Genomic DNA, 72,089 nt, shown 5'->3' with positions numbered 1-72,089 from the left:
AGTGGCGTCATTCGCAAAAGAAAAATGTCACTCCCCTAATATGTTTAGCATGATAAAGAACATCATCGTGCCCACATTAAGGGACAAGCTACCAAGGGCTACGTTATATGTCCCTTGGTCCTCTATAAGGAAAATTCCGGCCCCATAAGTCTCATGCAAAAGCTCGTAGTTGTAGGCAGAGAAATTATCAACTAAATAGCCCCATGAGTCTTGAATCTTAGCAAGCGTAGGAAGGTCAACAACAAAAGCCAACAAGAACTTCCATTGTTTCGGCATTAATGGTGATGGCCGATAAAAGAATTTACAAAGGTCATAAAAATACGAAGTAAGTGTAGGAGAGTAAAGTTCATCAGAACTTTCCATTAAAGTTTGCCATCCTGCTTGTATGATCACTTCGTGAAACCAAGATCCGTATGTGTCGCTCAAGAACAAATCTTCGAAAGACTGCTCAGGTATGAGTGTAGGAGATGTCATCACAATAACTACTCTCTAGAAGAGTTTCAAACAACCCTGGAACAACTCACAAAAATTCAGAATTTTTCGTGGCTACGAAAGGTCGTGGGTGGGCACTCGAAATGGCCTTGGTAGAGGCTGGTCAGCGCTTCGGGGCTAAATTGAGTTCTGTGCACTTCAGCTAAAGCGTGCTCAGAATTGGTCTTGCTAGGGTGCGGGTCGCGCTCCGTGTGTGAAGAACAGGGTGCAGTGAAAATCAAGAGGAAAAATTAGAGGTTTAAGGTGAGAGATGAAAGTGAGATGTGTGGGTTTTGAGTGTAGAATGAAGGAAGTATATATAGGGTTTTAGTTTCTAAAACGAATCGACAAGTTGCCAAAAAAATTTAAGGTAATTGCCGGAAACAAAATATTTCCAAAACTTAAAACGGAAACAACCCATATTCATTATTCTAAAACAAACCTCATATCTTTTAGATTGAATTTAGAATAGCAACTTCCTAACTCATTGAAATTTTATCCTACCACAATATCTAATCATAGCCATGCCAATATCGGCAACATTCCCAACAATCATTGAAATATTACTTCTAAAATGGTAGATCATATAACAACAATGCTAAAAGAAATAATACCACCCCAAACAATTCGGGAAGGTGGGATTAACACAAAAATCATCGCATGCGCTGAAAAGAACTAAATTAAATTAAAATCAAAATTCAAATAACAACTAACTACCGAATTCAAATTTAACTACTGAATTCAACAACTTAACATCCAAACTAATAAAAACAATTAAAAACAACATCAAAACAACAAATTTTTCTAAACAGCTAGCCACGAGATGAAAATTGACCCTGCGATGAAGATGGGGCCTGGGATGAAGATGGGCCCGAGTCATCTGTCCTTCGGCGACGACGCTCATGCCTCACAGACTCCCCTGAAGAAGAACCCCCATGGGTGGCATGCGTTCTAGAATCTCTATCAAATCGGTATTTGTGCTTCCATCTCGCCTTCATTTACGCCCAATACGATCCCATCCCCGGGCGAGAGTCCCCATGTTATACTGGAGATCCTTCCCACCATCGTTGAGCTGTTCATAACATGTCTGAAGGTTCTTTTGTTTATTCCAAATTATAATCAACCTAGTCTGTAAATCTTCACAAATACCATAAATGCAATGCAAGCCACTATGCAGCACTGACATGCGTTCTAAATCAGAAGTACAACTCTCCAAGGCATTGACATCCAACCATGTCATATCCTCCATCTCATCATCCGAATCAACCACCCTATCCTCTGGCAACTTCCAAGTCTTTTGGATACACTCCGTATAAATAATTGCATTTTAATGCAATTTTAACATAATACGATCAGATTTTGTAACAGCTCTAAAAGACATCATGATTTTAGTGATCAATACCGGGAAGGACGCAATACTCTTTCCAACTCCTCTAAGCATATTTAAAATAAACTCGAGGATGCAGAATTTATACCTCTTCTCCTGCAATATCCAGAGAACGTGCAGACATATCAGATCGATGTCGCTGACTTTCTCTTTTCCGATGACGTTCTTACTAATCCACTGAGCTACAACCAGCTGGTTGGTTTGCAGAGATAACTATCGGACACAATGAGAATTCGGATTGTACCGTCCCTCCATGACAGTGTCTTTCATCAATGCAAGAACTCCAGGATACTGGGATTCCTGCAAGGTGGCTTTGATATGGCGTTCAGGCGTAATGCCTAAAATATCAGCCAATAACTCTCTAGAAACTTCTCTCCTCTTCCCAGCCACCTTCACAAAAAATTTCTGACCCTCCAACTCCCTCTTCTTATAGAATTGTTCGACCAAATCGGAGTGGTAGAAATCATCTGTCGAATACCACAACCTATTCCAATCCCTCCTAATCATCTCGTCTCTAAAAAAAGGCGGAAAGCGGTCGGTAGTAAAAGCTTGTTTCGGCAAAATTCTTCGTCTTTGAGCCATTGAAGTTTGGAGTCGGGTTGTGGACTTGAATGCAATGTGGGGATGGAGTTTGAATCAGACTCACTTAAAATTTGGAGTGGTGGCGGTGATGGTTCGAATTTGTTTGGATTTTTTTATGCATTTTTGGTGGTTTAAACTGTTGGTAATGGTGGTGGAGATGATGTGGAGAAGATTTGGAGTGGGGGAATCCTATTTGAATTGGCGTGGTGGTATTTAGGTTTTCCTTTTTTTTTTTTTTTTTTTTGGTTAGGGTTTTGTGGGCGCTAATGGCGAAAGTGAGAAGATGAACTCGTGATCTGTTTTTGGTTGAGGGAGGAGACGCACGTGCGCGGCACATGCGTGCAATATTTGGGCCCAAGCCCAATTCGATTTTTGAAAATTTCTAATTTTATGCGCACAACTTCAAACTAAAATTGTCGATTCGTTACCGGTCTGATTTTTGCGAATAAGATATGAAAACGATCAGGAGAAAATTTCCAATCCAATGATCTATAAAACACTCTATTCTAATTGTGGGTGACATATAAAATGATGGAAAATGCCTCAAAGTGCGTGAATGACGTAAGTTATGCAAACTAATGAAATCTAAATTTATAGAAAATGTCAACCCGAATCAAAATATGATTAAACGGCATACGCAACAAAAAAATGGAAAGTTGAACAATCAAAGACGGAAAGACCAACACCCCACCCCCAAACAAATTTGATAGAATAGAGTTTAGAAAATTTGTCTTAAACGTGGGTCTTTTAAAGTCAGATTCCCGAGACTTACTAGATTACTATTTTTATGATTTTAAAATTTTTGTACTTTTTAAGAATAAGATTTAATATAATAAAAACAATAAAGCAATAAGGACATAATTCACACCATAGAGAAACATGACTCCAAAACTGAGAAAACATGCAAGAGTGAAAATCGTGAATTATGTTAAACGTGGTCTTAGGATCCGGTACTTACAGCCAGACACTCCATAGGGACGGCCCGGTTACCTAAATGGTGCACTTACCAATATATGGAAGTACACCAACCAACAAAAGTCATTCCTCATAGACAGGGTCCTATAAAAGGATTTCTTCCACATCAGGGGATATTAACTCGTGAAAATATTTTAACCGTTGGCCATTAACTTGAAAGGTACTGTTGTCCTTGGGATTTACCAAAGTGATTGCCCCGTAAGGGGTGACTTCAGTAACCAGAAAAGGACCGGACCAACGAGTTTTTAATTTTCCTGGAAAAATATATAGACAGGAGTTGTAAAGCATGACCTTTTGACCTACCACAAACTTTTTGTTCCAAATTTGCTTATCATGAACACGTTTCATGTTAGCTTTATAATCCTTTCGAGATCATAAGAATCGCTACGGATTTCTTCAAGCTCATTCAATTCCCACTTGCGCTTGACACCTGCCTTATCAAAATTGAAGTTAAGGCTTTTTATAGCCCACATAGCACGGTGCTCCAATTCAACGGGCAAATGACAAGGCTTCTCAAATACAAGTCTAAAGGGAGACATACCTATAGGAGTTTTGAAAGCAGTCCTATATGCCCATAAGGCATCAGTTAGACGCTTCGACTAATCTTTTCTATCAGGATTTTTAGTTGTTTATAAGATTTTTTTGATTTCCCTATTAGAAACTTATACTTGTCTGGTAATTTGTGGATGATAAGGAGTTGCTACCTTATGTGTAACTCCATACTTTTTTACTAGAGATGCAACCACTCTGTTGCAAAAATATGTTCCACCATCACTAATGATGGCTTTAGGAATGCAAAATCGACAGAAAATGTATTCCTTAACAAAAAAATACAACTGTCTTATGGTCATTGCTACGGCAAGCCATGTCCTCTATCTATTTAGACATGTAGTCCATGGCAACTAGAATATATATAAAATGGTGGGAAACAAGAAAAGGCCCCATGAAATCAATGCCCCATACATCAAAAATTTCTCCCACCATGATTGGATTTAATGGCATCATATTACGCTTCGTGATTCGCCCAAGTTGTTGCCAACGAACACACGTCTTGCAATGCACTTGGGCACCTTCAAAAAGAGTAGGCCAATAAAACCCACATTGAAGAATTTTAGCAGCTGTTTTCATACCACTAAAATGGCCACCACACTCTTTGCCATGGCAGAATGAGAGAACCTCATTATATTCCCACTGGGGAATACAACGACCAATAATCTGATCCGCACAATACTTAAAAAGGTAGGGCTCATCCCAGTAGTATAGCTTAACTCTGGCCAAGAACTTCTTACGTTCATTTCTTGACCAATCATCAAGAAGAATATCAGACGCTAAATAATTCACAATGTCAGTATACCATGGTGTAGAAAAAATAGCATACAGATGCTCATCAGGAAAAGAGTCCGGTATGGCTCAGAATCACTATCATCGTCATTTGTTAGTCTGGATAAGTGGGCGGCAATTATATTTTTGACTCCTCTTTTGTCCTATATTTCTAATGTGAACTCTTGTAGGAAAAGAATCCATTAGATTAATCTCTGTTTAGCGTCCTTCTTTACGAGAAGGTACCTAAGGGCTGCATGGTCCGTGTAAACTAAAGTCTTAGAACCAACCAAATAAGGATGAAACTTATCTAAAGCATAAACGACAGCTAAGAATTCTATTTTAGTAGTTGTATAATTCCTTTTAAGCATCGTTTAAAGTTTTACTAGCATAATAAATGATAGTGGACTTATTATCTAGTTTCTGTCCCCAAGACAGCACTAACGGCATAATCACTAGCATCACACATGAGTTCGAAAGGTTTAGACCAATCGGGAGGCTGTATAATGGGTGCACATGTTAAGGTGGCTTTAAAGTTTCAAAAGCCTGTTTACAATTATAATTAAAATCAAAGATGACATCCTTTAAAAGCAAATTAGTCAAAGGCCTAGCTATTTTTGAAAAATCTTTAATAAAACGCCTATAAAAACTTGCATGGCCTAGAAATGCTCTAATATCACGGACAATCCGTGGTATGGGTAGAGATGATATCTTATCTAGTTTGGCTTTATCTACTTCGATGCCATCACTAGATACAATATGACCTAGGACAATTCCCTTTTTCACCATGAAATGACATTTTTCCTAATTTAAAACCAGACTCTTCTCCTCACACCATGTCAAAACCTTAGACAGGTTAAACAGGCAGTCAGTGAAAGAGTCTCCATAAATAAAAAAATCGTCCATGAAAACTTCCATGAAGCGCTCTACCATGTCACTAAATATATGAAGCATACACCACTGGAAGGTACCAGGAGCATTACAAAGGCCAAAAGGCATTCGTTTATAGGCATATGTTTCAAACAGACATGTGAAGGTAGTCTTTTCTTGGTCATCAATATCAATAATAATCTAAAAATATCTAGAGTAGCCATCCAAAAAACAATAAAAAGCATGACCAGCTAGACGTTAGAGCATCTAATCTATAAAGGGTAAAGGAAAATTATCCTTTCTTGTCATGGCATTTAAATGTCTGTAATCAATACAGATCCTCCATTTCATAGGACCATGCGTGGAAACATATTCACCCGTGGCATTACGTACCATGGTAATCCCTGATTTCTTAGGAACTACATGAATGGGACTTACCCATTCGCTATCAGAGATTGGGTATATGATACCCGCATCGAGTAACTATAAGACTTCTTCCCTTACCACCTCTTTCATGGTAGGGTTCAAGCGACGCTGAGGTTCGCAAGAAGTCTTTGCGTTATCCTCCAAATGGATACGATGAGTGCAAACATTAGGGTCAATTCCTTTAATGTCGTCTAGGGACCAACCAATCGCAGAACGATGTTCCCTAATCACCCTAATCAAACGTGCCTCTTCCTCCTCAGATAATAGAGACGATATAATTATCGAATGACTAACATCCGGATCAAGTTGAATATACTTTAACTCGGGAGGAAGAGGTTTAAGCATCGGGGTGTAACGAATGTCAATAAATGCTTCTGGAGGGCCTCATCTTGAGTAATGAAGACTTGTTTAGGTAGTAGGTCTTCAAACTCAGTAGATGGAGCAACATAAGGGTCTAAGGTAGGTGTAGACTCAAAGATGGTGTTGACTTCCTCCAAGTCGGAGTCATCGACAAAATCTGAACTTCCAAAAGAAATGAATTTATGCATCTGGTTTTCTGGAAACGTGTTATTAAAATAGTTTTGAGCTAAGCTCTCGATCATGCTAACCTCCCCATTTACAGACGAATCTGGTAACTGTTTCATCATTTTAAAAATATTTACCTCAACAGAAAGATAGCCAAAAGACAAGGACATCGAACCATCACGGTAATTTATAAGCACGTTGGCAGTCGTCAAGAAGGGACGCTCTAAAATAATCGGAACAGAGTCGTTAACGACTTCCGTATCGAGGATAACAAAATCAGCTGGATAGTAGAAATCCTGAACCTTAACAAGCACGTTATCAACCACACCTTTAAGATACTTAATAAACCGATTTGCTAATTGCAACGTCATTTTAGTAGGTTGTATCTCTTGTAGACCTATTTGTTTGTATAGATAATATGGGAGTAAGTTAACACTCGCCCCCAGGTCTAATAAAGCAGACGTCGTGTGGGAATCTCCTAAGGTGCATCAGATGGGGGGATCGACTGTGGTCCTTGTATACTTAACGATTCTATTATATTCTGATAAAGTTGGAAACTGCTCAGTTAAAAAGGCGTCTTTAGGAATATTTGTCTTACGCCTAGTAGTGCACAACTCTTTAAGAAACTTAGCATGGTGAGGTAACTTTTTAATTGCTTTAAGAAAAGGTAGGTTTATTGTTAGATTTTTGAAAACTTCCTTAATCTCATCGAAATTCGTATTCTTGTTTAACGTTACTAATCTTTGGGGAAATGGTGGTTTCTCTCTATATTTAGCGTATGGATCAACAGGATGTCTAACCTTAGCTTTCTGTTTTTTAGGTTGTGGTATAACTGATACCTCTACAGGGGTAGGATTTTCAGTTTCTATTTCGGTATCTAGTTCAATATCTGGTGTAGGGACTACTGGGGTGGTAACTATAGGCATAGTTACGTTGTTATCAACCACGCTGCCAGAACGGAGAGTTGTGATGGCATTTAGCTCACTTACATTTGCATTGTCCTTACTAGTATTACCGTTTACCTCAAAGGCCGTGTTTGTTGTTTTAGGATTAGGTATCGCTTGACCTGGAAACACACCTTTAGGTTGTACTTTCTCTTGGGCTAACTGCTGTAAGGTAAATTGGATGGCTTGTAAAATATATTGTTGGGATTGCATAAAGGCATCAAAAGGATCCGGTTGTGGAGGAGTGTTTGTTACAGGTTGTGTGACAGGAACTATGTCACGTTGATTATTAATAGGTGGATTGTGATAGTTATGATTAACCGTAACGATATCTCTATTAGCATTATAATTATTATTGTTATAATTATTATAATTCCTTTGCCCTTGTCCTTGTCGTGGTAGAGCTTGGTTGTAATTGTTTGCAGACCTAACATTTTGATTATTATACCCTGAAGTTGGGATGTTGTCTCCAAGGGGCGTTAGGAATAGGATAGCTATTAATTGAGCAAGCATTATCTTGTTGTGATGTTTGTTGTTCATAGGCGAGAGAATAATAGGAGTCGAGATGCTCAGGACTCAAACATAAATTACATGGATTAGAGTTGACATTCATGACGTGAATAGGCTTTTGTTGAATAGAAATAACTTCTACCTTTTTAGTTAGAGATTCAATTAAAGTTTTAAGCTCAGGATCGGGTTTAATCTCAAACATATCGGCGGCCTTAACTGTTGAAGAAGAACTAGTAGAGCGGGAGATATCGTCACTACCCCCCAGTTATTATTACGCTTTGTTTGATCTTCTAAAAATTTATAAGCCTCTAAGGCTCCTTTACTGAGGAAGCTACCCCAATTCATTATATCAAGGACCTCTTTATGGTGGTGTAATAGTCCCTTGAAAAAGGCACGAACTAACGTGTCTTTCACAAGGTTATGATGTGGACACTCTATAAGAAGGTCAGTGAAATGATTCCAAGCCTCTGAAAAGGATTCATGAGGATTCTATAAAAAAAAATGAATCTGGAAAGCATTTCATCTGTCTTCAGTGGTGGGTAAAAATGTTCTATAAATAGTTGAACAAGTTTGGCCCATGAGTCCACAGAATTAGGCGCTTGGGCAGTTAATCAAGACGCCGCCTTGTCGGCTAGGGTGAAAGGAAAAACCCTCAATTTAATTTGTTCACCACCAACCGTAGGATGATGGAATGTGGTAAGGACTTGTTCAATCCTACGCATGTGCTGATAAGGATTTTCATGGTCTAACCCATGAAAAATGGGTAACAAATTAAATATATTTGGGGGGATTCGGAAATCTCTCATTGGGTCTGCAAGAACGATGCAAGATTTTGGGCTATCGTTCAAGGCTTTGTAAAAGTCAGAGAGAGGAGACTCTCTTTCTTCAGCCATTATATCAAGTGTAGCGTGTAGTATACTAGCTAGAGGTGTAGTGAGTGGTATACTAGAAAAGCGCGTTTGTTGACGTTGACGTTTGATTACGTTAGGCGTTTTTCTTCTATCTGGCCTTAATCTTATACAAGGCTAAGACCAATCTTAACTAAACACGACAAACGTCAAAACAATCCTGATATGCTAGTATAAACCTCTAACAGGAGATGCGAGGAGTGGAAGAAAGAAGTACATGAATGCCTCTTTGCTTCGCTTATGAATAGTGTCTTGTATACACGAGTTTAGTGTGTGTAATAAGTTAGAAACACTGAATAACTTGAAGTAATGGAAGTTTGTATTAACCAGTGAAAATCGGGCGGTTCCAGAAAAGGGCGCAGGTCACGCTCAGAAATGGCCTAGATAGGGCGCGGGTCGCGCTCAAGTCCAACTCGAGTTCCATGCGCTTCAGCGTAGGGGGCGCTCGAAATTTGCCTTTGTATGGCGCTGAAGTCGGCTCCTGCCCAGACCGGGTTCAAAGCGTTTCAGCTTAGGTGCTTTCGAAGCAATCTATATAGGGCTGGTCGCTCGAGGGCTATTTTTGTGAAAAAAATTTAGTTTCTGAACCAAACGATCACAGTTAGAACCAAACAAGAGTGGGTGGGAACTAAGATGGCAGCGGAGCCATTTGATAAAAGTAAAATGAATAGTTTTACCTAAGAATAAGCTATGAGACTCAAACGTAAGTAAAACTAAAACTGATTTACACTTAATATTCAAAGTTTTCTACTCTCGATGCTATTGCAATATAATTGCAATAGAAAGTTTGTTCCACTCCTAGTTCTTTAGAATTCATATTAACTAAGATTATCAGTTCTATCAAAGTCAATAAGAGTACGGATTATGTAATTATGCTACGATGGTAATTCAACTAATCAAGATACGATAATTCAACTACAGAAATACTAAATTGACAATATGATAATGAATTAGGGGGATTTGATTCCACCTTAATTCGACTTAATCAACTAGCGAGGAATTGTCGTAATCCGAATTGTAATGCTTCCACATAACAATTGGGTGCATTTAATCTCTAATTGTTCATGGTAATCTCTACCAACTAATAACTAGCATGTGAAGCAATCAAACTCATTCTCATGGTGAACTAATTACTTTCTAGAATGGAATAGAATATTACGGCCTATTCTACGCTAACAATAATCAAGTTTTCATCAAGGCTTTTCAAACCCCTTTAATGGAGGTTTTAGCCTTGAATCATTATATTATCATTTCTTAAACAAGAACAAATATAACAACTCATTATTGAATAAATAATTAAACTTTATAATGTAATTTAACAATAGTCTAAGATTCAAAATAGATTGAACTGAATTTAAAACTAATTTAGAACTAAGACTATGAATACTAATTATCAAATTAAAACAAACTAATTATGAATTTAAGACAACTAAATATAAATAAGAATTGAATCAATAAACTAAATTGAAATGAAAAACTAATACTTTATTATAAAACTAAATCTGATTTTAAATAATAATCTACTTTGTTCTAAAACTAATTACTTAAATGTAAAAACTTGATCTAAAACAAGTTATTTGATAATCTTCTCAGTAAAAAAATCTATATGCTTAAGAGCTAAGTCTTGTGTCTTCTAATGAAGGAGACAAGATCCACTTTTTCGTGCATGGCTTGAGGAGCCATGTTTTGGGCCAAAAAATCGAGCCCAAAACCCAATTTCTTCACTTCACAGAGGCCTTTCCAGTTGGATTTGACTTAAACAGCCTTTTCGTCCATTTCTGCTCCTCTGATTGGGTCAAGGCTTGGACCATTAGAAAGCTCGTTTCGAGCCGGTCGTTCTAACATAAGGTAGGCCCAATTCCGAGGTCTTAGTCCAAAGATGCGGCTTCTAGAAGTTCTGCTAACTTTTGTGCGCTATTTCTGCCCGCGTTGACTTTGAGTTTTTAGCTTTGATCGGGCTTTAAATGGGCTTTTTCTCCTTGGATCTTGGCCTTTAATCATAAAACTTCTTAACAACCAATTCTTGCTCCATTATCCCGCAAAAAGGGCGCATTTCTACACATATTTGACTCTAATGCCTAGAATACATAATAACACGATAACAGTACTAACTCTTACTTATTAATCACATAATTGGTCAAAAAGCAATATTGTTAAAGGGTTAAAACTATAGTTTTGGGCTCTTATCAATGATATGTGTAATTTACCTCCTATATGCGATAGGGCATTGTATAAAGGAGGTGGGAGTCCTCAGTAACTATTTTTTTTTTAAACATTTATTCTGGGTTAGGCAGACCCCAACCTGTATTGATCAAACTCTTTGGTACAACTTACCAATAGCATCTTCCTCCACTATTACATTAAGCTCATACGTGAGTGGAGGCACGCTAACCAAGGTAACTCCTAGATTTATAATTCTATCCAGAATAGTACTAGACTTAGCCAACAAATCTGCCACTCTATTCTTTGCCTCAGTAACTGTACGGTAGACTTATGTACTCTTTTTTTGATAAATGTGTTCATTTATCTCATATATTTCGACAAGCAGGGGATAGGCAAGCATTGTTCCGGGAAACATTGATGAGACTCAGTGATGGAACATCCACGATCGATGACTAGAAATTATTTCTAACTAGAGACTTTCCTCGCTAAGTGCGGAAGAAATTAACACTTTCAAATATGCTTTGCGTCTATTTCCAAACAAGCAAGCTGCACATGATTACAATCTCAATCGACTAATTGAGCTTGGAAAACCTGTTGCTCAAATTGTATCAAAAAATAATTGTGACACTACTTCTAGGGCTTTGTATGATGATACGAAAAGCTTGGAAAAAGTTTTGTGTTTATCAATTGGTGCACGTGTTATGTTTCGATCAAACCTTGCCTTACACAATGGTCTGGTTAATGGTGCAATGAGCATTATTGTGGACATTGTCTATGCAAATGGCTACAAATCACCAAAAGATATTCCTCTTGTGGTCATGGCTGACTTTGATAACTATCGTGGTCCTAAGTTCTATCCATATTCCAATATAATACCAATTGCTCCACAAACAACTCATTGGAAGACAAATGATATTTCATGCCAAAGAACTCAGATTCCTCTAGTTTTGTGTTGAGCTATAATAATTCATAAAAGTCAAGGGCTCACTCTTGATCAAGCTGTGGTAGATATTGGTGAAAGAGAAAGCCTCGATTTAACATTTGTTGCTTTGTCATGATAAAATATAAAAATGATAATGTTTACCTACGAAATGAACGATGAAACTCAAAACGTAAGTAAACTAAAACTTGCTTATGTGCCTAAATTTATCAAAGATTGTTCTACTCTTGATCTATTGAACAGATATAGTGGAGTAGGAAGTTCGTTCCACTCCTAGTCCTTCCGCATGCTGTGTTTTCTAGTCTAATTACTCTTCTTAAAGTCTAATGAGAGATTTACAAAATGATAACTAGACTACGATGCAACTACCCACAAGATGCAACTAGTCGACTCTTTAAACAACTATGGGAATACTACGTCGATTCTATGATAAGGAGTTAGAGGGGGATTGATTCCACCTTAGCTCAACTTAATCCACTAACCATTTAATCGTCAGAATCGAATTGAATTTGCAAGCAGAACAATCTGGTTATTCCTAATCCCTAATTACACATGGCATTTCTACCAATTCATAACTAGCATGTGAACGATTACACCCATTCTCATGGTGAACTAATCATTTCTATAGTGGAAAGGAAATTACGACGACTCTACGATAATCGGAATCAAGCTTTCATCAAGGCTTCTCAACCCCCTCTAATGGAGGTTTAGCCGAGAATCATCACCCTTTCATTCCCAATCAAATTCGAACAAGACATGATATAAAGATTGAAACTTTGCTTATTTAAACTCAAATGGAAACTACTCATACAAAAATCTATTCAATCTAATAAAGACAAATAATTGAATCTAAGAATTGAACTAAATAAGTAAATGGAAAATGAAACTAGATTACCAAGAACACTATTTTATTAATCTAATGAATAATAAAACAATGATTCAAATACTAAATTAATAATCTACTTTGTTCTAAAGTAATTAATTAAACATGAAACTAGATCTAAAACAAGACATGAAAAACTAATTAATTAACTAATTGAAATTCTAAAACTAAGTTCTAAAACTAATTAATGGAGGCTAACTAATCCAATTTTTAATCTAGGTCTAATTATCTACCATTAACAAAGAGCTAAGCTTTTGTTTTTATATGTTTCAGATCCAAAAATCGTGCATGGGCTTGGAGCCATGTTTTGGGCCAGAGAATCAGGCCCAAAACCCAATTCTTTCCGTCCAAAAAGGCCTCTTCAGCTGCAGTTGCCTTCGATAGACTTTTCGTCCAATTCTGCTCCTCTGATTGGGCCAAGGCTTGGACCATTGGAAAGCTCTTTCCGAGCCGGTCGTTTTGACATAAGGTAGACCCAATTCCGAGGTCTGAGTCCAAAGATACGGCCTTCGGAAGTTCTGGCGACTTTGTGTCTTTGTTTCGCCGCGTTGACTTTGACTTTTCAGCTTTTGACCGGGCTTTAGAAAGGCTTTTCTCTTGAATCTTGGCCTTTAATCACATAACTCCAAGAACCAACCATTGCTCCTTTATCTCATCAAAGTGGCACATTTCAAGACATAATTGACTTTGAAGCCCTGAAACGATAAAAAACACTTAATCAGTATTAACTCTTAATTATTACTCACATAATTGGTCTAAAAGTATGACTGTTACAGGGTTAAAACTACAGTTTTGGGCTCTTATCATGTCACATACCAAAAAGTTGTGTGATATAGCATTTAGCCCTATGTTCACTTTAGATATACTACAAAGAATTGGAAGATGGGTTGGTCTTAAAGGCCGATTGCAAGAGGAGAGTCGTTTGCTCCACATATCAATTACAAGCATTAGTTGAAACTACACTTATCTTGATATTTTGTTTATATTCCTGGTATGTTAATTCGTGATTGTTTCTTATAGTTGATTCATCTATATGTACCTTTAAACATCCCTAAAGTTAAACAAAATATGTTTCTTATAATATCGTAATTGAATCTTAAGTGGGATCTTAAAAAGGAGGTCGCACATATTGATTTTCCATAGCTTGACACTTACTAATACGTTTCCTAATGTTTCTTATTATCTTTTTTTTTTTATTGGCAAACCTGTTTTTAAACAAGAACAGTAGCTCATTGGTGTGGCTTATCACCCAAAGGTTGTACCAATTTTGCTAGTTTGCACCTGCAATGTTTCTTGTTATCTAGTTAGATAAGCAGTATGTATATTATATTTGCTTAAGTTCAATTTTACATTTGCGGTTAATCTTACAATTATCATGTTTTTACTTTGAAGAATGTCTCTGTCATTACCTTGAAGAATGTTTTTTTTTTATTACTTTGATAAAGTTGAAGTTTTTTTTTTTTAAAAATCTATGTAGGGACTCGACAAATACCAACCATGAAGAACATTTTTTGACACTTGCTGCATATTTGATTATTCACTTTATCCAATGCCAGTCAGCCAGTGTATCTTATCTGCTCCTACTGGACTTTGATTCACCTCCACCCCCATCTTCTTTAAGCTTGATTACTAGTGTAAATATGCACCATATTTTGTAAAGTCTTACGCGTATTTTGTTGTATGTATTATGTTTTTGAACTTATATGATGTAAATTGTTATGTAATTTTGTTTTTGGATGGTGTTGTATATCTTAGTTTTTTGTAAAAGTTGAAAGCAGGTATGATGTGGAGATATAATTTAATGTTGAACTTACAAATGAGGCTTTATCAAAATTTTGGATGGTGTTGTATATCTTAGGTTGTTGTATGTATTATATTTTTGGATGGTGTTTTACAGATATATCGTGGAGATATGATTTAATGTTGAAATTACAGAAGAGGCTCTATCAAAAAAATTGATGGTGTTATGCATCTTAGGTTGTTGTATGTATTATGTTTTTGGATTGTGTTTTACAGATATAACGTGGAAATATGATTTAATGTTGAAATTACAGAGGAGACTCTATCAAAATTTTGGATGGTGTTGTACATCTTAGTTTGTTGTATGTATTATGTTTTTGGATATTATTTTACAAGTATAATGTGGAGATATGATTTCATGTTAAAATTATAGAGGCGACTCTATAAAATAAAATTTAGAAATGGAGAAAAAACGAGGTTGATGCACAACTAATTTGATTTTAGTCTTAGTAATGTCTTGTGATGTTTGGTTGTTGTAACAATTACGTTAACATTAGACTTATTTTGTTAATATGTTTTTTGACATTCTTAAATTTGTGTTATCGTATGACAATTTAGTAAGTGGGACTTTTAAGTAAATTGTTCTAACATAGTTTGGAAACTATGTCATAAAATAGAATATTTTGGAAGGCTACTTGAATTATAGATTATCCATGATATAGTCCAGAAAAAAGAAACAGAGAAGTAATGATGTGAAATCCAATTGAATTTTTTCATTTACGATTTACGGATAAAAAAATATTAAATTTATAGCCACAAAATTGCATACTAGACTACCAGTACAATGACCACATTAGTAATTGTTGAGGCTATTAAAGAGATTTGGGACATGATAAAATAAAAATTTCTCATTTTGTAGAGCTGGATTTAATTATGCCAAAGTGGCACTCTGAACTTATGATTGTTTTCCTAACTTCAAAGGCATTTGAGTAATAGGGTTACATGGTTGGGCTAATTTTAATAGAACATAATATTTCAATCTTTTAATTGAACATGGCTACGTGGTTTGCCTAATTTTTTATCTGAACGTTTTGAATTTTTTTCAAAGTCTTTTAACTTTAGTGTGAGATTTTTATAATTTATAATGAACGAAATGCTGAGCGCCGCAACTGCAATGCAGTATAATAATTCAAAAATTCTTTAGCAACACACAAAATGAACCGAAACTTGTGAACACAATGACGTGGCACTCATCAGGCAGGGGGTGCGTGTGTATTTCTCAAAGAAGTACTGCAAATTAAGGTCTCTCTGCTTGCCACGTCATTGTGTTCACAAATTCGGTTCAAAGTGTGTGTTGATGTAGAAACACTCATAATAATTAGAAAAGTGTGTCTTTTTGTCCGTAATTAAATTGGAACATTGGGCTTCAGGCCCAATTCTGGAAGATTAAACGGTTCTTGGTTCTTACATCAACACTCACACTAAGACCGGACCAGAACCAGACCATTGACCACCCCTACGCTCAACACCTAACAAGTTCTCATCAATCTAAAATTAATAAAAAAATCCGAAAATTGGGAATTTGTTCTCGGCACTTGATTTTCCTCAACACAACTCCCCGACTAAAAATGGAGCACAAAATTAACCTCGACTCAACAACCCAAATAACAACATCTCCCTTACAAAAACCCGAGTCAGACACCTCTCCAAATAAACCAACCTCTGACTCACCACTAACAACTCCAATTCAAGTAGGAAACGAGGATAATGATACATCGATAATGATGAAGAAAATATTCGAATCTTCCAGTCCCCCTTCCTCCGCCGCTGATTCATCTACTGTTGTTCCTGTACCGGTTTCGGAACTTGAAAAGAAAAAGTTACGTGCTGAGCGTTTTGGTATGCCAATGAAGCTTTCTGAAGTTGAAAAGCGCAATTCTCGGGCTGAAAGGTTCGTTTTTAAGTAATCCTCTTTGTTGGTAACTATTTGCTTGGAAATATTCAGATGCTCGTGCTAGTTTCTTTATTTTATTGAGTAGAACTACTTGTGAACTTGAGAAACATTTACTAAAATTACTTCGTTACTAGATGGGAGATTATTTTCTGGTTGTCTCTTCTTGTAGCTATACTTGTACTTTTAGGTTATCTCGACCTACTTTTTTATCCAACAGGGGTCTCTTATCCAATCAAACATCCTCCCAAAAATGAATACTATCGCCCATTGCTTAAATCATATCTAATATACTTGTGAAACAGCTCCTCTGCTTTTTGAATGCCTTTCCAAACACCACACCCATAGGGGATGGTAACGGTAACGGGACTGCTCTCCCACTATAACCTTCCTCCAAAGGCTACCATTTTCCTCCCCAAACCTCCAAAACTATTTACCAAACAACACAAGATTAAACTCGTGGAAGGTGCTAATACCCAAACCACCCTCTTGCCTTGACAAACACACTCTCTCCCAACGAACTAGATGAAACCTATGTCTATCTTCCCTATCGTCCCAAAGAAAATTTTTAAAGTCTATATTCCTCGTCGCGATCTTAAAGTCCTTCATAATTTTCCGAGTCAGACTATTTGGTGTTCCAGAGTTTCTTCGAAAGTTGTTTTTTTTGTTTGGTGTGCCTCCTTAGTCAACATTTTGACAATAGATAATCTTAGGAAAAGACGTATCAAAGAGATGATTGTCAAATTTTGCCTTTTGTGCTCAAGGGATGGGGAATCGATGAATCATCTTTTGCTGTTGTGCCGTTTTTCTTGGAGAATTTGGTGTTTCTTGGGTCTGTCCTAGGTCGGGGAAGAAACTTTTAGCCTCATGGAACTTGAATATCCATTCTTTGAAGGGACACCGCCTTTGGAGCATACTCCCTTTTGTGATTTTGTGGGGTATTTGGAGCATGGACACCCTTTACTTAAAAAAAATGTCATTATTCCTGGAGTTACCCGTCAAGGAATGTCATTATCAATTTGGTGTTCTTCTTTGAATTTACCCATGAAATAGTTTACAATCTACTTTTGTGTTCTGTTTTTACCAAATCACCCTCAACTTTCTAGAAATCTTGTTTGTTGGAATCAAGCACAGCACTTAGTGTCTATAAAGACATTTCCATGGTCGTGCATTGATGTTTAAAGTTTAAACACATGTAAGGGAACTTTGTTACAATCTATTATGTTGCATATTACCATAAATCTAATGACATGCATTTACTAAAATAGTAAAATTCAGCTTGATATCCTTTCTTGTGATAATTAGTTGTTTAGATTTTTGATCATTGGTAGTGCTTCTTCGCACTTACTTCAGCGGGGATTGATGGTCTTTCAATTTACCAAAGGCCACTTGTGATTTATGGCCTGATCTCATTTACAGGTTCGGCACTGGGTCTACTTCACATGGATCTGATGAGCTGAAGAAAGCAGAGGAACTGAAGAGAAAGGCCAGGGCAGAGAGGTAGAGATTTCTGTTTCACCATTGTATATTGATGTGTATGTATTTACTTGCAAACTACTAATGCATCTGTATGCCTATCCACAGATCGTTCCTAATGCGTATGGACAGGCTTTGATGCATTTGTTTACTGTTTTTCTCAGGTTTGGACTTCCATCAAAGTCCACGGATGATGAGGAAGCTAAGAAGAAAGCTCGTTCGGCGAGATTTGCACCAGTTACCAAAACAGATCCTGCAGAGGAAGAGAAAAAGAAGGCCAGGGCACTCAGGTCAGCCTTGGATTTACATTGAGTTTCCCCATTTCATTCTGTTTCGTCTATGAGGCTCTCTGCTCTACTTTGCATGCAAACCCTGCATTCCTAGCTCAATGAAAATTGTATTGAATCTTTGTTCCATTTTTCCAATCCAGGTTCTCGAAAACTGCATCTGGTGCTCTATCACTAAATGGGAATGGCACCTCAGAGCAGGTATGATCCGTAATTTTAGTATGACAAGAGAGTGAAGGGCATTATACTATTACTTTCTCATACTAACTCTATGGCCAATCCATATTCAGAAGACGACTGTTGTTGCCGAGGCCAGTGGAGGGGCCTGACTGACACGGTTACCTGATTTTGCAGTAAGATTGTTTTCAATATAGCAATTCTCACTCTTACACATTACCTATTCTGACCTTTTTATTTTTGTCTTAATTTTATTTTATCGTCAATGCTGCAGATCTTACTATTAGCATTTGTTACACTTTCCGGAGGCTAATCCCGTGTGCCTTAGGAGAAATGCTTACTGGTTGATTTTGTTGTGCCTGGACGGTTCAGAGTTCTGGAAACATGTAGGAATGTCTGTTGTCTGGAAACATGTAAAACGAATGATGATTTTGTACGAAAGAAGGGACTATCCTATGGAAAATGATTCGGTGTTATACTTTATTCTGTCCAGCTAATTGCAATTGTTTGTCTTGGAAAAAGGTTTTTATCGTTCTGTATGTGCGTGCATCTTTGTTTTTTTGGTAATTGTATTAAAGAGGCCGTTTACTTAGACCTTCCCCAACGGCCTACATCCCCTCAAATTAAAAGTTGATCGTACCCGACCTACATCCCCTTAAACCAGTATGTGTGTTCTCGTCAGACTAGACACCACCTGAGTTGCCGTTCAAATTCAGAAGCCAGAATAGTTGGCATAGAACTCGCATTTGAACTACCACATGTAACCTGCTTAAGATGGCTCCTATCAAATCCAACCAGCGCCTGAAACTTGGGATGCTCAATCTTGACACAATAGATCTCTACCCAGTTGTCTGGTTGTGCGAGTAGTCCCATCTTTATTTTGATTTTTATCCGTATGATTTGTAACGATTGCCAGGGACATGTACATTTACAGTGTATTCAGCTTGAATGCTTTCCCAAGGGTAATCACCGTAACAGTACTTTAACGTTTTTAAACACGATTATAAAACTTGGAAAATTCCAGGCTGAAGGTACCGAAATTTCGCTCACTATATTGATTGGCAATGAATCCAATGATTTGGTAGGAGAACTAGGGCTGGAAATGGAGCGGGTTCGGGTCGGATCAGACTATATCCATGCCCAGATCCATTTTTTCAATACAAAACCAGATCCGGATCCATGACCCGAATGGATCCAAAATGGCATACCATATCCGAACCATTTCTGTAAATGGGATAATCGGATCCGACCCGACCCGACCCGAATTGAGAACCACAAGTTCTCAATCACCCACGTGTCTACAAACAAGAGAGACCTATTATTATTTGGAAGATATATTAACAAAATTTTATATTTTGGATTCGGATCTAGGAGGATCCGAACCATTTAGAGTAAAACCATATTTGAATCCGAATTAAAAATGGATAATCCATATCCGACCCATTTTCTTATTCGGACTCATTATTAAGGTCCAAACCCGTTGAAATGGGTTTGGATCGGGTCGGATTCGGGTCAAAACCCGCACCATTTCCAGCCCTAAGGAGAACCTACGTACTTGCATTGGGAAATGGGAATGCCCGTAAAATTGACAAATCTCATTTATGCAAAAATTATAGGGTGAATTAGAGATACCCCCTCCCCTCTTTGATAAGTTTTTTTTAGATACCCTCTTGTTTTGAAAATCATTTGAGATACCTCCTAACTAACGTTTTCCAGTGAAGTATTTTGTACTAACCAAAACACTCCCTCTAAAAATTATTTGAGATACCCCTATCCTATAAAATTATTTGAGATAGGCCCTAGTAATTGAAAAAAATGAATTTTCATATACAAATATAAACTACTTTGTAAATACAAATAGGTATGAACAATAAGTGTTCATAGCTCATGTTGAGGTATGAACAGTGATTGTTCATAACCCAAATCATTGTTCATATTCCAATAAGTGTTTTTATTGATCAAGTGTTCATAGTTCATGTTGATGTATTGTTCATACGTCAAATATGTATGAATAATGATTGTTCATATTCTAATATATGTTCTTATGATATAAATATTGGTTGTTTATACCCCAAATTTTCTTGTTCATTATGAACAATGAGTACTTATAGGTCATATGATTGTTCATACTTCAATAAATGTTCATACTGTTAATACATTACACAATGTATGATAAGTAAGAACATCGAGTGTTTATAGCTAATGTTAAGATATGAACAATAATTGTTCATACCCCAAATAAATATGAACGATAATTGTTCATACTCTAATAGGTGTTTTTACTGATCATACATTATATTGTGGTATGAACATTGATTGTTCATACCCCAAATAGATATGAACAATGAATGTTCATAGTTCATATTGGGGTACCTAACTGTTCATACCCCAATAAATGTTTTTACTTGGTTGAACAGTGTGAACAATGAGTGTTTATAGCTCATGTTGAGATACCCCAAATAGGTATGAATAATCATTATTCATACTGCAATAGATGTTATTACTAATCTTATATTATATTATGGTATGACCATTGATCTCAAATAGGTATGAACAATTACACAGGGGATATCTCAAATAATTTTATAAGGCAGGGGTATCTCAAAAATTTTAGAGGGGTGTTTTGGTCAGTAAATACTAGTTAAAACGGGAGGGTTAGTTAGGGGTATCTCTCTCGATTTTCAAAATGGGGGTATCTCAAAGAAAAACTTCTCAAACAGGGGTACCTCAAATTGACCCAAAATTATAAGTATCAGATAAGAAGTCTGTAGGGCACCGGCACGACAGAAAAAAAAAATGCAAATGATGACGAATTTCACGTCTCTAATTCACAACGGGCTTCGAATTCCACCCAAACTCAAACTAAATCATTCATCAACTTATTCTTCTTCTTGGTCTCATTTCTCTTCTCAGCATCCCTATCATCACACTCGTCGTCGCTGCAATCTTTCCCCTTCTTCTTCTTCTTGTACGTACATTTTTTACCGCACTTTTGGACTAGTTAATCTCGCATTAACTTAATTACTCGTACTATAAACTGTTGCAGTAAATTATCGTGGGTTTTCACTCATCCGATGTGCCGGGAGAACAGAACAGAATGAAGCCCCAGGTCAAAACATTGTTTGTTAGTTACTTCTTTTTTTAATTGTTTATTTCGATAGAGGGAAATGAAATTTTATCGTAATTATTGCATACATTTTATTGCAAAGCAGCATTGTGTAGTATGATGGCGAAAGAAGGGCAATAATTATGGATTGGCTAGAGAAAAGGAACTAACTAACCTAGGGTTATGGGTCATGCACACTGTTTGTTATAGTCTCATACAAGTATATAGTGCATGACATCTTGTAGTGTTTGTAAGGTTGAGTCGTTGGCGTTCTATGATCCTTTTTGGGCAGATTGTATAGCTAGAGGAGCACTCTTGATAAACTCACCCACTGAGTGTGGCTGCTTCCTATGAGAGTTTGGGCTAATACTCTAGAGCACTCACGACACTACGATAAAGCTCAGGGTCATAATGTGCTGGCTTGTGAGACTACACATATATGGTTTCGTGTGTGTACAATGTTTGTTGTGCATGTAAGAATATAAGCTCAAGCTTAGTTACTTACTATTCTTATACCTTGAACATTTTACACTACGAAAATGTTCAAGTTGTTGGACACTTTTATTTGTGCATGATGCCTATGAACAGATCTTAGTTTTCCCAAACTGCTTTTGCTATTTATTAAAACAAGTAGGGTATTATTGATGTATTTTAATAAAATCCTTAGTTTATGTTTTGGTGATTTAAGTTAGTTGTTATTGACTTGGTCTGGTCCTTGCCTTTTGAGTAGCTTTGAATCCAATTTTAAGGGGCCAATATATCCTGATTGTGCCCACGATCTCAGGGATCATCTGTTACTCTGAACAAGTCGTTATATCTTAACTAAAACCAGCACAATATCACACTTTCCACTGAACTTCTTATTTTTCTTAGTTGGTTTTCTTTCTCAGTTGAGTTTTCAGTGTTTTTTCTTGGGCAAAAAGATCGGTTCATTGTGAGCGTGTGTAGTTTTCCCTCTCTTTTGATTTCTAGTGCAGGGATTCAATGGAGATTACTTGAGAGTGGGCTGCTTCATCCTAGAGGTTGCACACGCTCCACTGTATTTGTTTTAGGAAAGATCCAGAGGTGTGAAACAATTTTAAAGAAAACGACTTTGTCAGCCTCAACCTATTTGTGTATTGGTCTTGTTGTTTGGAAATCGACTTTCTCTAACAATTTTAAGGTTGTAGTACATAGTCTCTAAACAACAATGAAACATCAAAAGGCTGCGGTGCAGATAAAATCGCTTTTCCTTAAGGTTGTTTCACACCTCTGGATTTTCTTTAGGATATTTGCAGCAAAGCGAGTGCAACCTCTAGTATACAACAACCCAATCAAATGACAAAAAAATACACCACTGGCACTTGAACCAATATATTTGCACAATGAAAACCAGTGAAAAGAATAAAAGTGTTTAGAGAAAATGACATGGAGTGTTTAGTGTGTTTCTGTTTGAGCAGAGAAGGAGATAGGTAGACCTGTTCCTATTACTTTTGATCCCTGAGATCGTAGCACTACCAAGTTTTTTTTTTTTTTTTTTTTTTTTTTGACCAAGAGTTAGTTGCCCCTTTTTTTTTGGGTTCAACCTTACTAAACAGTTAAAGATGGACCAAGTCAATAAAAGTGGCTAAAAAAATACTGTTAAGAAAATTTTCTCTGAACTGATTACAATAACATTCGCAACCACGTAGAGCCACACCCAGTCAAGCATTTTATCAAAAAACTTCAACAATCCCCAACATATTTTTATAAAAACAAAAATCAGTTACAGATTAGTTTATAGGCGTCGTGCTTAAACAAAAGTGTCTTACATCTTGATCCTTTACGTAGTGTTAAGTGTTCAAAGTATAAGAGTAGGTCTAGTCTCATAAGTCAACACGTTACGACTTTGTGCCTTATCCTATTGTTGTGAGTGCTCTAGATACTTGGCCCAAATTCTCAATAGAAACGGCCACACTTCTACGCCCACTAAGTGAGTCTATCAAGAATGCTCCTGCAGCTATGCACTTCGCTCAAAAAGGAGCATAGAACTAGTTAAGAGTTTTCCTAGAAAACTCAACCTTGTATATCATTATACGATAGCATGGACTATATACTCGTATGGGACGATAGCTTGCATGACCCACAACCATGTGACTTGTTCTTCCCTTTAAACCTAGTTCTTGGGATCTCTGGTCCCAACGTTGGGTCCCCATGACATATGACTCACAAAACGGGATTAAGTCCCATACCTTTCGAGGTATCCCATACCTCATCTAGCCAAATTTTTGGTGAAACGATCAGCGAGATATCTCCACAACATACAAAATCAGTGGTTACCAAACAGTTGGAAATATTCTCACAGTAGTGTGTTTTTTTTTTTTTTATTGGTAAGCCTTTTTAAATGAGATCAGTAACTCTTTGATGCTGGCGGGGTTCGAGCTCCAGACCTTTGGTATCATCACCCAAAGGTTTTACCGACTTTGTTAGTTATTGCACTTGCTGCGCACTTTACCAGTGGTAGCAGCACTTTAACAATGAATCAATGTAGCTTGTACAAGTATATGCCACACGGGTACATCAGATAAAAGGTTTCTCATCCAACTGGCTTCTTCACTAACAGCGGCTAAAGCAATGAGTTCAGACTCATTGTGGATTGTGCTATGATAGTCTGTTTCTTGGACTTTCATGAAACACCACCACTTCCAATACTAAACATATACCCACTAGTAGCCTTGGACTCTTTCTGTAAAGGATGCCAATCAGCATAGTATCTCTCAAGAACTGCAGGAAACTTCTGATAATGTGCCTAAGTTAGTAGTATTTTTAAGATATCTACCAACTGCATACCAATGTTAGGTGCTAGGGCTGCTAGTGTATCTACATAAAGTGCCTACTGCATAGGCTACGTCGGGTCTACTACTCTCTGTAGCTTACCTTAGGCTACCAATAATACTGGCATATTCTTTCTGATTAACGGTGGCACCCTCATTAAAACAAATACTTTAATACTTGGATCAAAAGGTGTACATACAGCCACACAGGCTGACAAGGGGTTGTTGGGTGGCAAGCTTAAAGTGGGCTGCTTTCTAACACGAACAATTAGATTACTAGTTGTAATTCGTATTGTTGGATGTCTTACTATAGTTTGGGATTTTGATGGTGGACTTGGAGGTCTTTGGTGATATCTATGATTTGGAAGGCGAGAAATTGGACTTTAAGAGGTTGTCTGATGAGTATTACATGCAGGGATAGTCGGAGGAAGAAGTTTCTGAGGAGGAGGTGAGCAAGTAGGTGGTGCCGCAAGGGCGGTGGGCGGTTTGGTGGATGACGGATGAAACAGTGGAGGTGCTGATGCCCTGGGGTTCTGTGTATTAGTCCTTAATTTTACATTTGGTCGTGTTTTGTGCTGTATTTGGTTAGCTGTTGTTTTGTCTTTTTTCCTTTTGTTTTCTGTGTTCTTTCTGGGTTGTAGATTGTATCAAGGGTGACAGTGGTTTGTTTTGGTCTTGAGAAATTTTGTTTCTGGATAATTCTCAAGTATTAATGTAATTTTCATGGCTATATTACTACATTACCTTCAATGGATAAAAAAGAAAAGAACAGAAGAAACTTTGGAATTTTTATTTCTTTCCTTCTATGTCTTTGGCTGGCAAATAAATCAAGGTTTTGTAAAATATATCTTTGTTGTATTATATATTTATATCTTATTTTTTCTTTGGCTCTTTTGTTGTTCTCTCTTTAATCTTTTATTGATTTAAAGAAAAAGTTAATACTATAGTTGCACATACGTATTATCCCATCCTATGTTGCTCAAACTCAAGATGATGTACAAGTTGTAGAGTCCCCAATTCTCTTACTCGAAGCTGCAAATGACCCTTATCCTTCCTGTATTAATCCAAGAACAACACCAATAGCTATTTTTTATATTCATCATATTGGTTCTACGCCATTGTTATTGTCCACCTGTTCTTCATATCCAACACCATTGGAAGAGACATATGTATGAAGCTCTTGTCAAGTTTTCATATGGTCTTGTAGATGTGAAAATCATTTTCCCCCTATTGTGTTGTTCGTGTGAAGCTGAACCAATTTGTGAGCTATGTACGGATACAATTAATTGATGATGTCCTCCGGAGATAGCTATATGTTTAGGCTAAGGTTTTCAGGTGTTTATCACTACTTTTTGAATATTGCTGCCCTCTAATTATAGTTACTAAATGTGTCAGAAATATTCAAGAAACATTTCAGAAACCTGGAGATTACCTGTATCTCTTTGAATATAATGTGCTGCTGAAATGGATCTGCAGAAGAAACAGAGAGGAGCAGTTCTCAATCACATGATGGCATAAAAGATGTTGATGATGTCTCTCACAGGATAACCTCTGTCTTCAATGAAGAGGAAAAACCTCAAGGAACCGGGGCCGATTCTCTGTCTTCTGTTAGGTCCGTTGCTTTATGGGTTAGTACATTGTTGGTAGTTCATCATACTTTTGATTTTGTCTAGTCACTTTTATTCATTTTACATATCCTTTGTTGCAGGTGTGTGCTGCAGTGGCATTTGGTGTTGGTTTGGGTTTGAAGGATGGAGTGGAGAAGGCCTCTGAGTTTTTCGCAGGGTATGGAAATAACAGGGATCTATAAAATACATGTTTTAGACTTTTAGATGTTATTAGTTACAATGTTATATACACACTTCAAATGGGAATAGATAAATATCGTTGTTGTCATCTCTTTTTCAGTTAACTAATTACCTATCTTTATTTGAACTAATATGCCTTTTTCTGACTGTAATTTTGTACTCTTGTTAGCTGAAACTAAATTTATCTAAATATTAACAATATAACATATTCACATGTCTTTGACAACTGAAAGTTATTCCCTGGTGCTTAAAACAGTAGAGTGTTCACAGTATGTTAATTTTAATGTGTTTACTTACCCTAGGTCAACTTGTACAGTATATTTGTCCTAATCTGCCCTTTGATGGAATAGCAAAAGTAGACAAAGTTATTAATCTGACCTGATATGACAGTTCTGAGATATTGGCAAAACAATATTAATGTGACCGAGAAGGTCTATTGCAAATTGAACAGTCATACTAATGCAAGAATTACACTACCCTATCCAAAGATAAGATCTCAGACCTCCCTCTATTAAACTAGTATGCCCATAGCCATAGAGGGAAGTAAAAATATATTATTTCTAGTGAAGAAGAAAGTCTTGAGAGAAAAGAGAATACGGTTTTAGTTAGTTTCGGCCTTGTATCACTCCAATACATATAAGAAAATAACAGGGTTTTACATAGTAAAGTATGACCTTAGTTAGTTTATGCCCCTTAGATGTGCCTTAGAACTCTAACACAAATTGGTGATGAGTGGAGTTGCCCCTGGAACTTCGTACCTAGGTGGGATTTGTTATTTTGGACTTTGGACGACAATTTGCACTATTAAGGTGTTACAAAATTGTTTTGTGTGTGTGTGTGTGTGGTTTTTTTTTTTTTGGGGGTGGTAAATGCAGGCAATATTAGCTTATTCTCTTAAAATTCCTGTTTTATTAATCCAAAAACAGAAGTAAAAAACATTTGCAACTAGAAATGCACAGACTAGCTCCGACACTGCTTTAGTTATAGTTACAGTGGTCATTCATAAAAGAGAATGTCACGCAGTGCAAAACAAGTAGTGTTGGTTGATGGGATTAGAGAAGGGGTAAGTGAAAAATACGAATTTTGTAGTGGTACATTCTATTTTAGTCCAAGGACCTTATGTAGATCTGACTGGGTTTAGTAGATAGGATCTGAAAAAGCATTCATAGAGAGGACGCACCACTAAACGGTGAAGGCCAGTAAACACCTTTGATCTATCGTTAATATCATTTTTGTTAGCGATATTAGTTTATTGTTAAGGGTAGTTATGTCCTTTTTGTCTTCTAGGATTTATTCAAGGTATATAAGACTGTAATACCAACTTTCTAATTAATAAGAAAATGTGACCTCCCTTCTCTTCTTCTCCTTTTTTTTTTTCTATTATTTTATTATTAAACGACATGTATCAGAGCATGAAGTTTGATGAATAATTCCACGAGATTGCAAAAAATGCTGAAATTGGTTAGATTTATATTAGGCCCCACTAGATGAGCCAAAATTGGATTTCCCCACTAGATGAGAAATTAGGGTCTCCCCCCTAAATACACACAAAAAAAAAAGTCAAAGTGGGTTGACCGAATTTTTTTGTGTGTATTTAGGGGGGAGACCCTAATTTCCCATCTAGTGGGGGGGAAATCCTAATTGGCTCATCTAAGTGGGGGGGGGGTAATACTAGTTCACCCTTTATATTATAAAACATTATTAGATTGAAAAACTAAGACTCATGCATTAAATTGATGAGTAATTTCAGCTTAAAATGATTGGAAAGTAGCAAACAATTGTGATCTATGTTTGAGAACATATAACCATATCATCAATGAAAAAAACAAAATAACGAGCACCACACATGCCATTAGTTCCGGAAGGAACCCATATATCAGAATGTATATATTTTTTTTGATTGGCAAGCGAGGTTGTTAACGGGGTCCCCTATCCCATATATATATCAGAATGTATTAATTCAAAAGGAGATATGTCCTTTATGTCTTCTAGGGTTTATTCAAGGTATATAAGACTATGTAATACCTATTTTCTAATTAATAAGAAAATGAGACCTCCCTTCTTCTCCTCTTCCTTCCTTTCTATTATTTTATTATTAAACGACATAACCTCTCAATACACTTATCATGCACTAGTGTCGAATGATCCATGCTCTAGTGTTCTCATGATCCTTGAATTGTCCACATAAATTGAGAACTGTTGAATGATCCATGCACTAGTGTTTTTGTGATCCTTGAATTTTCTACATTTTTTTTTTCTTAAAATTTTCCGTAAGCATAATGTTGTGGACATAAAGTTTCCCCTTGAATTTAGTTTTTGTTGTGAAGTGCCAAGATATCTGTCACCATCATTGATGTTCAAGTTCAGCCTATCTTTTGGAGTTTGAAAAATCATTTTCTGATACTCTCAGGTATTTATTGGAGCAAAGTTTGTCGGTGGATAATCTCTTTGTCTTCGTTTTGATTTTCAAGTACTTCAAAGTACCAGTTATGTATCAGGTACGGTATAAATATCTGCTGTTTACACATAATTGAGTTCCATCTTTAACGTTTTCAGTTCTTAAGTTGGGTTCTATATACCGGCACATATTTACATCAAATTTCATTCTGACTAACATTCTCACTACCAATCGATATTATTGGAATACAGAGTCGGGTTCTTTCGTATGGTATTGCTGGAGCAGTCATCTTTCGTTTGTCGATAATACTTCTTGGAACAGCAACTCTTCAGGTTTGCTACTTTTTAATTTGACATTTTTTCCTTGCATTTTCTTTATATGGTTTGTGTATGTTTTTCTTTCTCACTTTACAGGTTTATTACTGAAAGTATTGCGTGTTTGCTAGTGTAGAGGTTTGAGGCGGTGAACTTACTGCTGGCTGCAATCCTTCTGTTTTCATCGTACAAGGTACTCTTTCTCTTTTATACTCCTCTTTGTGGATTATAACATATTATTTATTAGACAGGGTATGGGTAAGAAGAAAGGGGTCAAGGTAGAGCGTAGGAGTCTCTACTTAATCCGGTACTGGATATTTGTTGTCATTGCTTGAAATTAACAATCCCAGTCATGTCTTCTCCTATTTTTTTAATGAGATCAGTAACTTGGTAATGTTGGCGGGGTTTGAATCCCAGACCTCTAGTATTATCACCAAAAGGTTTTACAGACTTAGCTAGTTGGCACCTGCCTTCTCCTATTATTTAGTTTCTCAGATAATTAATTTTAAAAGGTAGCTTTCCTTATTATATTGATGAGTTGGTTTAATATGTTAACAAGCTTAAGATATAAAAACAAAGAGAGGACATAACGCCAGGATAAGAAGTTACCATACATAAAACTGCAAAACACATGACTACGTGAGCATGTCCATTATGTTCAACACGCACCACCAAAAAGCAAAATCCTCGAAGTGTTCTTTCAAAAGATCTGTGGTTATGAAAGTTAAATATTTTTCCTTATCAATTTAATTTGTCAAAAAAAGTTCTCTACTCTTTCAGAACGGAGATATGATTTGATTATTACTATGTTACATGGACACATCATATTTGAAAAAATAACCTGTGTCGGATACGTATCCATGTGTCCACGTCAGACACACATGGACACATATTGTATGTTATTACCTCAATTGTTTTATATTTTGCCGTGTTAGACACTTCGTATCTGTGTCGGATTCAGAAACACCTATCCGTGTCAATGTAACTAAGCGTTATGATCTTCATATCTTGCAATGAATTTTCAAATTGATGTTGCTAATGGTAGAAACAACTGTTTCAGACTAGTTACCATGTTTAATGATAAGTAGTTAATGCGGTTTGTTTCTTTAGCTATTTGGTGGAGAAGAGGAAGAGACTGATTTGTCCGGCAACTTTATCGTGAAGACATGCCGGAAGTTCATCCCAGTGACTAGTAACTCTCTCTACCCAATTTTCTCTTGCATCTATCTATTTTTCACTTTTAATCCTTGCCTTGGTTATTGGCACCCCAAAATATAGGAAAAGTGCTCCTCCCACAAGGGGACCCAATCTATGTCCCCTAGACCCACTACAACCCAATGAACCTATACTCCTTGTCCACTACCACCACTAAAATCTCTAACGCCACCTGAAGAACCACTTTGCATTACCAGTTACCATCATGGTCACAACAGCATCACCCATGCTACAAAGATGACAATGCCCCAACTTTTTTTTTTCTTCACTCTCCTTTTCTTCTTCATTTGTTTTTCTCCTCATCTTCTTCCTCTACCTTCCTCCATGGTGTTTTTGAGGAAGGAAAAGGAGGATGGCAAGAAAGAAGAAAAAGTGAGAAAAAGAAAGAGATAAAATAAGATACTGAAGAAGAAAAAGAGAAAGTGGAAAAATATGAAGGCACAAAGAAAAATGGTGGTTTTTATGGTAATGTGTGGAGTTGGGTGGACGTGACTTTGTGGTGGTGGTGAAGAATGGAACTAGGAGGAGAAAATGATTAGAGAAGAAGGTGGGGTGCTTTCCAACCGGGGCGCTTTTACAATTTTTCTTTAGTGATGGATGTGTGAGTTAACCAACCCCCAGTAGGAAGGGGCGCTTCGTTAAGATCTGCACTTTATGTCTTCTCAATAAACATCCCATGTCGTGCTAAGATTCTTGCTTAGCACAAAATTAAAACCAAAATAAAGTTTGTTTCTCACCTTGAGTAACGTGATACTTATGTTATGGCCTTTCATTTTAAACACATGAATGTTTGACATTGCTGTCAAAACTTCAAGTGTGCAGTTCAATTCAAAAACCTAGTTACTGCTTGAATACCTAGTAACAAATCCATGGACGATGGCATCCATCATTTAGAAAAACTTAAAAAAGTGTTTGACACATCAGATCGTTTGAAGATAAAGACAAATCCTATTAAATTCTGCCAAGTCATGTTTACGTGTAGGATATGCAGCAGCGTCGTCTTAACAGTATTAGAAATACTAATAATTCGAAACATAATAGACAGTCACTTTTTAAGTGTTACACGTGTGTCTGGCTCAAAAGGTTTTGGCATATAAGGTATGGTAACATGTCCATTCACTGCTACAGAAAAATCCGTGTTTGTCTGGGATTCTTGATGTGCAGATATTTTTGGGTCAATTTTTTTATATTATAGCAATTTCCAAAACACTTAAATGGATCTCTCTCTGGTATTTCTCTTTGTTACAGCTGATTATGATGGTAATCGATTCATAACACTCCAAGGTGGTACATGGAAAGTAAGTCATCATGGAGGTGGATTGCCTTATGTTAATTGTCTTCCTTGTGTACTGAACTTTTTTGTACTGTTTCACTTACCATCACATTCTAAATTTTTATTGGATCATTAGTTGTTCTTGATTTTGTTTGGCTTCAAACATTATTGGCAGGCCACACCATTACTTCTCACTGTCGCAGTTATCGAACTCAGTGACATTGCATTCGCTGTAGGTTTTCAAATTCCTTATTCATTTTAAAGTAAAATATGAAGTATGAATGTGTTTTGTAGTTGAATCTAAGAAACAAGAATCCGTTAATTTCAGGTCGACTCAATACCGGCAGTTTTTGGTGTTACTCGGGATCCTTTTATAGTTTTTTCCTCCAACTTTTTTGCCATCATAGGTAACTGCTCTCCTTTATAGTTCTTGATCTGTAACTAGGTTTTTGAATTGCGCAGGGTCAGTAGAATCACTTGGTAATGAAGTGATCATTATTTTGACGTTCTTTCATCACCATCGTTTTATAATCATCTTACAGGGGAGATTCTATGCTAATTTCCACTCCCTTTTTTCAGAAGCTAATTGGTAGAATTAAAATGGGTGATAGATTTTCTATTTTCTGCCATGTTGTTTTAGTAGGTTTCTCAAGGAATTGATGCATGAAATTTTCTAAAACACTGGTCAGCTAACAAATCTTACTTTACTTAGACATTCCTTATTGAGGAACTGCAATTGTAACAATTGCTTCTTAGAAGGATTGCTTATATTCTTCATTCACTTAAGAAATAAGAGGTAGTCATGGCATTGCCAGATGATATCGAGCTTTACTAAAAAGAAAAAAACAAAGACTCAGGTGTTTATCAGATAAGTTTAAGCTTTGGATCAATAAATACTAGGACGTGTCCACACTTCTAAATATTTAGGTGAAGATGATGTTGCAATTAATGGTAGATAAATGTACTACGAAAGATTAGTCAGAGAGTATCCATGCAGATCAGTCTTATTGCGTTCTTTTCATTGTAAAGTTGATTGCTTGTTTGATCGCTTTACCATTGCATGTAGGTTTAAGGTCTCTGTATGCACTTATTTCTGAAAGGATGTCGGAGTTGGAATATTTACAGGTTAGCCATCGACTTCCATTTACATAAATCTGCCTCATTTGGTTTGCACCAAGTACTGGTTATGCGAGTGCGTAATATAGCTCCATTTGTTGGTTTAGCATTGTGATGCCAAAGTGATGGATCATTGAATGTTAATTGGTGTTCTTTGCATGAATCAATTATTCAGCTTCCATATTACTTATCATGCATAAAAGGTTGGCTATATCATTATGAATGGTCCTAATATGATGCATTGGGTACAGAGTTTAACTGTCCACTGCCACTTCCATCACTTTGCCCAAGGGACCATATGACAGGGATAGCTTTGCAGTGTTTTGGGGTTCAGCCGTGAGATTTTATTGCTGGATAGGGATTCATATTATCTACAATCAGAAGAAGTAGGATGAGGTATCCTAAGTTACAAGTAAAAGTACAAAAAAATGATAAACAAATAATAAAAAAAGAAGACTACCCCACAAAGAGTCACATCTGAACAGGAAGGCTCCGAAGGAGTATCTCTTTAATTCTCCCCTATGTAACATGGACACTCCATATTTCATAAATAATCCGTGTCAGATACGTATCCACGTGTCCTTGTCGGACACATATTGGATATGAGATATGATATACTTCCATTTTTAATATTTTACCGTGTCAGACACATCGTATACGTGTTGGATACTGACACACCTATCCATGTCAATGTAACTTAGATTCTCCCATATATTTGATCAAAGGGATATCAAACCTTTGATTGAGATAATAATTTCATCCACCGATTCTCGCTCGGGTGTCTCCTATTTCTCTCCAACCAAAGGTCTGACATGATAGCAGAAAGAATGATGCTCCACAACCTGAAGTCATATGGAGAATGCACCCTCAAGACCGAGGAAGCTAACAACTCCTTAACCGATTGGCTAATCTGACTGACGGATGAAAATATGGTCAGTGGACGAGAGTCTGACCAACTTACGCCCCATTTTACCTATACAAAATACAAAAGTCAATGATAACTTTCCCTTTCCCAATAACTTTATCAATAATAAGAATTTTAGATACCTGATAGGAAATATAGATTTCCAAATATATGTGCAACTGGGAGAGGACAACAAAGAGTAGGATAATGATTTGGAAGAGATCTTCCATTCTTGCTCTGCTCAATTTCCAAAGTTAACAATCTCTGTTCAATCTCGAATTAGGAATACTGTCTAATTTCCCCAAGTGGGCAACCACACTCTTAATGTCCCTATCTGACAAGCAAGATTTGGCGAAGAAGTTTGTCTTGGAAAATCTAAGAGGTGAAGACATGATCTATAACTTTAATGACGAGGAACTCAATAACATTTAGGGTGGTTTTTTTTTGTTGGCTTGCTTTCTTGGGGAGAGTTAAAACCATAGATGCAGGTAGGGAACTTTAAAATATTTGCTCACTATGCAAAGAGGAAGAGGAGAGCGTGGATCATATCCTTCTCGCATGTGCCTTCTCTAAGGGTGTTTGGGGGCTATTCTTGTCATCTTTTAACAAACCGTGGAGGTTATGGATGAACATCAAGGAGGCACTTTGTGGGGAGGTTATTTCTCAACTGCTTTCTAGCAAGGCCACATGGATAGTGGACCATCTCCCTTAGCATTGTTTGGATATTGTGGAAAGAGAGGAATAATAGGGTCTTTGAACAAGTGGAAAAGGATTTGCACAATGTGGTGGAAGGGATAAAAGAGGAATTACATCATTGGGCATGCGCTAATCCTAGTTTCAAAGGGGTGACTTATCAATATATTATTTGTAATTGGAACACACTTTTATTGTGAAACGGGTTTGTAATTGGGTTGGGGTACTTGTGGGTAGGGGTTCAATACGAGGGGGTCGGGTCAGCCATGGGTGTAACAGTAGTGAGGCGGGTCAGGTCTAAGTATCATACCCGAGTACCATCACCCGGCCTGTTGGGTCAGTTACGGAGCGGGTTTTGGGCTGGTCAACCGGATCAGGCAGAAATCATCTTCTATACCCGTTTACCCTAATTACATTAAAGAACAATTGTTCCTAAGTCAGCAACAAAAATCTTTCAAATTCATCAATTCTCTATTCAACGATAGAAACAAACAATTAAGAACATGTAGCTAAACAATAGAAAATGAAGCAAAATAAAAAAGAAAAAAAATTAGAACTTGAAACCAAAATCAAATATGAAATTTGGAACTGTCTCCGTTTAAGTTCGGATCTCTAAATCAATCGTCTTCCATGGAGATGATCACATGAAGATGAGAGTATTCATGGTACAAAGAACAAACAAAATAGAATGAAAAAAAAATTCAAAATTGGTGTTCCAAGGATGGTTCATCTTCTCCAAAATTTCTATTTTTGATAGGTATAACTTGAATTGTTGAACACCTCCCCAATAGTACAAAATTCAATGGTGCAGGGTAAATGGCTTTTGCAATTGTGCGGGTTGGGCGGCTTGATGGATCAGGTTTGAGGATAATACCTACACCCATAGCTAGACCGCATAGGAAGGCGGGGCGCGTCAATTTTCAGGTAGGTTTGGGTTTTGGTGGCAGGTTAAGTCCGGATGATTCACCGACTTTTTTTACACTCCCACTTGTGGGGGCTTGTAGATTCTTGCTACAACAACACCATTAGTTGTAAATTCTTGTAAATTTTTGAATTGTTAATTAATCAATTTTACCGATAAAAAAAAATGTCACCAATCTGATATGGCATAGTGAATGCCCAAGTACCATCAAAGGTGTATATCACCTAATCGCATGAGAAATCATATATATATACAGGAAACAAGTCGAAAACTAACATAGGTTTCCATTTCCTTCAAGCTATTATGAAATTTCTTCAAACATCCCATCCAATCATAAGCGAAGGTGACCTCAACTTTCTCAGGTCATTATAGTTTTTTGTGTTTCAAAAATCTAAAAGGGGTATGTGATAAAAGGTGTGCATTGGAAACTATATTGCTTTGCACTTCCTTGAAGCATTTAAAGTCATTTTCCACAAAGAAGACTTTGTGATTCTCCTCGCAGAGTCCTTTGAAGAAAACTCACTTTATCATTTCTAATTTTTTTTCCCCTTTACTTCATCAGCTTTCTCATTTAGAATCAGGTCTTCATCGTCAGAACCAACTCTCTCCTCAGCATGACCTTCAAAATCATGAACCAAAATCCAGAATCTAAGGTTATTAATTACAATATCAGAAGAAATGCATTAACCATTGTAGTTCGGGGTTGATTGCGAGCAACTGGAAACCCTTTGCATTGATACTGATGCTATATTTGGTGTCAGTTCATCAATGGTGAGAGACGAGTGAGAGAAAGAGAGCCGCTTTGTTTCAAAGGACCATACATATATGAGTGGTTGGCAGGAGAGTGTGTCTTTTTGTCAATAATGCTCTGAAAAGTATTATGTCTCAGAATACCAGCTATGGCCTATTCAGTACTGTTGGATCATGTCCATAGTGTACAAATCCTATCCCTATGTATATACTGAACTATATAAAAATGGCTGATATTATGAGATGATCTTTTTAGTATGAAGGTTATCCTCACAGAAAATCCGATTACATGAGCATTTCTAACCTTACCAAAAACGTTGTTCCCAAATTAAGAAACTTTGAGCAATCACAAAAATCCCAAAACTTGAACACAAGTACACAACTTCTGCTCTGGTTATAAATATTCCATGAGCTGATTTTTTGTGAGGAAGCTCTCCATTGCGGAAACACAAAATCTGCCCTTGCGTCTATACTTACTTCCACTTTTGGGTTGGGGTGTCAACTTAGGGTTTCCTTTAATCACTCCTCCCGTGTTGCATGAGTATGACTGAGACAAGTCAGGAACACGGCACTTTCAGTTAACATATGGTTTTCTTTCACAAGGGTAATGAGTTCCATTTTGAAGTACCCATGCAACAGAGCTCCTCATCCACACCCTGAGTGCACGAACAGCCCCACATATAGGTGTCCAGTTATCCCTCGCTACAGACAGCACACACAAACATGCGGGGACATGGCACTTTCAGTTAATATATGTCTTTTTTGGTATGAGTTACATTTTGAAGTACCCATGCAACAGAGCTCCTCCTCCACACCCTGAGTACATGTACGGCCACACATATAGGTGTCCAGTTATCCGTTGCCACAGACACCACACAAACACGACCACATAAGATCAAATATCTGAAGTAGGAAGAGTGAGAAGGCAATGAGAAAGAAATGAAAGAGATAAAAGATCCATAAAGTGGGTCTATATGTATATAATCATAATATTAGTACAGTAGGATGAGGTATCCCACAGATTTATAAGAGGGGACTAAGAAACTAAAATAAATACAAGGAAAAGACAAATTAAAACAAATAACTAGGAACTTTGATTATGCTTGTTCAGGAAGATTGATACATATTTGCGTTAGGCGTGTACAACATATGCACTTCAAAAAAAACAAGTACTAGTTGATCAAGAGTTATAAATCAGTGAGACTTCACTAATTTTAAACAACACAAACAAAATCTGTGAGATGAAAATATGAGTTTGTGCTCTGATACCATTTAAAACGGAGAGCATTTACATGTCATTTGAAAGAATTTTCATTCCATTATCTGAACGAATAGTTTGAACTTGGGGGGTAAAAACATCTCCATTTCCTTTAGAAAATCTTTGAAATTTTGAATTTTATTGCTTTGCAACCAAGCAAAATGATATTGAATATATTTCTTAGTTTCAGATTTGTTGTGATAAATATAAATCTAAGTGCATCGTGAAAAATCGTTAACGATGGTAGGAAAAGAATGAGAATTACTTATACATGGTTAACAAAAAGGACCTCATACATCGCAATAGATTAACTGAAATGGTTTGACATTAGGTATTTTACTTTAAGAAAAAAATAAATGGCTTTACTTAGCTTGCAGACAAATATCACAGACATGCTTATTGGAAGTAGAAGTCCAACTATTTTGGATAGTTAAGTACTGCAGACATTGAAATGCTAAGACAAACGGGAAGAAAACAAAGCAGTAGATACATGTAGATAGTAAAGCCTATCATGATAATTACCCAATCCAATCTTTGTCTTCGTTGATAGGATCTGGAATACGCAATGGTTTGATAAACATCATTGAACGTTGGTTAGTTGACTAACTAACAATAGATTTAATTTGAAGGTTGGAATGAAAAAGACATTGTCTTAACTAACGGTAGGGGAAAGATGGAGAGTTCCAATATGAGTAATCGTCACATCAGAACCATCTAGTAATTGAACATGAAACTTAACAAATGCAACTTTATATAAGGAAAACACAGATAAAGAACACATAGTTCGTTGCACTGGTGTCAGTAATCCAAAATGATGATGGGATTAGTAAGGAGAGCTTTAGCTGTTATATTTGCAGTTGGATTAATGGTACCTAAAGAGAGAAGATCTGAAATTTTGTTATATTGCTCATGTATGATAGGAGTTGTGATAACAACATCATCAAACTGAGGCACCAAAGTAGAATCTGCCACTTGATTTGCATTGGTTGGTTTTATGGGAGAACCATTAAGCTTATATAACTCGCTGTCACAGTAAAAAAACCCGCAATATGGTCGTGATATTTTTCTTCTATTTGATGAATTCACTGGACGAGAAAATGAGAAATTATTACGCGCTTCAGATTTGGAGACATTAAGAGCTTCAGTCTCTATACTATTAGATGACAATGAATGAATTTTTTGTAGTTTTTCTTCGTGGCGAACCAAAGAGTACATCTTGGTTGCATTAGGAAACGGCTCCATAAGTAAGATGTCTATGAATAGTTGAGAATCGATCATGTAAACCCTGAAGGAATTCCATCACACGGTCCTGTTGAAGGCGTTCGGCACTTGCACAACCATGACTAGGGCTGGTCATCGAGTCGAGCTGTTCGTGAGTAACTCGAGCTCGGCTCGACTGAAACTCACTCATTCAATAATATGAGTCGAGTTTCGACTCAAACTTGCTCATTCAATAATATGAGTCAAGTGTGAGTACATTTTAAAACTTGAGCTCGAACTCGAGACGCTCGCGAGCTACTCACAGTTCACACTTTACATAGTATGGTAACACTTATTTACGATAATTATTTATGTTAGTGTATTAGATTATAATTACTCAACACATATTGATTGTATTTATAATGTGTACACCTTCAAATAGTTGTTTGATAGTGGTTATTGTGGTATTAGTGAATTGTAGTTGCATTTTTGTATTTTATTTAGATGAGTTTAGCAAGTTATTTTGGTATTAAGGTAAAATTTAGAGTCTATTTGTGCTCAATTATCTCTAGTTTGTGGTTGAAGTTGAGTCTATACATAATACAAGTCAAATCAAACTCTAGAGCCTATGATTGAATTCAAATTTGTAATCTAGAAGAATAGGAATCTAGACTCATTGAGCTACTTGAATACTCGATGAGTTGAGCTTGAGCACGAAATAAAGCTCGAACAAAATTTGATCTTGACTCGTGCTCGACTCGAGATATACACGAGCCGTGAGCACCCTAGTACTCGACACGAGTAGCTTGATGACCAGCCCTAACCATGACCACAAGTGCACTACTGATATGGAAACTAAGGGAATTTATACATCAAGAGATGTAATTTTTCATGACACCAAGTTTTGTTTTCACTATTTATATTATTTATCCTCATCTTCTCACGTTCCTAGTGTTGTTCTAGACCCATAGAGGATAGCTCTACCTTTAATTATTCATCTCCATGTGAGGAACTTGTTCAAAACACCATTCAAAACAGTGTATGTTGTTGTGTTGTTCCACGTATGGAATTGGATCGGGATAGTGATCAGAATGAGTTTAGATCCTCTTGATTCTTCTCAAGCTCCAATTATTCGCAAATCAACCTGCAAGCACCGTCGTTAAAGTCTTTTGAAGAATTTGGTTTTTCTATTACCACTCACAATACATTACCCGCTCTAATTGAATTTAGGAGGACAAGTTATAGTGAAGTTTTGGAGTGGAAAAAATATAAGAAAGAGAAAGAGAGACCGAAATGAACTATTCTTGCTCGAACCCACTATTTATTATGTCTTAACAAGTATATTTACACCCACAGGTACACCACTTAACAACCACACAATGCTATTCACACCCATTACTAAAACCACCCAAAATAATAAAAACAATACTCTCACACTCCACCTCAAGCTGGAACATAGAGATCAAACATGCCTAGCTTGGCACACATCCGAGAAAAGAGAGCTCGCAACAATGGCTTGGTAAGAATATCACCCCACTTGTCACACAATTTGACATGCGAAGTGACAACCTCTTTGCTCAGCACAAGATCCCGAATGAAGTGGCAATTGACCTCAATATGCTTTGTACGCTCATGAAAGACAGGGTTATTAGCAATAAAGATGGCGGCTTGATTGTCACAAAACATTTGCATAGGGTTAGAAGAGCTAACACCCATCTCTTCCAAAAGTGAGCACACCCATTTCATCTTGCATGTGGTATGGGCCATAGCTCAATATTCCGCCTCAGCACTAGAACGAGCAACAACACTTTGTTTCTTACTTCGCCATGTCACAAGATTTTCCCCAACAAAGGTACAATAGCCAGAGGTAGACCGCCTATCTGTAGAACTACACGCTTAATCAAAGATCGAATACCCACGGATTTCAAGGGATGGTGAGGGTCGATAAAGGAGGCCCTTGCCAGGTGCACCTTTTAAGTATCGAAGAATGCGAAAAATAGCATCCCAGTGTGGGTAGCGAGGGGCATGCATAAACCGGCTGACAACTTCCCAACAAGTCTTCTATAACGACTAATATCTGGACGCGTTACGGTAAGATAAATCAACATCCCAACAAGTCTTCTATAACGACTAATATCAAGAAAAGGATCACCATGTTTTGCATCAAGTTTCACAGCGGTATCCATAGGAGTATCAACTGGTCATGAGCCAAGTGTGCCTGTCTCGGAAAGTAGATCCATCACATACTTCCATTGACATAAACATATACCTTCTTTCAATCGTGCAACTTCAATACCGAGAAAGTAACGAAGAGCGCCTAGATCCTTGGTATGAAATTGCTTTCCCAAGTAAACTTTAAGGTCTGCAATACCAACAACATCATTCCCAGATAAAATAATATCATCCACATACACAATAAAAACAATAATCCCAACGGAAGAACGTCGAGTAAAAACTGAATGGTCAAAGCTAGAGCGCTGAAATCCATACTGAATAACAACAAAACTGAACTTATCAAACCAAGCCCGTGGGGACTGCTTGAGCCCATAGAGGGCTTTCTACAAGTGGCACACTTTTTGTTCATTACCAGATATAACAAACCCCAGTGGTTGGTCCATATAAACCTCCTCATGCAAATCTCTATGTAGAAAGACATTTTTAATGTCCAACTGATACAAAGGCCAATCACGACTAACTGCTACTGCAATAAGTATTCTGACAGAGTTAAGTCGAGCAACAGGTGAAAATGTCTCCATATAATCGACACCATAGGTTTGAGTAAAACTTTTTGCCACCAACCGCGCCTTGAGGCGCTCCACAGAACCATTTGGGTGATACCAACGGTTTTCTTTCCGGAAGGAAGAAATCTGTGATCCCATGTCTGATTTGCATAAAGAGCACGCATTTCTTCTTCCATGGCTAGTTTCCAGCCTGGATATAGTAAGGCTTGCTGGTATGAATGAGGAATGGAAACAGTAGACAAGGACAAGGCAAAAGATCGCAAAGAAGGGGAAATTCTATGGAATGAAACAAAATTGTAAATAGGGTGTTCTGTGCATAAACGTTTACCTTCACGAATTGCAATTGGCAAACTAGGACTAGCAGAAGGAGGTGGAGCAGGTGTAGCAACCTCAGGTGAAGAAGGCGATTGTGTAGGAGCGGGTGCACAAGGTATCACTGATCTGCCCTTCAAGCGCCGATATACCTGCAAAGGTTTTTCAATAATAGGTGGAGATTGAGCAGATGTTGGACTAGAGGGAGCAGGTTGGCAACTTCAGTTGGAGAAGGTGATTGGGTCGGAGCTGGTGCACAAGGCATCACTGAACTGCCTGCAAAGCTTTTTCAATAGTAGATGGCGATTTAAAAGGAAGTGGAATAGGGATGGTAGGAGATGGATGTAGGCAGACTCCCCCTCACAAGAAGCAACTAAATCTAGATCGAGTTGTTTTCCAGAAGGAGTGCAAAATGAAGTAGACTCAAAAAAAGTAACATCCGCGCTCATATAATATCGACGAGTCTCTGGACTATAGCACCTATATCCCTTCTGTGTATGAGAATATCCAACAAATACACATTTAATAGCACGGGGGGCATAACTTATCTCGACCAGGACCAAGAAGATGGACAAAAGACACAACCAAACACCCTAGGAGGGAGACTAAAGGAAGACACACCAGGATAAAGAATTGAAAAAGGAACTTGATTGTTTAAAACAGATGATGGCATGCGGTTAATTAAATGACAAGCTGTAAGAACAACATCTGCCCAAAACAGCTTAGGTACATGCACGTTAACCATAAGGGCATGAGTCACATCTAACAAGTGGCGTAATTTGCGCTTAGCAACACCATTCTGTTGAGAAGTTCCTGGATAAGTTGTTTGATGGATTATACCATGGCAAGCACAAAAGGTTTGCATACAAGTCTGAGTGTACTCAGTAGCATTATCAGAACGAAATATTTTAATACGCTTATCAAATTGTGTAACAATTTCATTATAGAAAGTAGTGACAACTTTAGGCAACTCAGAACGATCTTTCATTAAATATAACCAAGTCATTCGAGAGCAATCATCAACAAAAACCACAAAATACAAGAAATTACTCAAACTTTTAACCCTTGCAGGAGATGTCTGTATGGACTTACATCAAATACCCCTAACTGACGCTTTTCTAAACTACGGGAAAAACTACTACGATGATGCTTGCCTAACTGGCAGGCTTCACATTCCAAAACACTTACAGGACTCAAACTAGGAATAACATGACGTAACTTAGCAATAGATGGATGACCCAATCGATAATGCCACTGATACCAGAGGTCTGTGGTTCAAACCCCGCTACACACTATTGAATTACTGATCTCTTTAAAAACAGTCTTGCCCATACATTTTTTTTTGCAGGTGTCGACTAGCAAAGTCCATAAAACTTTTGGGTGATGATACCAGAGGTTTGGGGCTCGAACCCTGCCAGTATCAAAGAGTTACTGATTTCATTTAAAACAGGCTTACCAATAAAAAAAAAAAGATAATGCCACTGAAGTGGGGATACTATAGAACTTAAGACCGATGCAGAAACAGTGATGTCAACATCCAAAAAATATAGGCCATCTCTCTCATGCCCCGAACCAATCACCTTCTTCGTCTAGAGGTCTTGAAATATACAAGAAATAGGAGAGAAACTCACTGAGCACTGTAATGCCTTTGTAAGTTGACTAACAGATAACAAATTAAAAGGAAATTGTGGAACATATAGAGCGGACGATAGAGACATGGATGTGGTAGGATTAATATCACCTTGGCCAAGCACCGACCGCAAGGAACCATCAGCCAAGGTAATACTAGACTTAGCGGAATGAAAATGATGAAAGAGAGAAGGTATACCAGACATGTGGGCACTAGCTCCCGAGTCAATGACCCAAGAGGTAGATGGGTGCTGGACAATGCACGCTGAATTACCTGAACTAGCCATAGTAGTTGTAGGTATAGAAGAAGATGCACGCATAGAACCAAGCGTCTGGATGATTTGGTCAATTTGAGCAGACATCGGGAGATGCGGCTGATGCGCTGATTTAAGAAGTAGTTACACCTCCCGAGGCAGTGGTAAAAGGAGGAGTAACACATGAAACCTGATTGACATATGCAGGTTTTCCATGCTTGTCCCAACAATAGTCCTCTGTATGGCCAATCTTCCCACAAAAAAATTACATTTCCGATCCTCACGAGGAGCTGAACCCCAACCACTAGGAAAAAAAATAGCACCATGGCCACCACGGCCCCCACGACCACTACTACGACTACCACTACGGTTTTCGGCACTAGAAATCAAGGCAGAAGCCTCAGAAGGGGCTAATGGAGTCTAATGCTCAACAGATGCACGAGATAATCGAGAAAAAGCAATGGATGATGTAGGCAATTTTTCTCTAGCCAATATTTGATCTTTAAACACTTTATACTCTGGATCAAGACCATATAGCAATAATGCCACATGGAACTCCTCCCTCTGAGCCTTTTGTACCTCAACATCCCCACTGAAAGGTTGATATAAAATAAAGTCCTCCCATAAACCCTTAAGAGTACTATAATACTCAACTAAAGGTCTACAAGCTTGTTTTGTGGCAAACATCTTCTCAAATATCTCGTAAATGCGAGAGATGTTTTTCTCTTGAGAATAAGAATCGTGGAGAGACAACCAGATCTTCTTTGAGCTATCAAGAAACTGAACATTGGACGCTACTTGTGGTTCCATAGTCCATACTATGCCACAACCAAGTCATCACTCAACCAATCCTCATAGTTACTATCTATTTTAGGTGGGGTCATCTTCTAAATACTTTGACTTTCTCTTGGCTCGCAAATACACCTTTACAGGATGTGCCCATGGTAGATAATTCTGGCCATTAAGTTTCCATGGAGGTTATTTGCTGGGCCATGTCATCATTCACATGGTATAAATTAGCTTTCTCACCATTACCGCTATCTGACGAAGCTGCCTTATCAGTCTTCAATCGATCATCCATTAAGTAAAACAAATTTCTGAACTTGCTACCAAGCACCAAACACTAGAGTTTTCTGAAGCACTAGGAGTGCAGAAAAATCACAACACTTGCTAGGGACTTTTCTCAAACACCAACTGTGCAGGAAGAGAACCCAAAGAACACCAGTCACAAAGAAAAGTTCCTCGCCACACAACACGCTTAGGAACACCACGGGAGTGTAGCTTCAAACAAGGTTCACTTGCCTTTGACTATCAACAGAAAATAGGAGAGTAAAGTACCACAACTTCAACAAGACAACCCGCCCAACATACATATAAACATCAGCTCACACACAAACAACTGCACACCTTTACAATCACCACAATACCCTAGATTTACATCTAGGGTTCACACACCAAAGATCAACCCTTTTTAGGTTTTCTTTACCACAAACTTTTGTCAAACAAGACCAAAAAAGAGAAGAAAAGAAAAGAATGGAAGGAGTTGGATCTAAACAAGAGCTAGAGTTGCTCTGATACCAAGTGAAGTTTTGGAGTGGAAAATATATAAGAAAGAGAAAGAGAGATCAGTCCGGAATGAACTGTTTTTGCTATAACCCACTATTTATTATGTCTTAACAAGTATATTTACACCCACAAGTACACCACTTAACAACCACACAATGCTACTCACACCCATTACTAAAAACACCCAAAATAATAAAAACAATACTCTCACAGTTATGTCTGTCACCAAGCCTCCTCTTGATACTTAAAGAATGTTCCTTCTCCACAAGATTGGGCTTATGGAGAAATTGACAACTAAGAATTCCTCATTCTTCAGAGTTGTCCAGGGAGTTAAGAAGTATAAGGTTAAAGATACTTATATGTTAATGTTGTATCACCAAATGATGTTGTATCTTTAAATCGCCAAAACGCACACACATCTCATGCTTTCACCCATTATTCAATAGTGAATTTACACTATTATTTTATGCATGTGTCTGTATGTACTATGTTTGGTATTTGTAAATGTGATGTATCTATTTATGTATTACATGTATCTGTGTACGTATGTTTGTATATATATTCTGCAAGCTTGGAGTTCAAAATGTCTTGTTTTTGTTACCATATTCAATGGTCATCACGTCTATGGTGCAAGTTTGCAATCTTGAATAATTAGTTTCTTGTGAGTGAGCACTTGGAATATATTTCTCTGTCTCTCACTAATATGATAATTGAATGTGGAAGATTAAGAATTTACACTGACAAGATCTTTTTCTTTCCATGTTAGCCTGCTATTGGTCTTGTTCTCTGCTTTATTGGCAGTAAGATGATTTTTGATTTTTTCGGTGGGTATTTTCTACCAATATATGTCCTCTTTTATCTATTTATTCATTTATTTGCTGAAGGTAAATGCTTAGGATGGTTGTACTTCTTCTGCAGGGTATCATGTATCAACTGAGATTTCTCTGGGCTTTGTTGCAACGAGTCTCAGCGCAGGGGTGATGTTGAGTCTTTTAAAGAAATCAGAGTAAAGGAGCCAGAGAAGTGAGCAAGCAAGTGAATAGTATGTATCCATCTTTTTTCTCCTTCCCCTTTTAGCTTTTAAGCATCAGCAAAGCAATCCATCTCTGCCTTCTTCTTCCCAATATAATTTTCATAAATAGTAGCCATGAATCCTAGTAAATGATTGTGTTGTAGCTGCTGCTTTGCTGAAAGGAGCTTCATATTCTTCTTTGGTAATGTTGGTTGAAGTCGTGGTATCGGGGACGCAAGGAAAGGTGTACTAACTGATTAAAACTAAATCAAACAGGTGAATATTTTCTTAGTCTATTTTTCAGTCTTGCACACGCTACAAATTATGCTGTATGTTATAGTTGTGGGATCACAGAATCTATTAAGCTAAAGTTGAAAACCATATGAAGTTTAAACCCATTTGATCTTTTATCCCTGTTGGGTATCTTCAATCCTGTAATGAAGGGTATTATATTTGATGATCAGATGATCATGTCTTGACATGGCACGAGTTTTACTGTGGCGTACCCTGATGTAATGTGCTTTGTGGATGGGGGTGTCATCCTCTCTTTCACTCCTTTCTCTAATAAAAATCTATTGTTTACTATAGCTAAAATGAGTAAATATATAAATAAATAATAAAAATATTTTGTTTTACCATCTAAAACAAACAAAAAAATGGTCATCCATGCTCCTTTCCACTACTTGTTCTAGACTTTTTGTGTGATTATCATCAGGATATATAACTCGTTTACATGAAGATGGTGTATATCAATTGATTTAGCTTATTCTAACACGAGACAGCATTAATGGATGCACAGGCATGGTTAAAAACAACGACATTCGTCTCTCTCATGCTCAATGTTAACAGAGGGTACTACCATGTCAGGATATTCATATATTCTTCTAGAAGGCCAACAAGCACCGAAGTTTAGATAATTACTGCAGATTTCATGTATATCTCCTAGGATCGAGAAAATATTGTCTTTTGATTCTTGTACCTGAATTTGTGTAATGTCTTTTGTTTTGAATAAGTTGTCTACAGATCTACTATGTAATTCATGTACCATATGTTATATAAGTAAATACTTCCGCAATTATGCCGAAACAAAAGGTGTGAATTTGCGCTTTAACATAATTCATCAGTGAATTTATGTGGGTACATAGTCTGTGTGGGTAATGTGTCTGGAAGCTTAAATGTTTTACTTTTAGCTGTAGACTAGGCAACAAATTGAGTCAACTTTAATTGATTTGGTGGACTTGAGGAAATGTTGCCGGAGTTCTTAAATGAAGAGGGATTGTTTTAGCAGAGTTCTTCAGTTTGCAAACGAAAAAGTACGACATTCCCAAACCTAGAAACGCTGAAGTTTAAGTGATGGCAGCAAGAATCACGACACAAGGCCATTCATGATAGCCTGGGGGAGAAGAATTTGATCTGCCAAAGGCACAAGTTAGTCGTGATAGAATTAGTTTGACAAGTGGCACCATTGGTGGAATAAGGGTTCTGTGACCAGGTTCAGAAACTGGTATGTTACTATGGCCATGGCCATGGGTGTGTGAGATCACTGGACGCTCGTGTAGGCATCTAGATTCTAGGCCAAGCCCCTAGTCACTATGACAAAAATCAATGGCTGATATTAGCTGTTGGAAAGAAGTTCTAGCAACATCTTTCAGTCTTCCTTTAGCAGCTTTTGAGAATAACTATCCACTCCTAACAAACTGCCATGACTTCATGAAGCTCAACTATGTTTGGGTGCTTCACCATTTTCATTACAGAAATCCCTCTTTTTATTTGCTCCATCATACCCACTTGAGTTACTTGTTGGAATTCTCATTCGTGTATTTCAAGCTACTTGTGTATACAAAGTGGAGAAGTAAACAATGAGTGTTCTCTTCTACTTTATGTTTGTGTGATAGTCCCAGATTTGGTAAGCTACCACTAACTTTGTCAGGTTCGGGCTTGAGCATGTGTGATATGTTAGCGGGCTTAGCCAATTCCCGAAACTAGTTTTGCTTTTTGAGCAAGTTTTGAATTCCTTATTATAGTAGATTTCTAATATTGTATTAGAAACAAAAACAAACCTTTGATCTCTATATAAACAGGACTTATGTCCAGATCTAAGTACTCAATTAAGAAACCCACAAACATTTTCTTTCTCTTCCTCCAGTCGCCAAAGAGAGTTGTATTGTTGTTCTAGAGAGTAATCTATTGAAGTGTATTTTAGTCTACTTCTGTCATTGAATCTTGTAAAACGCCTGGGAAGCTTTTACACCATCTGAGGGGGCGAAATCTCTTCTTAAGGATAGTGTATTCACACGCATTGACAATCCGTTCATCCTCTGTCCTCTTGTTCTATTCGATTATCTAACCCCAATAACAACAATCTTAAGAATAGATATTCGTAGAACAAATGATAGTGTTTTCAGACAACAATAAAAAAAGATAAGTGTTTACTTTTAATTATTATATTGTTTGGTTTAATAAGTTATGGCTTTAGAAATTTTCTAATAATTTCGGTTTTGCTAGGAAAACTATTTAAAGGTTGAATTTTTATCGATCTTTCATGGTTTCATGGTTTACATGGTTTCATGGTTTACCAAACCCTAGATGATTGTATATATTTCTCTTGCGTTTGTGGGAGTCAAATATGGGTTTTTCAATAAAAAAAACATCAAAGTTCGTTTTTTGGACTGTTTCGTCACTCGTTACGGAAAATGCTATAACTTTCAGCTCAGAGCTCGGTTTTGTAATCCGCTTTTTGGGTTGGATAGCTGATTCAAAGAGATTTATAGTGGTATATGGTTTGATATCTAGTTCATCTTGAGCTAGTTCAGTTTCACAGTTCTTTAGGACTGTTTTTCTGGATGGAGAAAAATGTGGTAATCCGGTTTTTCAATCGGATAGGTATTGTATTTTTTCACTCTCTTGCAATTCTTTTGATTTGATTATATGATAATATTCTTACCTAGAGTTGCATACTAGTTTTTATTCTTAGGATGGAAATCCCTAAAGTTAAACCTTTTACTATTAATAGCCTAGTCAACAAGTTATACGTGAAATTTGTTTATCATTAATAATAATATTATTTGGTTTGACTAGATGTAGTGTAATATTAAGTTTATTTGTACATATGAAGATTTATGTAGATGGTCTAAGAGAGACTTTAAAATAGTTAATATAAACCACATTCAAACCTTGGTTAATAATTATAATGTATTCAATGCATAATTGTTTACCTTGTCTATTGAGTGTACGTGTTGTTAAACGATGATTATAATTGTAATGTTGTGAGAATACATATTAGATGAAATAATTTGTAGCTTATATCCAATATAGTATATGTTAAGATGTGTAGCATGTTAACTGTGGATATTAATCATGATGGATTTACTTTGAACTTGATAATAGTTTATTGGTAAATTTGTTCTAGTTGAAGACATTAATGGGTTGAGCCATTAGATGTTGTGGTTGTACTTGAGGTCTTGTTGATATGATATTCTATCTTACTTGAGCTCATGTATGAAGAGGAGGTGAAGTCCTCTGTTATTTTGCATATTTAGTGGTTGGATTTGTTTAATATCATATACCTTTTGTTGTGATGTGAATGGTACAGTTAAAGTTTACTTTTCCTAGACCAATGGTATGATACTAAGTATATTTGACATGAATGCATTCTTTATCTTTGACATGAAGCTTAACTATGTTATATAATTTTTAAGTAATGAGCAGTGTTGTCTACGAGAGGAAACAATATATGAAACAATCAATATCCTCTTAAACCTAATTTAGTCACGGAGATGTAAGGTTATGTTTGTCTTATTAGACAATATCCTTATATGATTATTTTAGACAAGGGAGATGTAACACTTATAGATTATCTTATTAGGCATTATCCTTCTTGATAAATAGTCAAGGTGATATATAAGTGCGTGGATTGTCTCACTATGAAAATTGGGATGTTGAACAGTGAAAAGAAGATTGATAATAGTATTATCTTAGAGAAAACATTTTCATCTAATTCTTCTATTCCTTAAGATTCATTATAATCATTTGTGGATTTCCTTTCATATAGATAGCATGAACTTATATGACTATGTTTAATATGATCCATAATCATAGACGAGTAATATATATTCTTGTCATTATAGTGCATATTATTGTTGTAGTTTCTTTTATTGTTTGTGTGTGTTTTGCATGTAAGTTTGATTAGGTTGAGTAACCATTGAACTATGGAGGGTTGTGACCCATATGCATGACATTGTTTTACCATAGTTTACTTCACAAGATAACTGGAAAGACATTGACCTACAAAGTATGAAAAAGTCTTGGGCCTATCCAAAAATGCTTCAAAATGTGTGTGTGTGTGTCTTGGGCATTATCACTCTTTCCTAAGTTCTGGGAAGTTGTTTGTGATGAATGTTTCGATCAAATATGATCAAAACACTAAGTGTTGATAAAAGAGACGAAGAACGTAGAAAAGTAATTGGAAAAATGATGGTGATCGGGGGAATGATGAGACTGTACCTTGCGGTTGCCTACGTACCCAAATTATCGATGGGATCAAGTCTCAAGAACGTAGTTCTGAATGAAAAATAGTTTGGTATTTATATGTGTAGAGTAGAGATTTCTTGTAGCTCAAGTAATCGTAATTGAACATAACTCTTAATTGATAATTATCTCATTGATAAGAAAACGAATCTAGACATAAATTAATGTACATAAGTGGCAAGTCATGTGGCTAAGGTTCAGCCTTAGACACATGAGTTAATGGGCCTGTACATTGATCCATGATATTGCGAATTGGGCTTTAGCCCTGTCGATTAAACGAATAAAGTGGAGATTCCTAACAATGGACGTTCGCCACATAGGTGGGGGTCGAAACACTGCCCCCTCTTTGGCATGCGAACAAAGTTCATATGGCAAAGAAGAAAGAAAAATGAGCGGAATGTATAACGAAGTGTCGTGCGAAAAGAAATAATTGGAAAATTGACTGTCGAAAAAAAATTCGTGAATTATCGGGAACGAAATAATGTCAAATTAACGTATACGGGACGCAATGTAGTTAAATAAAAGATGGCTGAAAATGCACAGAAAAAAATAAAATATGCACAGAAATAATGTCACGTAATAATACGAAATTTGAATTCGACGATGCGTGCCAACGGAATAGCGATACTTGGATTATACCGTTAAAAATTAAACGTAGGGGCAGTTTAGTAATAATAGTAATAAAAGGAAGTTAAATACGAATTGGACTCAAAGTATTCGGATGAGATAAGAATTTGGATTAGATAAGAATTTGGAGTCGACAAGAGTTTGGATGAGTTTGGATTAGATAAGAATTCAGATTAGATAATAATCCAAATAGCAATGGAAAACCAGATCTAAGAAATATTATATAAGTGCTGGCTAAGCTCCATATGCCAAACAGTATACGGAAAAAAATAAATAAATAAAATAAAATAAAATAAAGTAGAAAAAGATATACAAGGGTGAGTGATATGGCATGGCAAGGCACCATGCGATGAGGAATTGAAAATCAAGGATCGAATCGGTGGAGACGTTTATGCATAGACAACGACAAGAAAAAAAGTTAGTAGAACATTCTGATCTATTGATATTGCGCCAATTGGACTCTTTTATATCTGCTAACACGTTTTGGACTGATTTGAGAAAGTCAGTCACAAATCTGTATCCCTCTTTGGACCATCAATGATGTTTAATGCGTTTGAGTTTGAGTACAGCTGTATCTAGTCAAAGCTTCAAAGAAAATCCCTTGTTCGTTGACGTTCTCTCCACCGTAAATCGAAGAAAGAAAACTAGCATTGTCATTAATGCCTTTAGGATCAAATCAAATACGATAGTATATATCCAAGTCGCTATCCATCCTTTGTATGGTCATTATAGTACTGGGCTACAAGAACTCGAAATTGATCTCAATTCTCAAGTATCAACAAGATAGGCAGATAACTCTTAATACAATCCAATCATGCATGCTTCTCGGGTATAAGCACGAGCACAATCATATTAGATAAGTACGATATTCTTCAATCATAACATATAATATGGAGTATTTTATCAAAGCATACGTTACTGACCATGGGATACATCAGCAGTGTTCTCTTTTACTCTCTGAACTTTTGATATGTATGGTGTTACCTTTGGCAAAACTTGGGCAGTTGGCCATAAAAGTTTTCTTACTTTTAAATTTTAAATGTAACAAGGGAAAAATATGGTTTTCTATCTCCAAGTTACTCTTACTTGGAGAAACCTCACATGAGTTCGCTACATTTATGGCGACTTAAGTAGACCTTGTAAAAGATTTGGCACTTTATTAACATCTACTCATCTGCATCATCTTTTCAAAGTGGAATCTCATATCTGAGCTGTAGCCCATCTTCTTCAAGTGATCCATGTGAATGGGATTCCCATAGATCTGCTGGAGAAGATGGTGAGGGCGATACTGATGGCCCCAGCACTCAAAAACTTGTTTCAATCACACACGATACGGTGCAGCACCAGGAAGGGAAGGACACCGTACCTGTGTTGCCTTGATCTGACCCGGTTCACTCTTGTGGAGTTAATAAATCTGGTTTTGAGCAATCGATTTTTTTTTTTTGCAGGTAGAAACGACCGTACTATACGGGCAAAATATAATCGAGAAGAAGAAGATGCGTTGACGATCATAGACTTGGTGAGATGGAAAGAAGGTGACAGATATAACGAATACATGAGGCCACGTCATAATCTAGCTCAGGATCGAGCAGCTTCAAATTGGATCGGTTAGGATATTAAGCTTAAATTATTGAGTTTCGATAAAACGTAAATGTGGCCTGTCGAAAAAGACGAAGAAAACGGAGAAAAGTGCGGAAAATATGACAAAGCGGTGTCGGAAACAGATATGTTAGTATTGTTTAATCAGTTATCGTAAAATTTTAGTTAAGTCTGAAAAACTGACGAAAAGATTTGTATTTTTTGTCGCCGCAGTAGAAAGCGGCGACGACGAGAGACGAAATTCACGAAAATACCGCGAAGAAAAGTTTTCGCTCCGCGATGATCTCAATGCCTTGTAAAAATAAATAAGGTGAAGATAATTTTCAAGAATGTAATTTTTTTTTTGCCGCGACGGAGAAACGGCGGTAGTCCGAAAGCAAAATATATTCAGAAAAGAGTCGACGGAGAAAGTTTTTTGCGTAACAAGGTGTCAATTAATGTCGTAGAAGAATGAAAGAAGCTGAAAAAAGTTTCGTTGAGAAAGATCGGCTCAATGTCTTAGAAAAAATAATGGAGCTGTCGGAAAGTTTAACTCGGAAAGATTCGCCCGAAAGATTCGCGCAGAAAAATCGGCATGAAGCTGTTGAAATTGTTTGCTCGGAAATTTTTTCGTAGAAAGATCGGAACAATGCCTTAAAAAAAATAATTAAGCTGGCATATAGTTTTGCTTGAAACGGAAAGAGTTGTACGAGTTGTATAAGCAAAAGCTGATAAGGAACCATTGGCTTTTCCCAAACCAAAGATTATGTGATTGTGTGAATGTAATATCATAAAACTAAAAATTCTTGTGATGAAAATAAAAACAAAGTATGGGTTTGCTATTGAATATTGTTGTTGTGACAGATAACGTACCTGTGGAAAACTGACAGTGTTGTTGATTTATATAATTGAAATGAAATAGAATGAGACGCCCCCATGTAGAGAAAAACGCCCCCAATGCTAACTTAACTTGGTAAAATTAGAGTAAGCGAAAAAATGCTCCGACGCAGAACTGACGAAACGAAATGGGATAACTTCATCAGATGTTGACATAGCGCGAGTAACCGACTAAGCGAGCGTAAAATCGTTCAATTTAGACTGACGAAATTAAATGTGGTAACTTCGTCAGATTTTGTCGTAGCCATAGTAATGAACTAAGCGAGCGTAAAAGCGTTCAAACTTAGATCGACGGCTAAACGGTAACCGTCCGATTTTTGTAAATAACGATAATAACGACTAAGCGAGCGTAAAAGCGTTCAACTTAGACCCATTGAAGTCGCGTGGTAATTTTGTCGATTTTGTAAATAGCGATAGTAATGAACTAAGTGAGCGTAAAAGCGTTCAACTTAGACTGACGAAATTAAATTTGGTAATTTCGCCAAATTTTGTTGTAGCGATAGTAACGACTAAGCGAGCGTAAAAGCGTTCAAACTTAGATCGACGGTTAAACGCGCGGTAACTAACCGTCGATTTTGTAAATAACGATAGTAACGAACTAAGTGAGCGTGAAAAGCGTTTCAGGATCCACGAAATTAAATGTGGTAATTTCGGCCGATTTTGTTGTTATAGCGATAGTAACGACTAAGCGGCGTAAAAGCATTCAATCTTATTTGCCGAAATTAAACGCGTGGTAATTTCGTCCGATTTTGTCGGGCGATAGTAACAACTAAAGCGGCGTAAAAGCGTTCAACTTAGGCCATCGAAATTAAATGTGGTAATTTCGCCAGATTTTGTCGGAGCGATAGTAACGACTAAGCGAGCGTAAAAGCGTTCAACTTAGACTGACGAAATTAAACGTGGTAATTTCGTCAGATTTTGTCATAGCGATAGTAACGAACTAAGTGAGTGTAACAGCGTTCAAATTAGACTGACGAAGCTAAACGTGGTAACTTCGTCAGATTATATCGTAGCGATAGTAACGAACTAAGCGAGCGTAAAAGCATTCAAACTTAGACTGACGAAGCTAAACGCGGTAACTTCGTCAGGTTTTGTCGTAACGATAATAACGATTAAGCGAGCGTAAAAGCGTTCAACTTAGACTGATGAAAATAAACGTGGTAATTTAAAATCGGATTTTGTAAATAGCGATAGTAATGAACTAAGTGCGTAAAAGCGTTCAACTTAGACCCATGGCGAAACTAAACGGTAACCGTCGGATTATGTTGTAGCGATAGTAACGAACTAAGCGAGCGTAAAAGCGTTCAAACTTAGATCGACGGAAGCTACGCGGTAACCGTCGATTTTTGTAAATAACGATAATAATGTTGGGATGAAAACATAATTATACCATTATAACTGAAGTGAAAGAAAGACTGTATTGATCACCAAATCTTGAAAAGTGCAAAGATAATAACTGAAAAGAAACAATTGAACTGGAAACAGACTAACAAATTTTTTCCGGTTTTTTGTTCAACTTGTTAATTTTGTCCGCATTCATTTAGTAAAATAATTTGTTGCGACGGCGCGAGCGAAACGAACATCTTGTCGGTAAATGTCGGAAATAAACCAACAATATCAAGGCCCCATTTTGCAAATGACCAAGGTTTATGGATTGGATGACACTTCATCGCGGGAAGTTGACCCATATCATATATCATGTGTTTGACAAGGCACACACTTCTCGGACAAACGGTTAATATCTTTTGGTATGTATGGCCACCAATACCATTGGGTCATTGCTATGTGAGCGAGACTTCGCCCCCGGGAATTCCTGAGCATCGTCAGCTGCATGATCGTCGTCGGTAGATACCGAGACATTATCAGTGCCAAGCTCGTTGGAATCATCTGACAGCATAAGTGGTTAATCCAGTGTTGTCGTTACAGTGACGACTTGATTTTTCACGGATAAGTATGCGATATAATCAGGATGCCTTACATCGTAACACGAATACTGTACAATATTGATAGATATAAAATTTCATGCAATCCGTTGAACGAAGTCCAAATAACGCCCATTCTATCATTGTGAGCCGCATATTATCATTCAAAGTGGCTAGTGACTAATTTAGAATAATTAATCGTAACTTAGTCGCCCCCAGCTGAAGAGTTGTGCATATACCACAAATGACAGTTTCGAACTTCGGCCATATTATTTGACGCGTCCAATCCCCAATGTAGAGACCTCTCAATTATGTCTTCATTCAGCTTCAAGATGACACAAACAAGACTAGAGACAGACTTATTATGCGAACTATCGGTGTAAATCTAGCAAGTAGCTGATATATCCGATAAATATTTCAAGTCATCGCCCCCGGGAGGTAATGACAATTAGATATCGACGTTTTCCTCATCGAGTAATGCTTTCGACATAGGAATATCATCAATAAGAAAATCAGTCATTAGCGAAACCAAAGTTTGTCTCTGTTTAATTGTATGAGTGTCAAAGACAATGTTATAAACGCTAAGGTAACTTTTCCATTCTGCGACTCGATCCGTAGACGTTGCGAAAAAACTTGCGCAGCGGATATTCGACAAGTATAAACTTCGACTATTCCTTCTTTGAAATAAGCTTAAGACGTCTGACAGCATGAAACAAGGCCAGTGTAATATTTTCAATATAAGAATGCCTCGATACATATGACGGACATTATCCGCAACAAATGACGAAGAATCGTCAGAGGCAATAACTTCGTGCTGAATAATTTGGCGCATCGGTGGAACGGTAGCCGGGTCGTATGCAATCGGATGTTGAAAAGGAATAGGAGGGAGTAGTTCGATACCGCCAGGTTGACCTGGAACCGCATATTCGCGATGATCGTCAGTAAGTGCATCGAGAACTTAGGCTCGTCGAGTATTCGTCATAACTTTTGTAGAACGTGATCGTCGGTTTTACATAAGAACCGCAGACGGCGCCAATTATGTTTCGACCAAATATGATCAAAACACTAAGTGTTGATAAAAGAGACGAAGAACGTAGAAAAGTAATTGGAAAAATGATGGTGATCGGGGGAATGATGAGACTGTACCTTGTGGTTGCCTACGTACCCAAATTATCGATGGGATCAAGTCTCAAGAACGTAGTTCTGAATGAAAAATAGTTTGGTATTTATATGTGTAGAGTAGAGATTTTTTGTAGCTCAAGTAATCGTAATTGAACATAACTCTTAATTGATAATTATCTCATTGATAAGAAAACGAATCTAGACATAAATTAATGTACATAAGTGGCAAGTCATGTGGCTAAGGTTCAGCCTTAGACACATGAGTTAATGGGCTTGTACATTGATCCATGATATTGCGAATTGGGCTTTAGCCCTGTCGATTAAACGAATAAAGTGGAGATTCCTACCAATGGACGTTCGCCACGTAGGTGGGGGTCGAAACAATGAACACGACATAGATCCAACTGGAAAGTACGTTGGAACACCACACCTGCAAAGAGTGAATGTTTAATACAATAATTAGGCTTGTTGTGGGAGATTGCTCGTAATGTGCATGCTTATGGATCTTGAGCCTGGTACTATTGATACCCACCAGCAGACTTTGAATAATATTGCAAATAACCCATCCTCCTTTGCAATTTAAGGTTTTGTATTTGAGCAAAAACATTGTTGCCATGCACTTACTAGATACTTTATTGATCTCATTAATCGTTTCTCTTAGTGTGTAAGGTGATTTGATACGATTTATAGGGCTTTTCGAATTTTGATCCAAATGATCTTTTATCTTCTTTGCATAATATGTTTCCCAACTCGAGAGGACTCCATTAACAAGTTACAAGCTCTCAAACTAAAACATGGAATTATTTTCTTAAAAATAAAACTAAAAGAGAGAGAAAAAAAAAGAGTGAAAGGCTACAAGGCCACAAATCACAAGTAAATTGGCAAATTTATTTAGAGCACCACCCCACCCCTCATATTTATAGTTACAAATGAGTGGAATGGGTGGCCAAGATTACATCTCACATTTTCAATCCAAATATTACAAATTAATCTACTTTTATAATGGAATTTATTTAATCTAAGTGGAGAAAGTGGTGAATAGTAATTCCCATTACAAGATAAATAATTAGGAGTGGTTTGTGCATTTATTAAGTGGAGAAAGTGGGTGACTACATAAGCTTTTACTTGATCATGATGAATAGTAATTGGAATTTTACTTTGTCTTGGTTCGGGCCTGTTTTAATTCCTAGTCCAATCAATTGATGGAACCTATATACCATTGTGTAGAGCTTGTCGCGCTGATTGTTTTGACATGTCACACGCCCAAAACAGAGTTCGGAGTCAAAAGCTATGATTTTCTGACGTTTTGTTGATTTTTTTGTAATATTTGACTCAGAATTAACTATTTTGACTAGGCTTCATAGGATTGATTATAATATTTTTAAGCTTCCAATGGGATTCTTTTGGACTTGATAAAAATGTTTTGTTTCCAATTAGCATATTCACCTTGTTTCCATGCTAAAATATCGATTTTTTCTGAAATTTCATTATTACTTGTCGTAATCTACAAAAGAATGAAAATACAATTAATTTGCATTTATTACACACATAATTAACCAATATGTAATGTCTCTACGAGGTTTATATTACAATTTTGGGTGCTTATCATATTTTAGTTGATATCCTATTATTGAAATGGCTATACTTAAATTTGGTAGTGTTAAGTTCGTAGATGGTTATTTTTTGTAGAAGTCATCTTGCAGAACATAGTTTCAATTTTGTCATGATTTGATAATAAAGGACCAAATAAAGTTATGGTTTTCAGAAAGTTTATATGAATGAAGCTCACACACTCCACTTTTTTTGTACATATTATGGTGCAACTATTGGTGGTAATAGTAAGACAATCTTTCTTTTGATCACCAAATGTTATTTAGTACAGGGAGTCAATTATAGTAGTCCATTTTGCACTTCTAGTAACTATAGAGGATGATTCATAGGTCATTTCTATACAAGTATACACTACACTGCATAGGAATTCGTGCGAGTACAAGTTGTGTTATATTTTTCTGGGTGAAAGTGGTCCTGATCAAATACTTAGGTTGATGCCTCTTATCTTTTAATCGATGGTTTTTCTAGGTCTCACTTCATTTAAGACTATGATGTGTTGGCATTAAGAAATTGGTATTGTCGTGAGTGGTACTGTCAATGATGTGGGAGTTCAACCTAAAAGAGTAAAACATCAAACCACCCTTACCTACTTGACGAAGCTCTGTATGATGGGTGTACTTGAAAAATATTTCTTAATTGTGTCAATACAACATTTTGAAAAAAAAAAACTATTTATGGCATAATGAGAAACTTTTCTTTTGCGTCTTTACTTTTGAAAGCATCTTCTCTCTTTACATTGCAGTAAAAAAGCTTCACGGTTCATTTGTATGTAAAATTGGTCATAGTAATTACTAATTACTTTGTAGTTGATCTATACGCTCGGTCATACTACTAAGCGAGTCATATTAATTCACGGAAAAAACATCTAGAAACCAAAAATGATCATATATGTGATCTATAAATGTCATTTTGGTGAAAGTTAATGTTGTTGGTTTGTATAAATCCATGTTGTAGTTAGTTAAATAATGTTTGGTGTTTTAACTCTGAGAGAGAGTACAAAGGGAAGGAAAACTATTATTTTCTTCTCACCTGCTTTGTTTTAACCCAAAATATCCCCGGTAGCTCTTCTGACTCCCCAGTGATTCAGTTACTTTACCTTATTCTTACATTGACGATAAAAGGTGTTTAGTACAATTTATGTGCTTGAGGCATGGCTTTGTCATGAATTTCTATTTTTGGTTACAGGTTTTAATTTGTAATATTTGTAATATTATTTTTCCTTTTGCCTACCTAATGTACTAATTTTTGGCTTCAAATTTTGCAAGCCATGGTGATGGCAAAATTCTATGCACTTTGACACCTTTCTTGTGCTACAAATTTATGATTTTAGACTTTGGAAATATGTCGATATTGTAAATGACCTACAAACTATTATAAATGAGGATATGGGAGGGAAAATCTATGTAAGAAAATCTTAGTTTTTTATAAATACAGGTGGGGGTCAGCCTAACCCTAGCTTTCTTGTACTACAAATTTCTAATTTTAGACTTTGAAAATATGTCAGACAATATTGTAAATTGCCTACAAACTATTATAAATAAGGATATGGGAGAGAAAATCTATGTAAGAAAATCTTAGTTTTTTATAAATATAGGTAGGGGTCAGCCTAACCCCAACTTAACTATATATATATATATACAGGCCGGATCTTAGAAGTACATATTTATTTTAAGTTAAAATAAGCATGTAAGTAAAATTTCACCTAGAAAATGAATTAAAACCTAATGTTTTGTGGATATCACATACTCACCATAAACATCATCTCTACAAAATTTCAACTCATTTGGAAATCTCTAACTTAGGCAAAAGATGATTGCAAAAATACTATTTTCTGGACCGTTAGATTTCTTTTTAAAGATGACAACAATTTTTAGCTAGGTTAGAAATTTTCAAATGAGCTCAAATTTTGTGAAAATGATCTTTATGGTATGTAGGTAATACCAACAAAAAATTAGAGTTGAATTCATTTTCTAGGTGATGTTTTATGTCATATTGTCTATATATATATATATATCTTATAGTGACTAGGGTGCCCCTTTATCACCCTTTATCTCTTCTCTAGAGCCGTCGGATCCGCCCTCAAGATCTGAAGATCTCAATGAGGGTAAAAATGTATTTTCCTCATCATCTTCTCAAAAAAAGAAAAAAAAAACCGATCTACAAAAAAAAACCGAAATTGGGTTCTCTCTCTCTACGGCTCTCTCGGCTTCTTCTTCTCATCATTTGGCAATTCGGTTTCTTCATTTGGTTTCTTCTTCTCTGACAGGTATCATTTGGCACTTCAACTATAGTGCACTTTTGCTTATGGTGCTTGCCTATTGGAACGTTTTAATTGACACTTGGATTGTCATTATACCATAAAAACTTGAATTTTGATTTAATTTAGGTTGCTATGATTATAGTTATGATTAATACCCTCGTTTAAAGACGGCGACAATTTGATGAACTCGTCATTATTCTTCATGCCGTGATACGTCGAGTTTTGAACTCGTCGGAGTTGATGAACTAGCATATTCGGTGAACTCGTGCATTATTCTTCATGCCGTGATTACGCCGAGTTTTGAACTCTTTCAGAGTTCGGTGAACTCTGTCGTATTCTTCATGCCGTATTCTGTCAGAGTTCGGTGAACTCTGTCGTATTCTTCATGCCGTATTCTTCATGCCGTATTCTATCAGAGTTTTGAACTCTGTCAGAGTTCGGTGAACTCTGTCAGAGTTTTGAACTCTTTTCGAGTTCGGTGAACTCGTCGTATTCTTCATGTATTTCTCGCCGAGTTTTGAACATGCGAAGTTCGTGAACTCTATCGAGTTTTGAACTCTGTCGAGTTCGGTGAACTCTATCGAGTTTTGCACTCGTCAGATTCATCGAGTTTTGAACTCTTTCGGAGTTCGGTGAACTCTGTCATTATTCTTCATGCCGTGATACGTCGAGTTTTGAACTCGCCGAGTTCGGTGAACTTTATCGAGTTTTGAACTCGGTGAGTTCACCAAGAAAGCATATTCGGTGAACTCTGCCGAGTTTTGAACTCGTCGTATTCTTCATGCCGATGATCGTCAGGAGTTTGGTGAACTCTGTCGAGTTTTGAACTCTTTCGAGTTAGGTGAACTCTGTCGTATTCTTCATGCGTATATTTTGTCGAGTTTTGAACTCTGTCGAGTTCGGTGAACTTTATCGAGTTTTGAACTCGGCTGTGAGTTCACCGGCAGCATATTCGGTGAACTCTGCCGAGTTTTGAACTCTGTCGTATTCTTCATGCCAGATTCTCGTCGGAGTTAGGTGAACTCTGTCGAGTTTTGCACTCTTCAGAGTTCGGTGAACTCGTCGTATTCTTCATGCCGTGATTACGTCGGAGTTTTGAACTCTATCGAGTTCGGTGAACTCTGTCGAGTTTTGAACTCGGCGAGTTGATGAAGTAGCATATTTGGTTAACTCTGTCAGAGTTTTGATATTTAAGTTATTTACACTGTTTATGTACATTGGGATTTTTGACTGTTTAAGTTATTTATATTTTTAATTTTTTCGATTTATAGAAATGGAGACAGAGACATCAATCAATATCGAAGAAGACGTAGTTGGGTCTTCGTCTACTAAAGCCCCTGTTCAAGGCACGCAAACATTAGCTGCTCCTTATATAGGAATGACTTTTACAAGTGTTATTTGAGGCAAAGACTTATTACAAAGAGTATGGTCAACAAGAGGGATTTGAGACTTCGTGTTGGACGACTTCAAGTAACAAAATCAGGTGGATTTGGTTAGTGGTTGTTTCTTGGTTTGCTCCACGTGAAGGGTTAACAAGAGAGATGAAGTCCGATCAAGAAATACATCAACTATCGGTGTGGTTGCCAAGCTAGAATTAAGTATTAAGAAAAGAATGCATGAAGAGATATATGAGGTCGGGCGTTGCTCATAATGACCATAGTCACGGTCCGGTGACCCCATCGAAGAGAATTTGCATGAAAACTAACAAACATATGCCTGAGGCAGTGAAGTGCTTGACCGAGATATTTAGTGACAACAGTTTATCTGTTGGGAAAGTGGCATCTGTTTTCCATGGAGAGGAAGTTGGGTTTACACAGAAAGATTGTTGGAACCATTATTATGGTTTGACCAGAAAGATGCCTAAAGAAGGTGATGCAACTGCCGTGCTGCAATATTTTATGCAGAAGAGTGCTGAGGATCCCGGTTCTATTACGCTATTGATTTAGATGAAAATGGGACTGCGGTGAACTTTTTTTGGGTTCATGGGAGGTCCGATGCGGTATGAATATTTCGGGGATGTTGTGTCTTTTGATACCACATATCGTACCAATGCATATTCCATGCCTTTTGCCCCTTTTGACAGGAGTCAACCATCATTATCAGTCGATTCAGTTTGGTTGCGCATTGTTGCTTGATGAGACGAAGATACATTCATATGGCTATTTAAGGCGGCTTGCAGCCATGGGTGGTCGCGGCGCCAACCGCAATCATCATCGACCGGGATAGAGCGATGACAACAGCCATTGCCAAAGTGTTTCCTAATACTTCGTCATCGCATTGTCTTTGGCATATTATGCAGAAATTCCAAGAGAAGATGTCATTTACCAAATTTGAGACATTGGTAGCGAGTTGAAGAACACTATTTCTTTTTAAGTATAGGATTGTTGATTTTGAAAGAAGATGGTGTACAATCATTGAGAAGTATGAGTTGTCACGAAAATCCTTGGTTGACAGAGATATATTCAATGCGGGAGAAATGGGCTCCTTGTTATCTCGGTGGCACCTTTTTCTTCGGTATGCACGACCGGGTCGAAGTGAATCGATGAATGCTCATTATGACCGGTTTGTCAATTCGGCGACCACGCTTATGCAGTTTGTACATGGTAATGAGAAGTCTTTGGCTTTGCTTGCTAGGAAAGAAAGAGATTCGATTTACGCGACCATAGCATAGTTCACGAATTGTGCCTAACGATGCTTTCATCCTTATGCATGCCGCGAAGGTCTATAACGATCTCAATATTCAATAAATTTAAAGAGCAACTAGAAAAGGCAAAGATGGAGTACAAAATTGATAGGGAACAAATTGCGGGTATGGAACCGGAAGCTACATGATGAAATGGAGAGACCATTTGAAGAATTTCTGTTTGGAGAGTGAGTTTCGATAGAGGAACCTTAGAGGGAGACTCGCGAATGCAAGTACTTTCAGTTTATGGGTTTGCTTTGTGGTCATATCTTTAAAGGTTTTTTATCTTATTTCTGAGATTGAAGAGATTCCAAACCATTTTAGATTGACGCGGTGGATGCAAAAGTCTAACACTTATAGAGTGGAGTTTGATCTTGGATTTGTGGTGGGAATGTCTCAAATGAACCTTTGAGAGTGGCTCATTCTATCAAGGTTGCTTCTCAAGTGAAACTACGATCGTCGCATACTTTTGAGGGTTATTCATATTTTATTGAAAAGATTGGTGAAATGGCTATTGAAATTTCAAAGTTTAATGAGACTTCCTACAAAGGAGACGCGAAGTTGCAGAGCCTCTAGTTCGCAGAGCCTCGATTCGCGAGAGCCTTCGATACCTTGGTTAATACATCACGGGTTTTTTTTTATTTGAATGTTTAATTTGATATAAATTTAGTGTTTAATTCGATTGGTTAATTTGATATAAATATTTATTTTAATTAGGTCTTTATTTCAGCTATTGATTTTGAATCCCAACATTTCTCAAACAAAAGGGAGGGGAAGAAGAAAAGCGGATAGATGGAAATCCCCAAAGAGATAGCCCTAAACAATTCAGGAAGAAAGTGTCACGGATGTGGATGATTGCTAACCATGACTCGAGAAATTGTCGGAGGAGAAAAATAATCGTAATCGTCGATTGTAAGTATAGCTTTATTCAAAACTCTTTGATTCTAAATGTTCACTAGTTCTAATGATATTTTATCTCAGCGTCATGGACTTCATTGATGTCCGGACTTGTTAAGAGTGGTTTAGATATGGCAGCCTTGTTAGAGTTTTATCAAGTGTTGTTAAGTTGAATGGTTGTCGAGGGGTTGTGTTCCATTGCATCATTATGTCCATTGGATAGTATCTAATGTTGTCACGCTAGCTAGGCTCTAGATAGGAAACATCATAATGATAGACCGGTGCTTTTTTTGATAACTCCTTTCTCCCTTTTTATTTTCAAAGTTCAATATTGCTGGTTTAGGTTACATTTGGGGAGTTTAATTAGACTGAGTTCTAATCTCATTGATGTTGTAGAAAAGAGAAGTATGGCTCAAGGAGAAATGGAGAATCTGGAGGCAAAGCTTTGCTTTAGGTAAAAATACTGCCTACTCATCTGTTCGTTTCCAGCCCCTCGACTTTGCATCAGTCGATCTTCAGTCTTTTCATCATTCTCTGCGGTTATGTTTCTGACTGCTACAGTTCCACAAGATGCCACAGTATCACTGCCACCTTGACTATGCACCATTCGAAGAAAGTGCGTCAAAATTGAGTTATTAGCTACAACGGGAGAAATTGTCGTGAAAAGAGCGAGAGAAGAAGCAGAAGTGTTGAAAGAAGGTGGAGAAGTTGAAGAGAGCTGAAACTTGAAGTGAAAGGCTTGAACAAGCCAAAGCTAGGTCTTGAGGCAGGCTATACTTGTTGCTAATTCATTACGATGTGCTTAAATGTTGTAATCTGAGAACAATAATATTTGGGATTGCATAAAGCATTTTGATGTGCTTATTATAAATGTTCTTGTTGTTAAAAGCGTGCCCACTTGCAATTTTGTTCCGTAAGTTGATATGATGTATTGATGCGGATACTATACCACGATTATAATGCCAGCGTTTTTCAACAACAAATTTACCTCAACTCATATGATCATCAATCAACATCAACACAAAACAAACCAAACTGATAAATTGCCAAAACATCAACATCAACGATATGGACTTAATACGGCCATATCGTTTGGATTTAATTTGGATAAAAAAAAATGGCGTGTCTGTTTGGACTTAGTCCCAAACGGCATGGCCATGCCGTTTGGGACAAAGTCCAAACAAACACGCCATTTTTTTTTGTAAGTTCAAAGTCCAAACGGCATGGCCACACCGTTTGGCCTTAGTCTCAAACGGTGTGGCCATGCCATTTGGAACTAAGGCCAAACGGTGTGGCCATGCCGTTTGGACTTTGAACTTGCAAAAAAAATGGCGTGTCTGTTTGGACTTTGTCCCCAAGCGGCATGGCCACACCGTTAAGGACTTACGTACACCGTTTGAGACTAAGGCCAAGCGGTGTGGCCATGCCGTTTGGGACAAAGTCCAAACAGAACCGCCATTTTTTTGTAAGTTCAAAGTCCAAGCGGCATGGCCACACCGTTTGGCCTTAGTCTCAAAGCGGTGTGGCCATGCCGGGATGGCCGGTGTGGCCGTTTGACTTTGAAGGCCAAAAAAAATGGCCATGCCGTTTGGACTTTGAACTTGCAAAAAAATGGCGTGTTTGGTTTAAGTCCAAAAGTCCAACCGTTTGGCCTTAGTACCAAAGCCATGCCATTTGGGGACAAAGTCCAAACAGACAAGCCATTTTTTTGCAAGTTCAAAGTCCAAAGCGGCATGGCCACACCGTTTGGCCTTTAGACATCAAACGTTTGTGGCCCATGTCGTTTGGAAAAAAAGTCCAAATGACTAAGTGTGGCCATGCCATTTTGGGACTAAGTCCCAAAAGTTCAAAGACAAATGCGGCATGGCCACACCATTTGCCGTTTGGGACAAAGTCAAATGGTGTGGCCATTTTTTGGGCAAGTTCAAATCCAAGCATGCCGTTTGGGACAAATGGCCACACGCGCATTTTTTTGGCAAGTTCTTATGGTCCCAAAGCGGTGTGACCACACCGTTCAAGAGGCAAAAAATAGATCTTTTTGTGGTTTGGCAAAACATTGCGCACTGCATTAGATTTTTGTGTTTTGGTAAATAACATTGGGATTTTTGTTGATAACATTGGGATTTTTGTGTTCTGCATTAGAGATACTAATAGAGATAACATTGGGACATTAGAGATAACATTGGGACATTAGAGATAACATTGGGACAATGTTCGCATTAGATTATTAATAGAGATACGCCCGATGTGACAAATTAAAATCGCTAAATTGTCGGAGAGCACAAGAAGAGCCATTGAATGGATATAAACTGAGATCTAAGCAAAGCACATACACGCAGCCCTGGTAAGTAGTATAACTGTTTACTCTACTGACAGCAGACGTCCTATTAAAATCAATGCCTGCTAATAGCAGAAACATAACCAAAGGCAATGTGACATGAAATACATGAAACCCTAGGATCTTAGGTGAACATGAAAAGAATGACAAGTCCAAAGCAAGATCACTATCATTTCATATTTCAACAATGTGACACCATGTCTGAATTACATTTATGCGAATTATGAACATAAAGCTAAGTTGCTACATATCAACAACTTGCACTTACAAAAGAGTCCTAACATAACATTTTTTTGACTACAAAGAGATTTCCAATCTAACTTTTCGACTTTATCTCCTTCCCGCAAAACAAAAAATTGAATAAACAGATCAGTCAAGCAAAGTTAAATCAAACCGCTTTATTAAGGTCGTGAGGAAAAACTAACCTCTCCACTTGCTTCCTCATGTTCACCATCTTCCGCCACCACCATTTGCCTAATTACCCCCAATAAAAACACATGAATCAAAAAGTATAAATACTACCACATATGTCAAATTCAACACCAAATCTAGAAACCTCATTGATTGGAAAACTCTTGAACTTAAGTCATGATCAACTCTCAAAAGAACAAAGAAAGACAAATGTCAATAAACACTCCTGCATCATCATCTCAACTAACACAAACTGAAAAGTAAAAAGCAAACCAAAGCATCATCTCAAATGCCAATAAACACTCCCGCATCATCATCTCAACTAACACAAACAAACCATTTCCATTTCCAACACTCGTCCCAACACAAGATAAAAGGAGGTAAACTAACCAAACTAACCACTAAACCCTAAACTAACCAAACTCAACATACCTAAATCCTATGCTCCTTCACGATATCGCCCGCCAATGAACTTGCACCAGGTCAAATTGTATGCCTCCATGAACTCGTTCTGTGCATCCTCTGGAATCGCAGTCCCACCCAATTGCAGGCCTTGATTGAGCAAGCGAGAAATTTCATCGACGACGGGGTGCTGTCAAAATTAAAACACAAAACTACATTAGTATATACATTTACATTTATAAAATACCAAAACAAAACAAAACAAAAATTAATTTTGTAAGATATTAATTCACCAGATTATGATATGGAAGACTCTGTAGGGAGTAGTGACTAAGATGATCAGGGTTTATCATTCGAATATGACTATTGTTTTCATACCAACTTATGTATCTACTAACACACTCCCATGGATAAGACGGAATGGGTCCTCGTTGTTCAAGTTGAATCAAGTGATTCTGCCAATTACTCCGATAGGGAAGGCCTAATATTAAATTTCACATCATACCCGCGTCCGGAAGTAGTTTGCGTCGAGGTCTTTGGTTTTGGGGGATCTGAGGGTACAAACTGCATATGACCCAACTGACGCACAACCCTCGCGAACATTTATGCTTCGCTTTCGACATTATCAAGAAAGCATATAAATCCCTCGAAAAATGCTATTTCATCCACCGGCCGTGTAGCTCGGACTTCAACATAGGGATACCATTCAACCTGTCAAATAGCATATGATCGAGGAAATTAATCATTAATTACATACTAATAATATTAATTAATAAATAAAACTATTTACATACAAAAATGCTTACATCGGTACAAGTCATATTATCAATGGTGGCTCGGGTATACTTCAATGCAGCTGTTGTGCTAGCATAAAAAGATCGAAGTGGCGAGTACTTATTAGCACGGGACATGCTCAAATGATAGTCCTCATTTGGGTATGGCACGAACAACACTAGGAAGTACTCATAAATCCATGCCTACATTAATATAGACACCGAAGTTAATATTGTAATAGATAGATAAAATTGACATTGAAAAGAAAAACAAAAAACTAATACGTAGGAGAGTGAAATAGCACGAAACACCCTTCACCTTGGCACTTGTGGCAGTCCCAAGACCCCTGTACAAGTAAGCCGGTAATTTGCACCCCACGTGTAGTCTCGATCTCGGCAAATTCGAAAAGCGGTCTCGGATAACAAACGAGAACTCTGAGTTCAGGCGTGTCGGTGAAGGCGGTACATCCAAAGAAAAATAACAGATAAGCTCTCACAAAGAAAGCTGCACCTCTTTTTGGGTTGGCGCCTTCTTCACAACAACCCCATTTTCATCCGTAAATCTTCATCACATTTACCTTCCCAAACAAACTGCTTCATCAAGAAATCCATCCTAACTTTGGAAGTGAACTTATTGGATTTCATCTCCGTGATCTATCTTATCCATGGGTATGCCAAGATTTTTGTGGAGGAGTCTTTTTTGTCTGTTTCAAGGTCAAATCGGTGTCCCCGATCCGCTGCTTTTGCCTCGATCGAACTCCTAAGAGTTGGGAAACATCGTCCAACGTGATTGTCATCTCGCCCCACGGCATATGAAGCGTGTTGTCTCTCGGATGCCACCTCTCCACAAACGCGAGAGACCAACACAGGATCCTAATGCCTGTATACACCTAAGACCAGAGCATATAAGCCGGTCTTTTGAAGCTCCACGTGAAAAGTAGAACAGTCTAAACACTCTCCTCTGATATCCCATTGTACCAACTTGTTTAGGTGCCCATGGCACTTCAACACCCCTCGCTCCGCCTAAAACAACAAAAACTTAGTATTAATGTATGCACAAGTTTCAGTAATACAAAATTTAAATACTAATAGACACTATATGATAATATTACCTGCCCCTCCAAAACGAGCGAGCCCGTGCATCTTTGCATAGTCATACAACGGATGTGACACACAAGGGCCACCTCCATAAACACCTCTCTTGAACTCCAAGTCATTGTTAGACTTTCTCACAATATTCACTGGAGGTACAGGTACATGGACTTCCTCGTCATCCTCCTCCTCCTCCGCGTCCTCTTCCTCCTCGTCAGTCTCCTCTTCTGCATCATCAACACCCTCTTCTTTACTATCAGCATGACTTAGAACTACACTCTTCCCACGATCCATATTTACGTTATTGTCATCTACATCTACATCTACATCTACATCTAAATCTAAATCTACATCTACATCTACATCACTCATCTCTGTCCCCTTTCTTCTCTTTTGATTTCCTAACTCTACACCACTTACAACATTCTTTGGGATCATCCACTTTCCGATCCCCCCCTACTTAACCGATGCGAAGTGGTTGTTCTCCTTCCTCTTTTTCTCAGGGCTCCTCATCGCGACCGAACTACTACTCCCCCACCTAACAACTTCTTAGCACCCGCGGAAAACACTTTTTCTGCATTCTTCACATTGATTCTTTGTTCGAGGCATTGCTACAAAATAAATAGGAGTTAAAAATAAGACATTCAACTAATTCAAATTGTTGCAATACCAACGTGAAAAACAAAAGAAGCGAAATAAGGCGGTGTGCATGCCAATCTATATCTAAGGTGTGCATGTATCTAGGCAAACTATACTCCTCTATTAAATCCCCCCTCCACACACTAACAAAAAACCCAATCTAATTCAAGCATCTGCGAAATCGACTAGGAAAACTTTGCGAGAGCGACTCATGTAAAACTTTAAAGCCGCCATGGAGATAATGAACATCGAAAAAAGAAGCACATTTGTAAAACGAAAATAGTCGACGCGGCATAAGAGAAAGGCAATATAAGACATGTGTGATTCAGAAAACTAGCAAGTCAAGTAACCTCTTTTAGTTTGTACGCGTGTGAGTTGAAATTTTACAACATCTAAACTTAAAAGAATTTCTTAGGCCATAAGCTTTTATTAAGGGGTGGGACTTTTTCAAAGCCTTTAAAGCTTTGTGGAATCTTCTTTGCTAGCAATCAAGGTATGTCATCAAGCATCAATAAACCAACTTTGAAAGCCTGCTTGGCGAGTTCAGTTATTTCTTTGAAAGCCTGCCTAATCACTTGAGATCTTTGGGGGTGCCCTTAGAATAGAATTCTAAACCAGCGGTGGCTTTTGATCAATAGGAAGAGGATCACTCCGCCATGGTGAGCGTAACTCTTGGCAACTTCCATCCGCCGTAGCAAAATGACCTTCCAAGACAAGATAAGAAATAGGGTCCGGCCAACATCGTCATTCCTCTTAATTCGAATGGGACTATACTTGGTCATTGCCGTACAAAATCCGGATGGATGGAACATTTGTCTACCCGACTCATAAGCGAAAAAGTGATAAATGTTAAAGCGGAATCTCATATTCCTAGATAACATAGGCGACGCGATAAATAGAAGCGTTGACTCGATCTAAGAAACATGGCGACGGTTGGCGTTCTCTCCAACACGAACAACTGGCCTCCCTGAAGGACTTAAGGACAAATGCCGGGCCTAGGTCGAGAGGCATAGGTTTATCTAGTCCAAGTAGGCTATATGAAAGAAGGGGAGAATGCCACTTGCTGTTACTAAGTAATATACCTTAACGCTGCTGCCCATGAAACCCAACCAATTCTACAAGGACTGCGCCTTATCTCAATCGGTACTTATCTCTCCAAGGAGGAGCCTACTAGGCCCTTCACTCCTGAATGGGTATAGAGATGTCTTCAACAAAGCATGTCCCCGAAGGCGACTTTCTACACCTACCGCCCCTGCCTAAATTAGATATAAGTTCGGATGCGGGTTGGGGGTAAAGGCTAAGCCAAACTACCACCTACCCCGCTTGAGGGATGTTGTGAGAGGTAGTACCCCTTCTTGGCGAGGCGTACATAAATGATGTGGTCCCCGGATTATGAATATTAGTAACAAGAGATTGGTCTTTTGTAGTGTGATGAGTAACTATAGAGATCGAGGTTGAGATCAAATCACATCTTGTTTTACTAAGGCTTGGCGCTCGACCCGAGTAAAGACGACTCTTTCCCTCTTTTGTTTTCATCCCGCGATCTTTGGTATGTCGCAAGACCCAGCTAAAGCTTAATATAATCCTCATCAAGTTCCTGGGGACTCTCTCTTTACTTGTAGTTAAGTAACTTTAAGGCGGCGACAACCGCCCGGTGTAAGCACCCAGTTCTAACTGTGACTTAGAATCAGACCTTGGTTACGTTTTTTGGAATTTTTGTACTTAAATCATACAAAAATGGGGTTTATTCAACAATTTTGAGTATATATGCCACTGTTTCCAGATGCAAGCTCATGACCTACGAGTCTCGAGCTCGAGCAGTCGAGCTTCACTCGAGCTCGTTTTGTAAAACGAGTCGAGTCGAGTCGAGCTCGAGCTAATTATAATTCAAATCGAGTCGAGTTTGAGCACAAAGTGGAGCTCGACATTGAGTTTGACCTCGGCTCGAACTCGACTCGAAAACTCACGAGCCGAATCTGAGCATGCCAATACTCGGCTCGCTCGACTCGATGACCACCCCTAATCAAAGGGGAACAACTGTCGATACTCGATCTTAAGTCTCTAACTCAAAAACTAAATTGAATCAAACATAACATTATATATATAAAAAAAGATAGAAAGATAGAGCGGTTACGAAGCAGAGCTATATATTTATTTTGAATCAAGCAAGCGGTACTCGGTCGATATGGCCTCAAATAAAAATCTAGTGATACACATACACACACAAAAGAGAAAAAAGGAAACTAAATAACTCTTCTATTAATTAGTGTATTTAGCTACTGACTTTGGAAAACTCAATTTTCTGCACTTTGTTGCTAAATAGTGGGATATTATGTATCAAGATTGTATTATGTGGATAAGATTTTTTGGGGTGTTTGCTTAGTTGGATCTGCTATTGGATTTCTCTTGTTCTCTATGTGTGAGTTATCTAAATCTACTTTGCTTAACAAGCGTTTTCTTTACTAATAATGTACTAACATAAAAGAATGAGTGTTTACATTTGGTGTGTGAA

At 37.4% G+C, this 72,089-nt stretch overlaps 2 protein-coding genes across 6 annotated transcripts; both read left to right on the top strand.

Annotated features, from left to right (window-relative positions):
- The first annotated feature begins 16,123 nt into the window (after window positions 1–16,123).
- LOC147504777 (uncharacterized) lies at window positions 16,124–19,056 on the top strand. Of its 2 annotated transcripts, none has more exons than XM_086557520.1 (6): window positions 16,124–16,595; window positions 18,015–18,095; window positions 18,236–18,361; window positions 18,502–18,559; window positions 18,649–18,711; window positions 18,810–19,056. In XM_086557520.1, exons 1-5 carry the CDS (start codon window positions 16,273–16,275, stop codon window positions 18,685–18,687), a joined length of 627 nt encoding a protein of 208 aa, XP_086413646.1. In that variant the 5' UTR covers window positions 16,124–16,272; the 3' UTR covers window positions 18,688–18,711; window positions 18,810–19,056. The 2 variants fall into 2 exon arrangements, with proteins under 2 accessions (XP_086413646.1, XP_086413645.1); XM_086557519.1 differs by having other exon boundaries at window positions 16,129–16,595; window positions 18,652–18,711.
- A 2,190-nt stretch (window positions 19,057–21,246) lies between these two features.
- PDE149 (integral membrane TerC family protein) lies at window positions 21,247–46,918 on the top strand. 4 transcript variants are annotated; one of them, XM_086557515.1, is made up of 16 exons: window positions 21,251–21,503; window positions 21,582–21,644; window positions 25,910–26,061; window positions 26,142–26,218; window positions 28,652–28,739; window positions 28,891–28,971; window positions 29,090–29,146; window positions 30,064–30,145; window positions 31,417–31,466; window positions 31,617–31,673; window positions 31,770–31,848; window positions 32,508–32,566; window positions 45,553–45,610; window positions 45,705–45,828; window positions 45,963–46,074; window positions 46,598–46,918. In XM_086557515.1, exons 1-14 carry the CDS (start codon window positions 21,332–21,334, stop codon window positions 45,794–45,796), a joined length of 1,167 nt encoding a protein of 388 aa, XP_086413641.1. In that variant the 5' UTR covers window positions 21,251–21,331; the 3' UTR covers window positions 45,797–45,828; window positions 45,963–46,074; window positions 46,598–46,918. The 4 variants fall into 4 exon arrangements, with proteins under 4 accessions (XP_086413644.1, XP_086413643.1, XP_086413641.1 ...); XM_086557516.1 differs by having other exon boundaries at window positions 46,581–46,918; XM_086557518.1 differs by lacking the exons at window positions 45,963–46,074; window positions 46,598–46,918 and adding an exon at window positions 34,966–35,078 and having other exon boundaries at window positions 21,247–21,503; window positions 45,705–45,784.
- Window positions 46,919–72,089: the final 25,171 nt, after the last annotated feature.

This window comes from Coptis chinensis, chromosome 4 (genome assembly GCF_015680905.1).
Source record: "Coptis chinensis isolate HL-2020 chromosome 4, ASM1568090v1, whole genome shotgun sequence".
NCBI lineage: Eukaryota > Viridiplantae > Streptophyta > Magnoliopsida > Ranunculales > Ranunculaceae > Coptis > Coptis chinensis.
Note: the sequence above shows the minus strand (reverse complement) of the source record. Positions and strands in the feature narration are given on the sequence as shown.

Coding starts and splice junctions, on each gene's coding strand:
- LOC147504777 (XM_086557520.1), top strand. CDS start 16,273: ATGGAGCACAAAATTAACCTCGACTCAACAACCCAAATAACAACATCT. Junction 16,596..18,014: donor CGCAATTCTCGGGCTGAAAG/GTTCGTTTTTAA, acceptor TCTCATTTACAG/GTTCGGCACTGGGTCTACTT. Junction 18,560..18,648: donor GGAATGGCACCTCAGAGCAG/GTATGATCCGTA, acceptor ATCCATATTCAG/AAGACGACTGTTGTTGCCGA.
- PDE149 (XM_086557515.1), top strand. CDS start 21,332: ATGCAAATGATGACGAATTTCACGTCTCTAATTCACAACGGGCTTCGA. Junction 26,062..26,141: donor TTAGGTCCGTTGCTTTATGG/GTTAGTACATTG, acceptor CCTTTGTTGCAG/GTGTGTGCTGCAGTGGCATT. Junction 26,219..28,651: donor GCCTCTGAGTTTTTCGCAGG/GTATGGAAATAA, acceptor TGATACTCTCAG/GTATTTATTGGAGCAAAGTT.